The sequence below is a fragment of the Lampris incognitus genome, chromosome 2 (genome assembly GCF_029633865.1).
Source record: "Lampris incognitus isolate fLamInc1 chromosome 2, fLamInc1.hap2, whole genome shotgun sequence".
Lineage (NCBI taxonomy): Eukaryota > Metazoa > Chordata > Actinopteri > Lampriformes > Lampridae > Lampris > Lampris incognitus.
The window spans coordinates 113,534,283-113,606,135 of NC_079212.1; the positions used below are offsets into that span (position 1 = coordinate 113,534,283).

General features: G+C 42.4%; 1 protein-coding gene across 1 annotated transcript; it reads left to right on the forward strand.

Annotated features, from left to right (window-relative positions):
• Positions 1 to 8,804: 8,804 nt before the first annotated feature.
• Positions 8,805 to 50,976, forward strand: LOC130131533 (immunoglobulin-like and fibronectin type III domain-containing protein 1). Its single transcript, XM_056301258.1, has 22 exons — positions 8,805 to 8,832; positions 13,389 to 13,565; positions 13,701 to 13,840; positions 14,241 to 14,340; positions 15,005 to 15,050; positions 15,163 to 15,343; positions 16,213 to 16,326; positions 16,481 to 16,643; positions 16,745 to 17,010; positions 17,609 to 18,083; positions 19,037 to 19,161; positions 28,007 to 28,148; positions 28,321 to 28,614; positions 29,131 to 29,430; positions 46,835 to 47,011; positions 47,123 to 47,251; positions 47,932 to 48,240; positions 48,492 to 48,577; positions 48,678 to 48,870; positions 49,536 to 49,832; positions 50,559 to 50,885; positions 50,972 to 50,976. Exons 1-22 carry the CDS (start codon positions 8,805 to 8,807, stop codon positions 50,974 to 50,976), a joined length of 4,074 nt encoding a protein of 1,357 aa, XP_056157233.1.
• The last annotated feature ends 20,877 nt before the right edge of the window (positions 50,977 to 71,853 follow it).

A 71,853-nucleotide genomic window follows, 5' to 3' on the forward strand; every position in this document is an offset into this window, starting at 1 on the left:
TCAACTCGATGGTGATCTCAGAGGTACCAAAGTCCGACATTTGACATAGTGAATTCAATAATGTGTGCAGACAACAGAATTTCTTCAAACTGCTACATTAGTAGCACTTCACTCAGCATGTTTCCCACAATGTAGCAAGCTAATAAGTGAGCTCAAATCACCACGCACATCTCAGTTTTCAATTCAACTCTCATCAGCCAAGTGTATGTTTTCATTATCCACTTAAGCTGCCCAATAAATTGTACCTTAGAAGAATTAGACCTTATAAAATCTGCATTCAAATGGCTATAAACAGAAAATCATTTTCAAGGACTTCTCTAAGGAACAAAATCCCAAATACTTACTAACTTGCTCACTTGTTTTAAAAAAAATCTAGAGACATACATGTTCAAAATTGCTGGCAAATCATACACTCACTATATACAATAGTGAACTTGACCTCTTATGATACATAATTCAGCAAGATTAGGCCATCTGCTTGATATGCCCTATGTGCCAATAGTATCTGACCCTAGATAATCAGGAATCAGGAACACTTTGTCATTTTGTGTACTTGCGTACATGAAACAGAACCAAATATTGTTTCCCCCAGCCCACAGCAGTGCAACACAAAGACAAAAACACATATCTAAAAACTACAAGAACACGTACACTACCGTTCAAAAGTTTGGGATCACCCAAACAATTTTGTGTTTTCCATGAAAAGTCACACTTATTCACCACCATATGTTGTGAAATGAATAGAAAATAGAGTCAAGACATTGACAAGGTTAGAAATAATGATTTTTATTTGAAATAAGATTTTTTTTACATCAAACTTTGCTTTCGTTAAAGAATCCTCCATTTGCAGCAATTACAGCATTGCAGACCTTTGGCATTCTAGCTGTTAATTTGTTGAGGTAATCTGGAGAAATTGCACCCCACGCTTCCAGAAGCAGCTCCCACAAGTTGGATTGGTTGGATGGGCACTTCTTTGAGCAGATTGAGTTTCTGGAGCATCACATTTGTGGGGTCAATTAAACGCTCAAAATGGCCAGAAAAAGAGAACTTTCATCTGAAACTCGACAGTCTATTCTTGTTCTTAGAAATGAAGGCTATTCCATGCGAGAAATTGCTAAGAAATTGAAGATTTCCTACACCGGTGTGTACTACTCCCTTCAGAGGACAGCACAAACAGGCTCTAACAGGTACTATTTAATGAAGATGCCAGTTGGGGACCTGTGAGGCATCTGTTTCTCAAACTAGAGACTCTAATGTACTTATCTTCTTGCTCAGTTGTGCAACGCGGCCTCCCACTTCTTTTTCTACTCTGGTTAGAGCCTGTTTGTGCTGTCCTCTGAAGGGAGTAGTACACACCGGTGTAGGAAATCTTCAATTTCTTAGCAATTTCTCGCATGGAATAGCCTTCATTTCTAAGAACAAGAATAGACTGTCGAGTTTCAGATGAAAGTTCTCTTTTTCTGGCCATTTTGAGCGTTTAATTGACCCCACAAATGTGATGCTCCAGAAACTCAATCTGCTCAAAGAAGTGCCCATCCAACCAATCCAACTTGTGGGAGCTGCTTCTGGAAGCGTGGGGTGCAATTTCTCCAGATTACCTCAACAAATTAACAGCTAGAATGCCAAAGGTCTGCAATGCTGTAATTGCTGCAAATGGAGGATTCTTTGACGAAAGCAAAGTTTGATGTAAAAAAAATCTTATTTCAAATACAAATCATTATTTCTAACCTTGTCAATGTCTTGACTCTATTTTCTATTCATTTCACAACATATGGTGGTGAATAAGTGTGACTTTTCATGGAAAACACAAAATTGTTTGGGTGATCCCAAACTTTTGAACGGTAGTGTATATCAAACTACAAAACAAAACAAAAAATCACTGTCCGAGAGAACGAATGCCAAGATGACTGTCAGAACTGCCGGTCTGCATGGGCTAGCAGTTAGCTTAGCCTGCCCCACTTCCGTGGCCTGTCAGACCGCCCTCAGTGTTTCCTCCTCGGGTGCAACTCCAGGCAGGGCCATGGTCCCTGGGCCCACTGGACACAGCAGACCAGACTCCCACAGCCAATCCAATGCTAGCTCTCCCAGCCAGACACCTTCGACACACCTCCTTGCAGTACACACGACAACACCAAAAACACAGTCAACGCTAGGTGAGGCCGCTGCCAGACTGCCCTCAGTGTTACTGGAACTGCCGGTCTGCATGGGCTAGCAGTTAGCTTAGCCTGCCCTGCTTCCATGTCCTGTCAGACTGTCCTCGGTGTTTTCTCTTCAGGCGCAGCTCTGGGCAGGGCCATGGTCCCTGGGCCCACAGGATGCAGCAGCCGATCCAGTGCCGGCTATCCCAGCCACCAAACGAAGACGTGGACAGATTTGGACAAAGACTGCATGGACAGCACTGGGTGAGGCTGCCGCAAAATTAAGTTCACGCCACCATCTTCCCACACTGGTATCTGATATATGTTATGATAGAGAAGTGCAAGATACTTCAGTATTTGTTTCTATTAATGTACATATACAGTAGATATATAAAGTCTACATATCTCTGTTAAAATGGCAGGTTTTTGTGATCCAAAAAAAAGAAAAGAAAAGAAACCAAGATACACCATGTCAGAAATTTTACACCCTTAATAAGAAATTGCCACCTATAAAAATAAAATAAAAACAACCAACCATTGTAGGAGAAAAAAGAAAAATACAAAACATAACCTGATTGCATAAGTGTATACACTCTTTTATAATTGGGGGTGTGGCTGTGTTCAGAGTTGACCAATCACATTCAACACCTGCCATCAATAAAAGTGACTGACAAACCCCAAATAAAGTTCAGCTGTTCCTGTAGGATTTCCCTGACATATTCTTGGTTGCATCCAACTGCAAAAGCCATGAGCCACAAAGAGCTTACAAAACATGAATGAGATCTCAATGTTGAAAGTTATCGATCAGGAGAGGGGTACAAGGGAATTTCCAAGGCATTAGATATACCATGGAACACAGTGAAGACGATCATCAACAAGTGGGGAAAATATGGCACAATGGTGACATTACGAAGAACAGAACAAAGGAATTGTGTCATCAAAAGACGATCAAGGTTTTGGAATGGCCTAACCAGAGCCCAGCCTTGAATCCAATTGTAAATCTATGGGGTGACCTGTGAAGAGGGTTGTGTACAGGAGATGCCTTCACAATTTGACAGATCTAGAACATTTTTGCAAGGAAGAGTGGGAAAATATTGCCAAGTCAAGATGTGCCAAGCTGATAAGACTCTTACCCAAAAAGAGTGCTGTAATAAAATCAAAAGATGTTTCAACAAAGTATTAGTTTAGGGGTGTGGACACTCATACAACTTGGTTATTGTGCGTTTTTTTCGCCCCCAAAAAGGCTTCAGTTTGCTTTTCACTCGAATTTTATAGGTTGCAATTTCATATTAAAGTTGGAAAAAGTTCTAACGTGATTTATCTTTGTTGTTGTTGTTTTTTTTTTACATCATAAAAACCTGCCATTTTAAAAGTATTTTTCATATCCACTGTATTCCTCACGGTTTCCTGGAAGTCTGCTTACCCTATTTCCTCTCTCAGGTTAAAGGTTGACCCTCGTTTGTGCTCCTCACATGTCCTTCACCTTTTCTTGTCATTGTATCACAGTTTTACGGTTTATGAGGCCAGGGTGACCCATTGGTCCTGTTCAGATGTGCCACGCCCAGTCAACCTCTTTCAACATGAAACCATTAAATCACATAGTGTAAAAAGTACAACCGTCCTTTTTATAATGCCAAGCACATACGACTAGTGTGACTCACTAGATATCCCATTTGCTTTCTTTAGAGAGCCATCTTGTTTGAAAATCTACTAATATTTTTAGTCTAAGTGGAACAGTCACACTTCATACACTGACCACGTATTATCAACTGGAGATTATTTTACCCAATAAAAGGTCTCATGTTGATGTTTACAGGCTAATAAAGTAGGAAGTCGAGTGATCGTGTTACCAGAGACCTTGTGAATCACTCAGTCTGAAGTCTTTGGTTAAATGCTTTGCTCACCACTGGGGGGACATTACATGCTTATTGTAGATCCATAAATCAACAGAACTTCAATATGGAGTCTTGTATTATCTACCATCACTGATAATGGAGTATTCTGATGTAATGTGGTCTAGTTCTACATAAGTTGATTGCAATTTGTATGTTGGTATCAATATGTGATGATACTTGCACTGTATATTACATTAATATGTATGTATATGATATAACTCTTCCTGGATTCATACGATAGGGGATTGGGTGTGTGGGCATAATGTATCTCCTATGCCAAAAGTAAAGTGATCGGTTTCATAGGGATGGGGTGAGAAGAACCCCTGCCCTTTCAGCGCTGCTGTGATTAGAGTTTTTACCAGGCCGATTTTCCCATGTAAGGTTTTCCACGTCTTCTACATTTTTTTATCACCTTACAAAAAGGGGTGTCGGCTTCGAAATATCTAATAGTGTGAAGAGCACAAGCTACAGGCAAAGACACGAATGTGGAAGTCGAAGTATTGAGAGGTAAGAAAAGCCTGATAATGACTTTTTTCCTTTTCTTTTTTCTTCGCACCCATTCTGCTGCAAATACTTCACAGATTTAAGGAAATGAACACATTAAAAAACTGTGATGTTTAAAAGTGAAATGGTGAGCTATGGGTGTATATATGAATGTGTACATATGGAAGTAAAATGTCCAAGATGAAGCTATAGCCAACTTGTAAAATACAGAATGTCTTCAAACACCACCTGCTGCATATTTTATGAATGTTTAATGGAACGATATGATTGTAATGTGTAGTGTATTGTTTTGATCTAGTCTGCTGTCTTGGCTCAAGGGTCCTGTTTGATTCACAGATAATAAACTTTTTCATAAAGGATATGAGTAAAGAAGCATGGCCACATCGATTTGCACGACCGATAGAATTATCACAGGTACAGATAGTGCCTGTTACTTTGAATATGGGGTTTCTATCCAGTTCTAACCATAATTATCCATCCATTGTGTTTGGATGAAAAGATGAAAATTATAGCATTTTGCCCGTTTAAATAAAGTCGTATTTTACATAAAGTAAAATACGGGTCACTGTACATGCAGATAAATCAATAAATATTCATTCTTAAAACAAAACAAAAAAAATGCCTGTCCAATCTCTTAATGTCAGTGTATAATGCACTCATGTTAAATCATTGGAGAATGCAGTCACAGCTAACGCCTTACTCTGCCATAAGATTCCCTTTATAGCACTAGCACTCACATTGAAGATCATGACATTGTTCCTATTTTCTTCTTTTTTTTTGTATGAGGGTTATGACCTAATAAACTGGCCTCCCAAGACTTAAAAAGATTTATCAGGATCCCTGTAAAAAATGGGGGTTTATTATTGGTTTAGTGTTACAGCATATGTGATACGTCAAATTTAAATCCCTGGTATAACTTTAACACCTGGGTTCTTTGTGTTTAAGGTCAAATATGGTTGTGAATGAAAGATTATGCATGTTTTTCTTTCGACATTCTTTTTTTTTTATACTCAAACTAAAAAATGAAGATGTGAGATATTCGTACTCCAGGATCTCGGTATTACTATTGTCTCATGTCAATTGATGATAACAGGAGGCCTGTTTTGTCCCTGTGTGCTGTGGTTGGTTTGGAGATATCCTTCAACCAGTCTGGCTTAGTCCACATTCGTGCAATACTCCGTGAGTGAAAACTGTAAATAATACCCACCAGATCCACCAGATTTTCTGATTTTTGTTTTCCTGATTTTCAGTTTTTGATTTTACATTCTGCCAAAGAATCGGTATTATTACCCAAGTCCTTTGACTCCTTATATCACCTTGTATTATCAGATATGCAGATACTTTTAGATTCTTACATATACTTTTCAAGATATTCTTAGACACTCTTAGTCTTCCTACTTTCACAATGTTGTGTTATGTCCGTGGTGATTGTTTTATATGGGGACCCCACCAAGTCTAAATATGTGTAAAATTATCAGTAAAAATTGACTAGCTATCAGTAAAAATTGACTTGATTTGTCCTGTGTCATGCATCTACCCTGATAAGTGATTTAGCAAGCTCGCCCTTGGATCAGACCTGTCTGTGGAGTTAGGCAACTGATAAGAGCATTTCCTCATGGAAATCTGTAACATTTCACGTCTTTATTATGTTCATAACCTGACAGCTTCTGTAAACTGAATGAATTTCTCAGCAAATGAAAAACATTTACATTTATCACTGGCCAGAAATACAAGAATGTATAGCAGTCTATCCTTCCAACATTGTCACTTGGTTTGTAAGAAATTATCATTTTTGGTCATCAGGGATGACGTCACGTACCGGTGCTTGCCCAAAGGTCTTTTGGCTGAGGTCAGACTCTCCTCTGGTTGATTAGTTGGACTGCAGGCCTGATCCAAACCATTAAAATGCATATTCTGTATTTCCATAATGTACTTCTTGTACTTTGTTTTATCTTAATAAAATTACATTCACATAACCACTTGTTGCCAGTGATGTCGATAAACCGATTTTCTCCAGCTGTTAGTTAATGAGTGTATGCTTTAAACTTTTCACTTTCCAAGCTATCAGAGAAATAGTTGGTGGCAAACAGATTTACAGAGCTCTATGTCGGCTTAGCAAGTTATAGCAAAGACATACCGCTCCTGTCTATGTTTGGATCAGGAGCAGTTAAATTGCTGGCAAGGCCACTTGACTCCAGAAACAGTTAGGCAGAGTCAGCCACTAGGTGGGATTTCACATTCCCCATTTACAGTGTTGGGGCCTGTCTCTAGCTGTCTGTATCTGCCTGCCTGGGTTGTGCAGAGCAAGGCATCGCCACATAGGGAGAATGATGTCATACGACAACTTGGATGTTACATGATAAGAAAAAGCAATCCCTGGCAAAGATTGCTGCAAATATTCTGAAATTGCTTCTGCTTCTCAAAAATCTCCATAAACAATGAACCAACTTCATAAATTGCCTGTGAGTTTTGATTTTGGATGCCATTTTTGAAATTTTACATGAAGAAGTCTGGTTTTTTTTTTGGATTTTTTTTTTTACCTTTTCAGTTAAAGGTAAATTTTGGCCTATGCCAAAAACAATATGTGGTTTAGAATACATATCATTGTCAAATGGGTGGGGCTGGCCACATTTAATATTACAATAAGACCCAGAAAGTTTAAACAACCTCAGAAAAGTTTCAAAGGCACGTGGCATAATCTCAGTTGTCCTGTAATTAGTTAACCCTGCCACATGGCACCTTTCGAATGCAAATAATTATTTGCAAAAATGATTTCCGACTATTTTTGTTCTTTTCCGGTTAAATTATGTCAGATTTTGATGAAGTAACAGATAAAGAAGTGCAGGGTTTCTGCAAGTTTCTGAAATTGTACATTTGTTATAGCTGATTGTGCAGAATATATTAAATTTGCCATTGCATTGTATATACTGTATACAAAAAAACAAACCAAAACAAAAAAATGTATGCCATACTTCACAGTGACCAATTTAGAAAACAAGCTAATTCATTATTTCATGCCTTGGCCCAGTGTCCCAACAGTTAGGACAAGTTAAACTCTAACTTCATAAATCAGGAACTTTGTCATTTCATTCATTTACTTGCGTACATAAAATGAAAAGAAGTATAATTTCCCCCAGCCCACAGCAGTGCAACACAAAGACAAAAAACACATCTAAAAACTACAAGAACACATATATCCAAACTAAGAACACATATATCCAAACTAAACACATATATCCAAACTAAGCAACAACAAAAAATCACTGTCCAAGAGAACGAATGCCAGCCAGGATGAGTCGGAACTGCCGGTCTGCATGGGCCATTAGTTAGCTTAGCCTGCCCCGCTTCCACGTTCGGTCAGACTACACTCGATGTTTCCTCTTCGGGCGCAGCTCCAGGCAGGGCCGTGGTCCTTGGGCCCACCAGACGCGGCAGACCATGCTCCTCCAGCCAATCCAACGCCAGCTCTCCCATCCAGACATCCTCGACACACCTCCCCACACTCCACACGACAACACCAGAAACACGGTCAACGCTAAGTGAGGCCGCCGCCAGACCACCCTCGGTGTTATCGGAACTGCTGGTCTGCATGGGCTAGCAGTTAGCTTAGCCTGCCCTACTTTCATGTCCTGTCAGACCACCCTTGGTGTTACCTCTTAGGGTGCAGCTCCGGGCAGGGCCGTAGTCCCTGGGCCCACAGGATGCAGCAGACCATGCTCTCCCAGCTGATCCAGCGCCAGCTCTCCCAGCCATCAAACAAAGACACAAAATTAGACACGGACATGGACAAAGACACTGCATGGACGGTACTGGGTGAGGCCCCCGCAAACATAAATTCCTGTTGCCATCTTCACATACCAGTACTGGGTGAGGCCGCTGCAAACGTGAGTTCACAAAGCAAAGAAGGGAAGAAAGAAACTTGTTAACTTAACAAGTTTGTTAAAACTTAACTTATTAACCAACTTGTTAACTTGTCCTCTGTGTTAACACAGAGGACACCAGACTATGCCACCATGAATCCTGTGGCTCATCTCACAGGTATCATCTACTGAACCACCCTAACAAGCTAATAGAGGGCTAAGTGATATGTCAGCATGTCATTGGAGTTATAAGACAACTTCCCTCACAAATGTGAAGGGAGTGTGACCTCTGTTAAAAAAAAAAAAAAAAATACAGCTGGATATTCATTCTGAGTCTTGTCAACATATCTAATGTCATTTGTTTCCAACAGAATCTTCTCATTTAGACAACAATCAAAGACACCGCAATGAAACCAGTGGAAAACAAGGCCCCAGGTGGGTTAGGTTTCTAACATGACCTCTGACTATATGTTTGTTGTGCAAGGCTTTTAAGTAAAGTTCAAAAGGAAAGTTTAATTGTATTGGAAGATGTTTTCACAAAGTGCTGTTTATTACACTCAATGACAGAAATCAACATACCAATGGACAGTATTTGCAAAGGGATAACTTTCACTTTTTAAACTTTTTTCAAGACACTGCCTTCATCTATCTCCTTTAAAGATCTGTTTTTGAGTCCATTTGTTTGTCCTTGATTATACTCATTTAGTCAGTGATTTTACTTCTATTCTTAATTGATGTCTATGTTAAAATATGCTTATCAAGATTAGAAAAATTAGTCGAGGTAAGGAAGGCAAAGAACAATGTTTTGCTGTCCACCTCACTTTGTGGAACAGACTAGCAATACTCACATTATTAAGGTGTTTTCTCCTTCATACACATTTTTTAATTTCTCAGTGACACTTCGTTGTTGGACTATAAATGTAGAGAGCATATCAATGGATATTTTTTAAGGGCAATGAACACAGCATTTTCATTTGCCACAGTACCTGCAGAATATCACCTTGCAATAGACTGTGGAAATCATCTATAATCAGTCTAGGGGTCTTGTTTTGTGGGCTGATTTGGGTGCTCTCTGAAAAGGGTATTAGCCTTCCAGCAGCTAAGTTATTTTCACTTTAAGCTCTCTTATGGACTGCCGGCATCCTAATCCAAATTTTTTCAGAGATTGATTGGTATGCAAGAGCAAGTTACTGACTGATGTCCTACACTATCAAGCTTGGATTATGTGTGAATCAATGCTTGAAAACAAGATTACTAGAGCCCTGACTGCATACAGATAGTATAAAAAAGCAGTGTGGCCTGTTAAGAGATGACAAATCCAGTTTAATGAATATTCAGTGCAGACCCTCTATCTAGAGTGGCTGACAAGAACATGATCCAGAAGAATACATTTTAGGTGCTTACTTTGGAAGCAGGGCAATACTATGAAAACTTATGCCATTACCTCTTAATCTTCCATAGGTGCTATCGGGGACTTTTATTTTTCCAAAATTCCCTTGCGAGAAAAAGCAAAAGTATGGTATGCTGTGTCTTTTTTGGCAGAATGTTGTTTAAAGGGAAATTAAAAATTATTAACATGATCTCAATTTATGTGTTGTAGTGATATAACTCTATTAGCAGCCATAATACTGAGCAGCCTTCTGTGCATCTCTGAAATGCCTGAGAAATTGTGCATAAAAGTGCCTGCCACTGACATCACTTACAGACGTGGATACAAAACACCTGGTTTGCTGATAGGCAGCATTGAATAAGAAAATGTGTATCACAATGCTACATTATACAATTTTATGTAGTGCTGTTACATGCATTTGTATGTCTGCCAGTGACATCACTTGTGGACAGTTTTACACACAATTTGGAGTGTTTCACACACACACACACACACACACACACACACACACACACACACACACACACACACACACACACACACACACACACACACACACACACACACACACACACACACGACTGCTCAGTATTATGGATGTTAATGCAGGGTTATCCCTACAACATACATATAAAAAGATAATGCTGAAAGTCAGGATTGTTTCCCTTTAGTGAATTCTTAGAGAATTAACAGGGGTGTAATATCTATTCTTAATCTCATTTAAACTTGCCTTGTTTACATGCCTACATGGTAATTTTTTTGTCTGCCTTTTTTGTCTTCAATAGAGACTAGGTGTGTTGTGTATTCTCGTTTTGTAACCCCGCATGCTTTTGTTTTTTTGTCTCTTTGTTTGCTTTAATTGAAGTTGTAATCATTTTGTTACCCTCTCATGGCCCATGGGTGCTACCGTGATGGGCTTGAGTTTGCATTTGTGCTTGTACCCAATTTGACAGAAATACAGCCCTCAAAGAAACAACTTTAGGATGGGAAAGCCTTCTGTCCCTGTTATAATGACAGATGCGTCTTAAAATGATTGATGCCCTCACATAACTGGCCTTATGGTCTCCCTATTCTCTCATGATGATGGCTGATCATGATTCATTTCAGTTTTGAAATGAGTCTGCAAGATAAAATGTTACCTGGGCAGCCTCTAAAAGTTGTTATTTCATGTTTTCTTGGGCTAGAATTGATGTTTTCTAACAGCACAAATGTAACACATCACTGCTATTTCAATAACATATGCATGTCTACATCTTTTTTTTAAATTTCCCCCCCTTTTTTCTTCCCAATTGTATACGGCCAATTACCCCACTCTTCCAAGCCGTCTCAGTTGCTGCTCCACCCCCTCTGCTGATCCGGGGAGGGCCGCAGACTACTATATGCCTCCTCCGATACATGTGGAGTCGCCAGCCTCTTCTTTTCACCTGACAGTGAGGCATTTCAACAGGGCGACATAGCACGTGGGGGGATCCTCCCAGTTCCCCCTCCCCCTGAACAGGTGCCCCGACTGACCAGAGGAGGCGCTAGTGCAGCGACCAGCACACACCCACAATTCGGCTTCCCACCCACAGACACGGCCAATTGTTTCTGTAGGAACGCCCAACCAAGCCGGAGGTAACACGGGGATTCAAACCGGCAATCCCTGTGTTGGTAGGCAACAGAATAGACAGCTATGCTACCTGGATGCCCATGTCTACATCATTTTTGACAAAATCCCTTCTCATTTTATGTCCAAGGTTCTTATAGATATATGCATAGCAGCATTGTGAAACTCTTCCAACACAATTTACTTGCTTTTTCATGACAACCTGTTGTGAAATAAGAGAATGAAAACATTTTAATTTTGTAGTCCAAGACATTATAAACATAAAAATGATGTAATTTTTCCTCAGCATTAACGATTAATTTAATCTAGAGATCTGATTAATATAAGGCACACCTGAGTCAAAAAACAAACAAAAAGTAAAGAGGCAAGAGTTTTATCGTGATAATTTTCCCAATGTAAAACATGACCAGCCAATTTCACTTCATGTCACTTTGTCTTTGGCCCCAGTTTTGTATGCCTGAGACAGATGAGCATCAAGTTTGTGTCCTACTGACATCTTCATTGTCTTGATACTTGTCTCTGAAATCAAAATTCAAAATGCTAACGAGTGATTTCCAGTCATACAAATATTTTCAGGGGCCTCAAAGAGTAGGAAGGCCCCTCTGAGAGTGGGTGATTCTAAATTGGCTGCAACTATGTTAAATATTATCCTTAACAGCAGGCTAGCTTATTATTCAAGTAGGAAAGAATAAGCTTAACAGCCTGTAGAACTGGATGGGAAAATTAACCAATCAGAGTCAGAATTGGAATTAGAATCAGAAATGGGCACGGTGGCCCAGTGGTTAGCACTATTGCCTCACAGCAAGAAGGTCCTGGGTTCAAACCCCAGCCCGTCCCAGGCCCTTTCTATGTGGAGTTTGCATGTTCTCCCTGTGTCTGCGTGGGTTTCCTCCCACCATCAAAAACATATGCATGTTAGGGTTAATACTCATGTCTGTGCCCCTGAGCAAGGCAATGGAAAGAACTGGAGTTGGTCCTTGGGTGCTACAGCTGACCACTGCTCGTATACAACAGGATGGGTTAAATGCAGAGAACACATTTCATTGTAACATGTACAATGACAAAATAAAGTGTCTTTCTTTCTTTCTTCTTCTCATTCTGATTTGGGTAATTTTCCCATCCAGTTCTACAGGCAATTTAGTTCTGGATGGGAAGTGTTACATCTTATCCTTAACAGTGGACTTGCTCATTATTCAAGTAGGAAAGAATAAAGTTAACACTGCGCTTCCTTCAGGCTAAACTGCCTGTAGAACTAGACGGGAGAATACCCAATTGGGGTCTTCTCAACAAAGGGTGAGCTTTTGGTTGTCCTACTCACTCAAAAACTGTTAATTTTTTGAATCAAAAGGTCAACAATAGATTTCTCATAGCACCTAAGAAATGCTTTGGAGCACACATCACAGATGAAATCTATGTATATACATTGAAAGTAAACACGGTGTAGTTAACAAAAGCTTATACTTTTTGTATCTTTGTCACAGTTGTATGATAAGCCTATGGAGAGTTAATATCAAAAGAAGAGAGAAATCAACTGCATTGCTAAGGATGTCTCTGACTTCCATGCTTTCCTGAGTTGTGGCCCTCTGAGTCACAAAAGGAAAGGAAATACTGACCTCTTGTGAGATATTAGCTAACATACAACCTCAAAAGCGCTACAAAGACATGGCAATACTGTTTCATGTTTTATTGCTTGAAATCATTTTTACAAGAGTTTATATAACATAATAAAGATTTACTGTTTTAAAATTATCAAACAGGTTACGATATCTTAATTGTAATCAAACTGCCAAGACCACTGAAGTCTGTGACGAGAGTGCAGCTCAGTTTGTTCAAATAATTGTTATCACTTCAACCATATACTTGAATCTATAAATCAAATGAATATAACCATTTGTGTTTTTGCTCAGGTCCTCTAAATTGTACAGATACCTACATGTGATATGCTTTGTATTGTTTTGTATTTTCCCTCCATCTTATAAATGTTCGCTTTCACAGCCCCACAGGGTTTAGTTTTAGTGTTATTGAAGTTTTATTTTGTGATCTTGACAGTGGCCATCAAAAAGAGGTCCAGAGTCCCCGGGGTTATGATCACTCAGTATGTTGAACAACTTCCTCCTGGACAATCCACCCCCAATTTCTCTCGAAAACCAGCCCCTCTGACTTTGCAGGAAGGTATCAATTAAATAATTATAATGATTTGGAGAGTGTTTCAGACACCGCACTTTGCATGACATTTAAGGCTCTAATCACCTCACATTGTTCTTCATTTGTGTGACTATGGCAGTGATTTTCTTTACTTATTTTCAGGGAAAAAGGCCTTTTTCAAAGCAATGGTTACTGGGGAGCCAGCTCCAACTGTGACATGGGCTTGTAATAAATGTGAACTCACTGATGAAAAGAAGTATATGACTCGATATGACGAAAGAGCTAAGGAGCACATCCTTGAGGTGAGATAACTGCATGTATGTCAAAAACAGAGCATCAGCTGCCTCCCCTCCAGAAATTATTACATTATATTTCAATATTATATATTAATATATAACTCACCATCTATGATTTGCTTGGAAAACTATGGACTGAGCCAAGTCATTTTAGTGATGTGGATGCTTAAAACTGTTGGCAAACAAGAGATTTAACTGCACTTATTACTGTCATACTTTTTCCGATGAGGATGATGATGATGATGAGGCTGTGTTACATACCTAATACTGTTTCGCTCACACTTTACGTGCATAATATGATGAACTTCTGTAAATTAGAAAAGATCATTATAAGTGTCGGTGGAGGACATATTCAAATTTTCTGCTGTCCGTTTTCAACCTAAGTGTGACACCATTGCTTTACCAGATACCAAATATCACAACAGATCAAGCTGACACATACAAATGTTATGCCACCAATGAATATGGACAAGCTGTTTGCACTGCTACACTGAATGTTATTGAAGGTGAGATGGCAATTTACTGTATAATGTGTTCATGTTCTGTAAATGAAATTACTAATCGATAGATGAGGCTTTGCACTCATGATGAAAAAATTTCTTTTCAGTTGGGTTCAAGAAGAAACCCCACACAGGTAGGAATGTAGTACAAACCTATGAAAAAAATTTGCACAAATTTATAAGCTTGTTTCACTGGGGGAAGCCTTATAAAGTAAAGGCAACATGAAATTAAAGGGGAAAAAATCATCAATTATCAAGAGCCTTACAATATTAAAGCACCTCTTATATATATGGTACCATGGTATTATTCATTGATTTTATTTAATATTAGATTGCCATCAACTATTACCCAGTGAATTGCAAGTAAACACTTCATCGAACGATATAACACAAATATGAAATAGCACTTGAGATTATGAAATTATATCATATAATTATGAATATCATTGCTTCATTTGCTGAGCTGGAGTTCACATTTCTGAAAAGGATGCATTTTCATATGAGGAGTCTTAATAGCTCATTGCTAACAACAGTATATTTTTATAGGGCATACATACCAGTCATAATATGTGCAAAACCTGAAAATATAAATAAGCTAAAAAAGCTAAAAAGAAAAAAGAAGCCCTATATCTCGTAATTTTTTTTAATTAAATTTGTTTTTTTATTGCAGCAAAGGGGCAAGCTCCTCAGGATTTCAGATCAATGCTCAAGAAAACGTAAAAAAAAGAAATATCCCAGTTAATTAAAAAAAATGCATCACAACAAAATGTTTGACTGCGATTTTGTTTGAAATTTAATATTATTTCTATTCAGTGTTGTTGTCCAGAGAAAAAAGCAACTCCCACCAAAAAAAGAAGGGGAGATTGATCCGAAGCTCTGGGAACTGCTGCTAAGTGCACCAAAGAAGGACTATGAAAAAATCTGCTTTGATTTTGGTGTTACCGATTTCCGCTGGATGTTGAAGAGACTAAACCAGATGAAAAAGGAGAGGGAGGATGAGCAAGCAAAGGTACGCCATCACAGTTGGGATCTGAAACTCTGGGATATGGTGTCTTCGTGTTGCAACCCAGCCATCCAACTTCTTTACTTTTTTTTACCTCACTTTTCTGTTCTCTTGATTTCGTGCTGCCCTAAATTCATTTGAGTCTGTCTTTTATGCCAAAAGTAAAACCATGAGATAAGTAATAATGGGCTATATTGTAATTCAATATTTAGAGATAGCTTACAACAGTAATTGTAAAATAAAATTCTTATTTCTGGTTAAGGATTTAAAGAAAATATTAAATGACAAAAAAGTTGCAAGAAAGCCATTTTTTTCATATTAAAGTCATTTTTTTTTTTTTTTTGGATATACCAAAATTTAGATTTATTTGGGGCAGCACTGTGGCCAGTGATTACTGCTGGCTGTCGCCTCACAGCAAGAAAGGTGCTGGGTTCGAACCCCAGGGTTGTCCAACCTTGGGGATCATTCCCAGGCCGTCCTCTGTGTGAAGTTTGCATGTTCTCCCCGTGTCTGCGGTGGGTTTTCTCTGGGTGCTCCGGTTTCCACCACCATCAAAAAGACATGCATGTAAGGGTTAATACTCCTGTCTGTGCCCCTGACCGAGGCATGGCAAGAAGAACTGGAGTTGGTCTCCAGGTGCTGCACAGCGGCTGCCCCATGCTCCTAGCTACACAGCTGGATGGTTTAAATGCAAAGAAAGAATTGCCCCATGGTAATTACAAAAGTGGTAAAACAAATAAAATAAAATAAAATAAAATAAATCACCAAACACTGTAACACAACATGTTCTAGTCCTGCATGTTAGGTTTTCCATCGCCTATATGGGACCCAATCCTTTCATTTTGTTTAATTTATACCCCTTGTTCTCTACGTAGGTTTTGGAGAAACTGAACAATGTGAAGCAAATAGAAGTGAAACCAAGCGGTATAGCTGAATTTGAGGTCGACATGACGCTAAGCGATCCCAACAGTGCAGTTAACTTATACAAGGTGAGTTTAACGTGGAAACCATCATCACTCCACTGATCCGTTTGGCTGTAATACAAATCAAGACTCATATTAAAATCAAAAGTAAGACATTTAATATATTGCCCGATACCCAGCAAATCTCATATTAGTCCTTCTCTCCTTTCACTATCAAAAGGATGGGATTAAGGTTGTGTATGGTAATGATGGAAACTCAAAGCACAGCCTTACTAAATCCGGAACAAAGTATTGCTTCAGCATCAACGACCCTCAACCCGAGGACGCTGGGTTTTACCAGGTGGACGTCGAGGAGGCCAATATTCTTTCTACTGATTTTCAAGGTTGAGACATAACCATGAACCGTCTTTTAGAAACATATTTTGGATGGAAAAAAAATTATCCTTTTCCTTGTAAAAACCAAACACCATCTCTCCCTCCTTAGTCCCAGCGGTGGAGTTCATAGCCAAGGTTAAGGATGTGAGGGCAGTTGAAAGTCAGGATGCTGTCTTCCAGTGTGTGTTGTCAACGCACCTCAACAGGATTACTTGGTCCACACAAGCCACTTCTCTTGAACATGGGGACAAATATGACATCACTGTCTCAGAGGACAAACTCATTCATACATTACGAATTAAAGACTGCACATTGGCAGACAAGGGTATCTATTACGCCATCGCTGGCATTGCCTCAAGCAGTGCCACTCTCACAGTGGAAGGTGAGAGAACTTGACTACCTATTCTCTGTGCGGAAATAGTTAACACCAGAAAGGCTGAGGCCAATTGTATTGTAACAATAGTAACTATATGTATTTTTCCCTTATGATTTGTGTTTACTATTTATCAAAGTTCATGTCTCATTAAATGCTCTGACAATGATAACTAAAAAGATGCATGTTATACTTACGCCACTGCATCCATTCCATTGAACTTTAGATCTAACCTTTACGCTAACTGTAGTGAGGAGTGCTGAACATTTGTTTACTTCCGTTTACTTACTTAATTGGATACCAAGAACAGCCATGTGTAAAAGGGTTTTCATTCCAACACAAAACCACACTGTCTGAATTCATTGATTAGTCCTTCCAATTTGGTTAGCAGTGTGTTCATCAGTAAAATCAGTCAATGTTGTGATTGAGTGCTGCTGGTTTGCTTAAAGGCATAGCTTTAACAGCTCCAACAAAACCCAAGTAACTCATTCTCACTCTTTCCTGGATGTTTTTTTTTTGTTGCTTTTTTGTTTTTGTTTTTTTGCTTCAGCTGATACGAATACTGGTAAAGGCCAGAAGACCACCGCTACTGGGGATCAGGAGGATCTGGCCAAACTAGCGATGGAACAGAGGGCCAAGCTACAGAGGGGGAAGGACAACTTAGAGGCAGTGAGGCGAGCACAAGCTGAAAAAGATGCTGCAGAAGCAGCAGCAAGAGCTGCAAGAGGGGATGACATTGGCAATGGGTCTGGCAATGGGTCTGGCGATGTGTCTGGCAATGGGTCTGGTGATGAGTCTGGTGGAGGTGTATATGGGGACGGTGGAGATGGAGAAGATAAAAATAAGAAGGATGGGCCTGGTAGAGGTATACATGGAGATGGTGGAGATGGAAAAGATGGGAATAAGAAGGATGGGTCTGGTGGAGGTGTACATGGAGATGGTGGAGCTGGAGAAGATAGGGATAAGAAGGATGGGGCAGATGTAGATGATGAGGCTAACCAGCAAGGGAATGACGAACGTGATAAGAATAAGAAGCGGATGCGAACTGGCCCTTTGGTTCCTGACACGGTCATTGGTAAGAGTGTCAGTTTGTTTAAAGACAAAAGGACTGAATAATATGTTTCTACTGTAACACTAAAGTTAATGGCATCAACTTTGAGAGGAACATTTCAGTTCCACTAGACTAGCTGTGTGTCTGCAATATTGTCATCTTTGCTAATAGAATATTTATTGTCCAGTTTGAGTTGCTTAGTAAATTTTGACAAAATACTCAGACTAACGATGGATGTGATGAGTTATATGTGTGCTGAATATAACAAATTAAGACTGGTGTGTGGTAAGATGTTACACCAAACCTGCAGTAATAGATTATGAGAGTTCCCAATCGCAGCAGGTGGCATGTCAGATAGCAACTGTACTTTTAAAAAACTGAGTGTTACTGTGTTTATTCACCATAAATGTGTTGGTATTTATTAACCATAACAAGAGGCTTGCCAAGAGAAAATTACACTGTTTTACACAACAATAATTCATCAGTTCAAATGACTGACTATAGATTAAAAAAAAAAAGTTGCCCATTATGAATTGCTTGAAACGGGGGGGGGGTATTGGTTGCTATAAAATGATAATGCAACTTAATGGGCAATTTGAAACTGAAACTTTCTCAAATGAGGGTGTAATATAATCAGGGAAATAACAGAGTCAGAAAATTATAAAGGTGCTGCTGACATGATGTTTTTGGATACCCCCTGTGATGCTGCATGTTGAGGAATACAGGGAAATATGCAACAACACTAACAAAAGGTAGATTTAATTCAAAGCTATCCACAATTTGCTTGTGCTGTGTCTAATAAGAAATGTGTTAGTTTGATGTGATCTCTGTGCATTTATTTGTTTTTGTCTCTCTTGCATTAGCATGTTGTTGCAGATTTGGCTGTGAATTCCTGTCAAATCCTTTTTTTTAAGCCGAAATCCAATGGGGTTTGTATCCTCTGTATTTAAGATAACAGTTTTGCTCCATATTGACAGATCACGGAGTTCAATTTGTGAGTGGACTTTCAAATACAGCTGCTAATATTGGTGAACAGGCAGAGCTATCTTGCAAGCTGAGCAGTGAAACCTCTGAGGGACACTGGTACAAGAATGGGAAATTGGTAAGTCAAATGTTTCAGAAGTAGTACTTGTGTGTACGGCTATGTAGCGACTGGAGAGGGGTGTTGCTCTGACTGTCGGCAGTTCTGCGCTGGGGAAGCACCAGGATTCTGGGACTGTTAACGCTCATGTTCAAATTGTTTTTTTAGTGATCCGTAGGAGTTGAATCAAGTGCAACTGGACTTGGTATATATCCGTGAAGATGTTTCGCCTCTCATCCAAGAGGCTTCCTCAGTTCGTGCCTTTCTGACTAGACCAAGCTAGTCTGACTGGCTGGTGATGAGACTCTGAATTTATCCTCTAGGAGTCGTTGTCAGAGCTATTGATATGCGTGGCTCTTTGTGATCCGATGTTTACCAACGCCCGTCGCTAACAGAGCCATAGATATGAGTGGCTCTTTTGTGCACCGATGTTATGGCCGCACCCGTCGTTATCAGAGCCATTGATATGCGTTGCTCTCCTGTGCTCCGATGTCCAGCCGGGCCCGTCGCCATCGGAGCTATTGATTTGCATTTGTTTAGCAGCGACGGTCATTGGGGGTGTTAGTTTCGACTTCATTGTTCAGTGGTCATGAGAGTCATTGGAGCCGTTAGTGACCGACTGTTGTTCTTGGAGACTAGGCTTCTTGAGTCTCCTGGGTAGAGATGAAAGGATGGCATTGTAAGTGGGAGATAGGTGGTGTTGCAGACCTCCTCCTCTGTTGAGGGATGGTTTTTCCAGTTTCGCATAGATGGCAGAACGGCTTAGGTTAAAGGTATCAGCAGCTCTGTCCAATGCGAAACTCCCTCCTTCCAACCTAACCATGGAGGAAAGGAAAGCTGCGACAGTCCTGAGCAGGGACGAAAACATCACTATCCTTCCAGCAGATAAGGGGAGATGCACGGTTATCCTCAACACAACAGACTACCTCGCCAAGATCACGTCATTACTCAGCGACACCGACACCTATGAACCTCTGAGACGCGATCCTACTAGTGGTTACAAGAGGAAAATAATAGAGTACCTACAGAAACTACAGAACGGAGGAACCATTGATGGGACACAATACCACCCACAAGATAACATTCCACGCATATATGGACTCCCTAAGATCCATAAAGATGGAACCCCCCTCAGGCCCATCGTTAGCAGCATAAACTCAGTCACATACAACATTGCCAAACATATAGCCAACACCTTGACCCCTTTAGTGGGCGAAACACCTCACCATATCCAAAACTCCATTGACTTCGTGGACAAGGTCCAAGGCGTAAAACTGGAACCGGATGAAACCATAGTATCCTACGACGTGACCTCGTTATTCACTTGCATCCCAACCATGGAGGCTTTGGAAACGTTTGCTATGGGACGACACTCTCCACAATAGGACCAACCTCAGCCCAGACCAGATTTGCCAACTACTGGACCTGTGCCTGAACACTACATATTTCCAATTCAGGGGCCAGTTTTACAGACAGAAACACGGCTGTGCAATGGGCTCACCAGTATCGCCAACTGTGGCCAACTTATATATGGAAGAGGTAGAACACAGGGCCCTGAACTCCTTCAGAGGAACACCTCCGAGCCACTGGTTCAGATATGTGGATGACACATGGGTCAAAATCCAAACACAAGAGGTGCAAGCGTTTACCAAACACATCAACTCAGTGGGCAAGAACATTAAGTTCACAAGGGAAGATGTAAAGAACAACAGTTTACCCTTCTTGGACTGTGATGTCCACATTGGGGAAGACAGGCGCCTCCACACTGGGGTTTACAGGAAACCTACACACACAGACCAATATCTACTTTTCGACTCACACCACCCGCTGGAACACAAACTGAGCATTATCAGAACTTTGTAACACAGAGCTGACAATGTGCCCAGCAGCACTCAGGCCCAACGAGAAGAACACAAACACCTGAGGGGAGCTTTAAAAACCTGCGGCTACCCCAGTTGGACCTTTGCGAAAACTGCAACACATTCCAAAAAGACCAACCAGGTGAGCAACGAGGGGAAAAGGAACAGAAGGAATAGCACAGTCATCCCGTATGTTTTTGGGGTCTCCGAGAAACTCAGAGGAATTTTCAACAAACACCGCATCCCGGTATACTTCAAACTCAGCAACACACTCCGACAAAGACTGGTTCATCCCAAAGACTGTGTACCACACACCCGGAAAAGCAATCTGGTGCATGCTGTACAGTGCAATGAGGATTGCACTGACCTATACATAGGAGAAACCAAACAACCACTACACAAACGGATGGCCCAACACAGAAGGCCAAACTCCTCAGGACAAGACTCAGCAGTCTATCTACACCTAAAGGAGAAGACACACTCCTTCGAGGACAGCAACGTACACATTTTGGACAGGGAAGATATATGGTTTGAAAGAGGGGTGAAGGAAGCCATCTATGCGAAACTGGAAAAACCATCCCTCAACAGAGGAGGAGGTCTGCGACACTACCTATCTCCCACTTACAATGCCGTCCTTTCATCTCTACCCAGGAGACTCAAGAAGCCTAGCCTCCAAGAACAACAGTCGGTCACTAACGGCTCCAACGACTCTCATGACCACTGAACAATGAAGTCAAAACTAACACCCCCAACGACCGTCGCTGCTAAACAAATGCAAATCAATAACTCTGATAACGATGGGCGCAGCCATAACATCGGTACACAAAAGAGCCACTCATATCTACGGCTCTGTTAGCGACGGGCGTTGGTAAACATCGGATCACAAAGAGCCACGCATATCAATAGCTCTGACAACGACTCCTAGAGGATAAATTCAGAGTCTCATCACCAGCCAGTCAGACTGGCTTGGTCTAGTCAGAAAGGCACGAACTGAGGAAGCCTCTTGGATGAGAGGCAAAACGTCTTCACAGATATACCAAGTCCAGTTGCACTTGATTCAACTCCTTTGGATAACCATGACCTGGATGAATGAGAACATTCACAGACTTGTTTTAGAGATGTTGTGTTCATGTTTTGGTTATGGTGGTTGTGTTGTTTATTTGGGGATTCGACTTGGACTAAGTAGACAATCCATTTTACTCACTGACTGACTGTAGGACCGTGACTAACACTAAAGTTTCTGGAAGTGACCGGGGGGGGGGGGGGGGCATTGTTCAGTAGCCATTTTGGGGGCAAATAAAAGATAGGCTCCAGCATCCCCACGACCCTGAGAGCAGGATAAGCGGTTTGGATAATGGATGGATGGATGAAAGAACACTCCCAGGGTCGTGTGGTGTATGGGACATGGGAGCTACCATTGAAAAGAGATCGCTGTCTCTCGAATCCTTCTTCCATGACAGCTGACCACACTGGTGTCAGAAGAGGGATTTCACTGAAGAATGGAGATGGAGATCCAGAGACTGGAGCAGGGCATTGAGTAGACCCGTTGGCACTTGGAAAACGTGGCATGGCAAGACGGAGCCTGCCAGAGATGGAAGGTTTCCAGCCACCCTGATTGCTCCAGTGCACTGCATCCCCACTGCCCCCTAGAGGCCAGGAGGGCAAATACAGGGGAGCACCTGCTGCACGCAGCCACCAACCACCCCATAGCGACTGAGAGAGATGCTGTGCATAGAACACCACCCAAGCTGCCCAAGTACAATGGGATGACACAACTAGAGCTGTACCTCTCGCAAGTCGAATTAGCGGCTTGGAACAGTGGCTGGAGCAATGAAGAAGCCGCCATCCATCTGGCTCTGGCATTGGAGGGAATGGCTTTGCAGGTGCTCCTCCACCTAGCCCCAGTGGAGCAATGGGACATCAAGGCCCTGACTATAGCGGGAGTAGTATAGCAGGGAGTAGCTAGCCAGCCACTGCCGCCAAGAGGGAGAGAGCCTGGGTACCTTCGCCGCAGATGTGCAGCTACATATCTGACATGGTTACCCACAATTCAACGCAGCTCCCCAAAAAGAGCTAGCCCTCCACGCTTTCCTGCAGGGGCTCATGTTGGAGCGGCTGTGCCAGCATGTCCATCTCATCATGCCCCAATCTCTCAGTGAGGCTCTCTGCGAAGTAAACGGGCCAAGGTGGTACTCCCCACACGGCTTACCCTGCAGAAGGCCCCTGCTCTCTGACCACTGCAACTGCCCAGCACCAGCACCGAAGGACAGTCACCCGACTAGCGGGAAACAACAGGGTTGTGGCCTAGTGAAGGGACCACCACTCCAGTCTCCAGCCCCCCTTCAAGACCGATGCATGCCAGTTGGCCACCTAGGTCACACCAAAGGACTATCTGGACTGCCAAAATTATGGTTGATCCTGCGGGACCTTGGTAGACACGGGGTCTACCATTACCCTGGTGTGACCTGGCATCCTCCTGGGCACCACCGGCCCACTCTCAGTGGCATGGTCTCCAACCAGCACCCAGCTGATGATGGTGACAGGGGAAAATGCTGGCATAAGAGGGAAGACATCATTGCGAGTCTAGGCTGGAGACCAGGAGTTGGCACACGAGTTCTGGCTCGCCAACATCGGGGACCCGTGCATCATCGGCCTGGACCTGCTGACCCGCTTGGGAGCCTGTGTTAATTTGTCAGGGGCAACCATCACCCTCAGCACAAAGACCGTGGCACTCAAGTCTGGTCGGGAGAGGAACAGACAGACCCAAAGACTAATGAGCCAGTCGCCAAGCAGGCACACAGCCCCTGTGCTTCTTTGTCCCAGTGGCCCAGACCACTGTCCAAGCCACCCGCCAGTATGCCCACCACCAGTAGCACTGCACCACCCCAACCATTCCTCAACCCTGACCACTGAGCCTGCTGTCCTACCCTCTGCTGAGACGACTGAGGCCATATGCATAGCGCTACCAGTTAAAATGCCTCCTTGATGACTACATGGACATCTTTGTTACTAAAGACTGCAGGCAGAATGGGCTGATCCAGCATGTCATCGAAACTGGCCCTGCCCAGCCCATCTGTCTGCAGCCCCATCGGCCGGCCCTCACTAAGGCACAGGTGGCAAAGGACACAATCCGTGAGATGGCTGCTGCCGGGGTGACTGAGCCCTCCAACAGTCCTCTGGCTGTCTTGGTGAGGATGAAGGACAGCAGCTAGTGGTTCTGTGTAGACTATCAATGCCTTAACACTGTCCCAAAAAAGGACTCTTACAATCTCCCTTGAATCAATGACATCCTCGACCACATTACAGGGTCCAGCTGGTTTAGCTCCCTCTACCCGCGCAGCAGCTACAAGCAGATGGAGAAGGCTCCCGACGCGAGACCAAAGACTGCCGTCACCATGGGGCAGGGTCTGTGGCAGTTCCGCGGAATGCCGTTCAGGCTCTGCAATGTACCAGCTATGTTCAAGTGGTTGATGGACGTACCCTGGAGCCTTTGCATTGTGTACCTCGCCAAAAACTTTGATGGAACCTTGTCCAGCCTGCATGACATCCTCACTGCCATCAGTTTGGCCAGACTGCGGCTGAACCCTGTCAAAGTCTCACCTGGTGACAAGGGAGACAAAGTTCCTGGGCCACATAGTCAGTGTTCGTGGTGTAGCCACTGATGCAGCTAAGGTGGCTGCCATCGAAGACTGGCCAACCCCTGCTATCGTCAGCAAGCTGCAAAGTTTGCTGGGCCTGGCATCATACTACCGTCGTTTCACCCGGGATTTTGTGACCATCACCAGTCTACTCCACCGCTTGACTGACAAGGGCCAGCCATTTGATTGGGACAACGCCTGTGCTGCATCCTTCACCTGACTCAAGGCAGCTCTCACTGAAGCCCCAGTCTTGGCCTACCCCGATGCCCAAAAGTCCTTCATCATGGTCACTGACGCCAGAAATGTGGGGATCGGAGCTGTCTTCTCCTGGCAGAGAGGTGATGGGGAGTGTGCCATGGCCTACTTCAGCTGTGCCATGAGTTGGGCGGAAAAGAACTACTGCGTCACCCAATGCGAGCTGCTGGCAGTGGTTCTGATAGTATGACACTTCCGGCCATCTTTGCATGGCAGCCACTTCCTCATCCACACCGACCATGCCTCACTTACCTGGCTCCTGAACTTTAAGCACCGTGAGGGCCAGGTGGCCCGATGGCCGGAGACCCTAAAGAGTATGACTTTGAAATACAGCATCAGACAGGGCGACATCATGGTAATGCCGATGCGCTCTCCCAGCGCTCTTGTGCAGTATTGGAATGTCGCTACTGCCAGCGGCAAGAGGAGCGGTGCCAGATGACACCAATGGTGGCAGCCATCCAGACCGCCAGCAACAATGAGAGGTGGTTCCCGCTGACCATACAGCAACTAAGGCAGACGTGACCCTGACACTTGTGAGGGGTTAGCTGGAGATGGGGCGGCACCCCGAGTGGACAGAGGTGTCAGTGCTGAGGCCTGAGGTAAAGGCTTACCACTCTCAATGGGGCAACTTTGAGCTCCACTACGGGTTGGTGTACTGGAGGTAGAAAGCTCCTCCTCCTGCAGCTATTGGTGCCCCATGTGCTCTGTCCACAGGTTCTCCAGATGGTCCATGGCTCGGTGGGGGTGTGACACTACGGGAACGCCAAGACTCTCCACTGCCTCAGGGGGCAGTTCTACTAGTCTGGCTGTCAATAAGATGTGGAGCTACATGTGCACTGCTACGACTCCTGCACCACCTAGAAGGGACCAACCCAGCACTCCCATGCCCCACTGCAGCAGTACTTGGTGGGGGCCCCAATGGAGAGAATAGGGGTGGACATCCTTGGGCCTTCCCCTCTCACCGATTCCGGCAACCGCTACGTCCTCATTGTTATGGGCTACTTCACAAAGTGGCCAGAGGTGTATACGGTGCTCGATCAGCGTGCCACCACAACAGCGGAGAGGCTGGTGGAGGAGATGTTTGTCCGCTTTGGAGTTCCTGTTGAGCTCCACAGCAACCAGGGGCCGAACTTCAAGTCCCAGGTCTTCAGTGAGGTCTACCAGCAGCTGGGGGTGAAAAAGACAAGGACGACACTGCTCCATCCTCAAGTTGATGGACTGGTAGAGCGGTTCAACCATACCCTGGCCACCCTGCTTGCCATCCTCACCAGCCAGCACCAGTGGGACTGGGACCACCACCTGCCCCTGGTCCTGTGGTCCTACCGGACTCAGTTCCAGGAGTCCAGCCAGTGCACGCCTGCTGCCCTCATGTTTGGGAGGGAGCTCCAGACACCGGTGGACTTGGGTGTTCCGGGCCCCACCTGAGCCTGAGATTGTCGGGGGAAAAGAAATGGACTACCTCCGGAGACTGAGGGATCGCCTGCAGGTGTTCCAGGACTACACTCACTGGATCCAGGCCAACTCCGGAGTGCAGCAGAAGAGGGCCTATGACACATGGTGCCTTGAACAGGCCTTCGTGCGAGGGGACAAGGAATGGGTTTATCGTCCTATTCGCAAGAAGGGGATTTTCCCCAAGCTTCGCAGCCACTGGCAGGGGCCCGGCGAAGTCATGGGCCAGCTGTCTGAAGTGGTGTACCGGGTACGCATGCCCGGCCAGGGGCGCATGGTGGTGCTGTAACAGGAAAGACTCTCCCCTTACCACCCCTTTGCTCCACCTGCTGTTGGGCCAGGGGTGACAGTAGCACCCCATGTACACCCCAATCAATGTGCCTCTCCCCCAGTTGCACTTCCTGTGAGCCCCAGGTGGCCTCTTCACCAGCAACGGCACCCTGGACATTTGAGGGACTATGTATTGGGTGAAGGGGTCATCAAGGACAATTAACCCCTCAGGTGGGGGCTATGTAGCGACCAGAGAGGGCAGTCACTCTGGCTGTCGGCAGTTCTGAGCTGGGGCAGCACAAGATATTCTGGGACTGTTAATGTACAATTTGTTGTTTTAGTGATGTTGTGTTCATGTTTTGGTTATTGTGGTTGTGTTTGTTTGGGGGGTTCGACTCAGACCAAGTACACAACCATTTTACTGACTGCAGGACCATAACTAAGACTAATGTTTCCAGAAGTGACCTCAGGGAGGGAAACCATTGTTCAGTAGCCATTTTGGGGGCAAATAAAAGAACACTCCCGGGGTCATGTATCAGACATGGGAGCCGCGTTTAAAAATTTTAGATCTCTGCCTCGCCTCCTTCTCCCACACCAGCTAGCCACAATACTGTTCTCATGTTCTAAAATAATCACTTCCTGCCTGTAGCACTACATTGGTGTTTAGCTTCACTACAATTTAGCGATATAAACTGCCAGATAGGAAATGTTAAAGTATAGTACCAGAGGCTTAAAATTGTCATATTTTGAGGAAAATTATTGTACGCAAATCATAAACAAGAAAACAAATAGGCGTACATGTGTTATTTCAGCAAACACGTATTTATTGAGACGAAGGATTTTTTGATACTGCCTAAAAATCTGGCTATATTGTTTAAAAAATAAATTGATGACATAGTACATGATGCGTGGAAGGGGTTAGTCTTTTGGGACTCAATCAAATAAAAATGTCCCAACACTGAAAACAAAATCATAGCAGTTCAATAAAATAAAGGCTTATAATAGCAAACTATAACAAAAGTTCTAGCCTATTCCGTATCTACATGGAAATTAAATAAATGACATACCTTATCAGCCAAATTCTACATTTAGATTTCATTGTGCTCATGAGTCAAGTTCATCACCACAACAAGCATGATTGGCTGAAAAGACGTCACGTGAGAAGAGATGTGTAAACACAGACATAGGATCAATATTTTACTAACCTAATCATGTCGGAAAATGAATTCAAATAAGATAGCCTAGACTGATTATACATACTCATACTAAGTGTGACAAAATGATCAAATTATAGTACATTATGAGAATTTTGGCATTATTGATCATATATTGTACAGAGGTCACTTCCTTTCTAAAGCTAATGATCATTGGGGGTTTTTTTTTTAATCTGACCAGCAAACCAATGAAAATGGGATAAAGATCACCAAAGATGGAGCCTGTCACAAGTTAATTATTGAATGCTGTACAAAGGGCGACACAGCTCTGTATTGCTTTGAAGCAGAAGGACGAAAATCAGAGGCAATACTTAGTGTTCAAGGTAAGAATGGATATTATTGGGTTGAGCTGATAAAAATGTATAAATGCATGAGGAAGAAAATATAAGAATTTCAAATTAGAAATATTAGGATATTCTTCAATATATTGCCTCGACAAGAGGGCTTAACACAAATATTTCTTAAAATGCAACCATTGCTGTTCTTGAATTGAAGACCCACCAAAGATCGACCTTGATGCCCTGGGAAAATTCTCCAAACCAGTCATCATTAGGGTAGGCGAAAATGCCAAATGGAAGTTGCCATTTTCCGGTGGGGGTCCGATGACTCTACAGTGGTACAAGGATGATGATGAGTTACTGAATGGCCTTCATGTCAAGATTGAAACATCAATCGCAGAGAGCCAACTGCGCCTTTCTAAATGCCAAAGGAAGGATAGCGGAGAGGTCAAAATCAAAATCAAGAATGAATTCGGTACTATGGAGGCAGTTTCGAAGCTTATTGTACTTGGTGAGTTAATGAAAAAAGAAATGTCTAGTCTTTTGGTTATGATTTACATTTACTCGTTTAGCAGACACGTTTATCCAAAGAAACTTACAAGTCAGATAAATTTGAGTGTTATTAACAGGAATCATTAATCAATAGTAATCATACCGTATCCAAGGGTGTATGTCATGATGTGAATTGCAGAAAGCAGAGGGGCACAATAGTTGACACTGATGATACTGATGTCTATGAAAGGGTAAATAAATGAGTATGATGAGTACATTAATACAGTAATAACATTACCACAATTACTACTACTACTACTACTATTACTGGCACTACTAGTAGTGCAACAAATATTAATAATGATATAAATACACGTAAAAATACTACAACAATCAACAACAAAAATGGTTGTATTGTATCATTATTTTCATAAGAAGAGATACTTTTTTGTTTTTGCATATTACCAATTTTGTATTTATTATTGTATGTTATTTTTTGGGGATCTGAAAATGTTTATGTTTTCTCTCACAACAGACAAACCGACTCCACCACAAGGACCTGTGGACATTATTGAAAATGCTGTGACATCTGTGGAGTTCAAATGGAAACCCCCAAAGGACAGCGGTGGATGCCAAATGACAAACTACATTATAGAACGGCAACAAGTGGGGCGCAACAAATGGTCAAATCTAGGGGAGATCCCTGGTAACAACCCCAGTTACAAAGATTCAGATGTGGACCCTGGAAGGAGGTACTGTTACCGGATCAGAGCCAAAAATGCAGAGGGAGTCAGTGATTACCTGGAGACAGAAGATATACCAGCTGGTGTACTGCGTAAGGCCACTTGCTTCTCCAGTCTGAGTACTATCATTTTGTAGTTGTTTTGGTGTGAGGACTAATTACGGCTGCTGTCAGATGAATATCTCATATCTCAAAAAATATCCGACTTGTCACAACTTGATTTAATTATTCTATCCCATTATGCAATCATTTTTGAACAGACATTCCTAATAGCATTAATGCCAAGTGTTGGCACTCAGCATTTATCCTCTGCTGTTAAGGCACTTTGTGTTCCCCTTAAAGCCCATTTTGACAGGAGTTTCGCCCTGTCATAGCATCTCTCAACAAAATACCCCATTGAAAGTCTTTATCCGTTATCTGTGAACCAATGTCTCCCATATCCCAGTGACTGATGAATGTCATGTATGTTCATTTTTTTTCTCCCCCTTTTCTCCTCAATTTAATTTGGCCATTACCCCACTCTTCAGAGCCATCCCGGTCGCTGATCCACCTCCTCTGTCAATCCGAGGAGGGCTGCAGACTACCACATGCTTCCTCCGATACATGTGGAATCGCCAGCTGCTTCTTTTTCACCTGACAGTGAGGAGTTTTGCCAGGGGGACGTAGTGCGTGGGAGAATCACGCTATTCCCCCCAAGTCCCCCCCCCCCGAACAGGCGCCCCGACCGACCAGAGGAGGCATTAGTGCAGTGACAAGGACACATACCCACATCTGGCTTCCCACCCGCAGACACAGCCTATTGTGTCTGCAGGGACGTTCAACTAAGCCGGAGGTAACACGGGGATTCGAACCAATGATCCCCACATTGGTAGGCAACAGAATAGACTGGACGCCCCCGTCATGTGTGTATGTTTGCTGTGTGTAGTTGTACCTGTGTACCCATGTGTGAGTGTGTGAAAATATATATAAAACTTTGTTAAAAGAAACACTCAACGGTAGGGAAAGTGGTCAACAAATAAGGAGCAAAATAATCCAGTGAGTCAAGTAAATTCTTTCATATGGCATGAAATGGGCTTGTACTGTCTCACTGTCTCATACAGAATTTACTTGACTCACTGGAATATTAAATATATATTTATACACACACACACACACACACACACACACACACACACACACAAACACACACACATATATATACACTATCAACTCCCATATTTTCGTAATGTGTGTGTGTGGTGTTAGTGTGTGTGTGTGTTAGTTAGTTAGTGTAGATAGCGGGACCGAAAACTAAAGCATTTATGATCCTAATTCTTTTTGGAGGTGGTAGGTATTGTTCCAGAGAGGACCAGAAAAATAGCAGAAAATTAAAATAATTATAATAATTATGCAAAATATGCATTTTCTAAAAATGGCTAAAAACCACTTTTCTCGGCATTTCAGATGATTCTGGGCATTTGGGGGGAGGGAGTTGGAGTGGGGGGGGTTTAGGGGCAGGGGGAAGGCGGTTAGCTGGCAGGATGAAGAGGAGGGAGATTTAGACGGGTGGATAACCAAACCGCTACATTGTAGCGGGGTTCTTCTAGTCCACTCATATATTTTCGTAATGTGTGTGTGTGTGGTGTTAGTGTGTGTGTGTGTGTTAGTTACTGTAGATAGCGGGACCGAAAACTAAAGCACTTATGGTCCTAATTCTTTTTGGAGGTGGTAGGTATTGTCTCAGAGAGTAAGGGAAAAATCCCAGAAAATAAAAATTATGCATAATTATGCATAAATATGCAAAATATGCATTTTTCTAAAAATGGCTAAAAAACCACTTTTCTCGGCACTTCAGATGATTCTTAGCAGCTTTGATTTTTTCACCTATATAAAAAAAAATTTCTGGGACTTAAATGTTTTGGCATTATGCAAAATACTAGAAGAACCCCGCTACAATGTAGCGGTTTGGTTATCCACCCGTCTAAATCGCCCTCCTCTTCATCCTGCCAGCTAATCGCCTTCCCCCTGCCCCTAAACCCCCCCACTCCAACTCCCTCCCCCCAAATGCTCAGAATCATCTGAAATGCCGAGAAAAGTGGTTTTTAGCCATTTTTAGAAAATGCATATTTTGCACAATTATTATAATTATTTTAATGTTCTGCTATTTTTCTGGTCCTCTCTGGAACAATACCTACCACCTCCAAAAAAAATTAGGATCATAAGTGCATTTTTACAAAAATGCATCTACTCATATATTTTCGTAATGTGTGTGTGTGTGTGTGTGGTGTTAGTGTGTGTGTGTTAGTTAGTGTAGATAGCGGGACCGAAAACTAAAGCACTTATGATCCTAATTCTTTTTGGAGGTGGTAGGTATTGTCTCAGAGAGTAAGAGAAAAATCCCAGAAAATTAAAATTATGCATAATTATGCATAAATATGCAAAATATGAATTTTTCTAAAAATGGCTAAAAACCACTTTTCTCGGCATTTCAGATGATTCTGAGCATCTTTGATTTTTTCACTTGCATAAAAAAAAAATCTGGGACTTAGAAATGTTTTGGCATTATGCAAAATATGCATTTTTGCAAAAATGCACTTATGATCCTAATTATTTTTGGAGGTGGTAGATATTGTTCCTGAGAGGACCAGAAAAACAGCAGAAAATTAGAATAATTATAATAATTATGCAAAATATGCATTTTCTAAAAATGGCTTAAAACCACTTTTCTCGGCATTTCAGATGATTCTGAGCATTTGGGGGGAGGGAGTTGGAGTGGGGGGGGGTTTAGGGGCAGGGGGAAGGCGGTTAGCTGGCAGGATGAAGAGGAGGGCGATTTAGACGGGTGGATAACCAAACCGCTACATTGTAGCGGGGTTCTTCTAGTGCAGGGGTCGGGAACCTTTTTGACTGGGAGAGCCATAAAAGCCAAATATTTCTAAATATATTTCATTGAGAGCCATATAGTATTTTTAACGTATAATAAATTAAATATGTGTTACTTTTAATGCGACTTCTGGTGCTGCATGGTTTTGCTGATGGCCTTGTAGTCTGGTTCATACGTGGTGAGGTTGAGCTTCATGCAGGCGTTGAGGCTTCCATCAGTTAAACGTGAGCGTAGGTTGGTCTTAATGTTCCTCATATGCGAGAATGACTGCTCACATGCATATGTAGAGCCAAACATGGTCAATACGGCAATACTCACACGCTGCATTGTGTGGTATGTCACAGGAAGCTCGTTCCAAGTTTTAAGAATCAGCTGGTCTTCAGGTTGAAGATTTTTCATTTCTGTCCACTTGTGTTCCCTCGCCAGCTCTGCTCGCTGTCGCGCAAAACTTTCCAACTCTCCATTAAGTGACTTGAACTTACTCATCCACATGTCTGATGCCTTCAGGTCAGCAACTTCCAGCTCAAAGTCTCCGATAGAGAGCCCGAGGATGCATGTCAGGTCGATTTTGTCTACTGCACACTCATGTGGATGAGTGATGAACTTGAAAAGACCAGTGCGCGCACGAAATTCTCCAAAACGTGCTTTGAATGACTGCAGGAGATTGGACGTAAAGCCAGCTAGCTGCTGGAGATCCAGATGTTGAGTGGAGTCACTTGCTAAGCATGCATCTCTAAATTGTTGCAGTCTTTCAAAGTGCAGAAGACGACCTGTTTCAATGTCCCTGAAAAAGACTTCCAGCTTGCTTTCAAATGCAAACACTGCTTGTTGAAGGGATGAGATTGTATTTCCAATACCTTGCATTTTCACATTGAGCTGGTTCAGATGGCCAGTTATGTCCACGAGATAGTGAAACTGCAGGAGCCAGTCAGTGTTGTCTTGCTCAGGATGCTTGACGCCTTTCATTTCAAGAAAAGTCCGGATTTCACTCAGGCAAGCTGCAAAACGGCTGAGCACCTTCCCCCTTGACAACCAACGCACGTTGCTGTGTAAAAGCAGACCGGGATAATGATTCCGAACTTCTTCTAACAGTGCTTTAAACTGGCGATCATTTAAAACTCGGGCAACAATAAAGTTGACCACTCGAATGACCAGCGACATCACCTCACCAAGCTCCTGGCCACACGTCTGAGCGCAAAGCGCCTTCTGGTGCAGGATGCAATGAAAACTTAGGATGGCTCTCTTTTCATGTTCACGGAGAAGCGCTACAAATCCTTTGTTCTTCCCCAACATACAGGGTGCACCATCAGTACAGACAGAAATAAGTTTATCCATCGGTAGTTTTTTTTCTTTAGCAAACTTCATGAAAGACGTGAATAAATCCTCTCCTCTTGTTGTCCCTTTCATTGGCGAAACAGCCAAGCTTTCCCCACACAGTGTGTCACCTGCAGCATACCTGGCAATTATACTGCACTGAGATAGATGGCTAACATCTGTTGACTCATCTAACGCGAGAGAAAAGTATGTCCCGGCGTTTATGTCCTTAATTTGTGTTTCCTCGACTTGATTTGCCATCATGATGCTACGATCGTGCACAGTTCTTGCTGACAGGGGCATGTCTTTTATTCGTTTGATTATCTTGTCTTTATTTGGGAAGTCATCAAGCAGTTCATTGGCCACATCAAGCATGAATGTTTTGGCATACTCGCCATCTGTGAATGACTTTCCATTCCTTACTATTGCCAAAGCACCCGCAAAGCTAGCGGAATTCCCGTCACCTTGCTTGGTCCACACACGTAGTTGCTGCTGACTCGTCTGCACTCTCCGCTGTAGCTCCTCGCATGCCCTTTTCCTGCTGTCCCCCGCTGGATATTTCGATGCAAATGAAGCATGGTGCGTATCGAAGTGCCGCTTTATATTTGACCGTTTCATCGATGCAATTTTATCATCGCATATTAGACATACCGCAGATCCTGCTCTCTCCACAAATGCAAATTCCTCTGTGCACGCAGCCTGGAATGCACGGTAATCATCATCTTTTTTTCTTTTCGCCATCTTTTCCGTTACAAGGGTTGAAGCGGATAAACTAGTTGGCTATCTGATAAAATTGATTTCTTCACCTTTACAATGACCCGGACATGCTCGCGAGCCATTGGTTCCTGACCCGACCCACGGGTGACCCGTGAAATTCATCTTCAAAACTAATTTCTGTTTACTTTAAAATGACACAGTATTATTAAGAAATATCACAAGTATTTTAAAATCAGTTCCAAACGGATTTTTTTTTAAAATTATTTTTCAACTCAAAATTGTCTGGAAGCCATATGCCGTCACCCGAAGAGCCATATATGGCTCGCGAGCCATAGGTTCCCGACCACTGTTCTAGTGTATATATAACATTCACAAATGCCTAGACTCGCTAGCCCTTGGCTAATGGGCCCTTTAGTTGACTAGTTAGCACAGCGCCCATGGGCCAGATTACCGGGATTTGATTCCCGGCTGCGTCAGGCGAGCTGGTGTCAGAAGTGGGATGGTGAGACCGTGAGGCCATCAGAAGCAGGTGCTTCCAGAGGCATGAGGGAGCTGATATGCTGAAGCATGGGGACGCGCTTCCCCAAAGGAGGGGGGTAGTGTAACAACAACAGATGCCTAGACTCACTAGCCCTTGGCTAACAGGTCCGACCCTTTAGTTGACTGGTTAGTGCAGTTGCCCGTGGTTCGTGCTATCTGGGTTTGATTTCTGGCTGCTGCGGGTTCGCGGTTGCCCCCTGAATTCACTACATTGGTGTCAAAAGTGGGATGGTGAGACCGTGAGGCCATTGCAGTATGATTATCAGCTCCTATAGGCACATACAGCTGAGTATCATCAGCATAGCAATGTAAATTTATTCCATAACTGCATATGATTTGGCCAAGAGATGAAATATAAAGAGAGAAAAGTAGAGTGCCAACAACTGAGCCCTAAGTGTCTGGGTAGCGTAGCAGTCTATTCCGTTGCCTACTAACACGGGGATCGCCGGTTCAAATCCCCGTGTTACCTCCGGCTTGGTCGGGTGTCCCTACAGACACAACTGGCCGTGTCTGCGGATGGGAAGCCGGATGTGGGTATGTGTCCTGGTCGCTGCACTAGCACCTCCTCTGGTCCGTCAGGGCGCCTGTTCAGGGAGGAGGGGGAACTGGGGGGAATAGCGTGATCCTCCCATGCGTTACGTCCCCTGGTGAAACTCCTCACTGTCAGGTGAAAAGATGCAGCTGGCGACTCCACATGTGTCAGAGGAGGCATGTGGTAGTCTGCAGCTTTCCCCGGATCAGCAGGGGGGGTGTAGCAGCAACTGGGATGGCTCGGATGAATGGAGTAATTGGCCAGATACACTGGAGAGAAAAAGGGGGAAAATTCGTCCATCCATCCATTATCCAAACCGCTTAGCCTGCTCTCAGGGTCGCGGGGATGCTGGAGCCTATCCTAACAGTCATTGGGCGGCAGGTGGGGAAACACCCTGGACAGGCTGCCAGGCCATCACAGGGCATCACTTAATCTGAAGTCAAAAAATGCAAAACAGTTTGTTATGAAACTGAGGAATAAAGTCAAACAAGCAAATTCAAAACAAAACAAAAACAAGCAAGGGAAGTTAAAAAAAAAGCACTGAGCCCCGAGGTATACCATATTTAACATCAGAGAATTTCGATGTAATATTACTATAACAGACACAATGTGTTCTTCCAGAAAAGTAGGACTTAAGCCAAGAGAGAGCTAAGCCAGAGACAACAAAATTACAATTCAATCTAATAGTACACAGTCAAAGGCTGCACTGAGGGCCAGTAGTAGAAGCACAGAAGTGAAATAGGAGTCCATAGCTCATAAAAGATAGTTCACCACTCTGGTCAGAACAGTTTCAGTGGCGTGAAAGGCCCTGAAAGCCAGTTGAAATGGTTCATATTGATGGTTTTCTTCTATATGGGTCGAAAGTTGTTGATACACAACTCTCTCTAGAAGTCTCTCTCTACTAGTCAGTCCAGAAAGACCACCAGTATGTAGCTTAGGAGAAAGGAAGACATGCATGCATTCAACTCATTGCATTTCTGTTCCAAATTATAGTCTGTCTTTATAGATGTCATACTGAACAGTAAGATTTTTTTTCGCCATCTGTGTTAACCCTTGCGACACTCTCTTTCTTCTACTCTGACCAGCGTGGCACATCTCAACAGAGATCTTTTCTTACCAGAGACCATCTTCACCTTAGTGGATGCAATGGCATTGATAACATCTGTAATTTTATAATTGAAATTATCTACAAGCTCATTGACTGAGACCCAAGAGGGGTGGGTGTGGGAAAAAAAAGCCTGAATAAATATTTCACTGGTGCTTTCAATGATATGCCATTTTGTGATTACCTCTGTGTGAACATTTGTGTGCACGGAGATAGTACTCAAAGAAAACACAGGAATAATCAGAGAGAGCAATATCAGTCACCATAACCTTAGAAATGTGCATACACTTGGAGATAATTACATCCAGAGTGTGCCCCTTGTTGTGTGTGAGCTCCGTCACATGCTGAGTCAGTCCAGTTATCTAGAACACAACACAGTTCTTTAGTACTTCTGTCCTGGGGGCAGTCCACAGGGCTGTTTAAATCACCAGATATAACTACAGTTAAAGTCAATACAGATTATAGACAGCAGTTCAGTGAAGTCAGCAAAATAGTTTAGGTTATATTTAGGTGACTTATATTTAGAAATATAACTTGAAAAGAGGAATTCATCTGAAGAGCCACATATTCAAAAGAAGCAACATTTCCATAAGATATATTCTTGCATTGAAGCAAATCATTAAACAAAATGGCAACCTCAGCTCCACCTTATGCTTTCTGGTTTCGCTCACAAAACTGAAGTTGGTAGGGGTTGACTCAATAAGTTACGCTGTTACCTTAGTCTAACCAAGTTTCAGTTAAACACATAAAATTGAGATTGTGTTTGATGATAAAATCATTTATTAAAAATGTTTTTCCTACCAAAGACCTGATGTTTAGTAATACTAAATTTAATGTTAAAAGTATTATCTGCTCAATTTTTTTGCGACAGGCTGTGGCTGCTGGTATATGACTGGAATCAGATTAGATAAAGAAGCTGTGCGCTTTGAGTACACTTTGTTCTTCCTGAAGCTGGTCAAAACAGGAATTGCAGACCTTGGAGCTGCTTCTCGCTGTCTGGGATGGGCTGTATCAGCAGCATTAGGTTCATATCCAGTAAGCAGACAGAGACTTGAGCTGAAAGGGGGGGGGGGGTAAGAACCCTGTCGGTCCTAGTAGTCAGCATGCCGTGTAATGCTGACTGCATAGAGATTTCCCTTGGTTTGCTTGGTTAAGCGGGAACTTTTGGTGCCACATAGTAACATCTTGTCAATCCCTTTTATCTGCATCCTTAGCTTGTTTGAGATAACTCTGAGAGGAGGGGGGGGTGCTCCATGGTGTTGTCCTTGTCCTGGGTAGAAAAGATTGCTCTACTTTTCCCAGAAGTTCCTGACCCTTTATACCAGCAGTGGGATGCTGGAGGCCATAGGTTAAGTTGGCAGTAAGCATGTGGACCCCCATTCTGCTTAAATGAACCCCATCCATTCTGAAACGGTTCCGTTGCTCCCAGAACAGACTTAAGTTCTCAATGAAGCTCAGTTTTTGAGCAGTGCATGCAGAGGAAAGTTGGGTATTTAATGCCAGCAAGTGGCTGAAATGTTCAATTCCTTTCCCTAAAGTGGGGATTAGACCTGACACAAATATCTGAGCTGGGACTTGTTGTAGAATGTCCATTAGGTGTATGAAGTCCATTTTTAACATTTCTGAGTCATGTTTCATTCCGGGAGGAATGTAATTTCTTCCAACATGCACAATAGGTGTGTCTGTGCCCGGATGGTCCGATAACACTTGCGTTTGGACCATATCGCAAACCTTAGCATTGGGTAGACAGACAGTTTTCAAATCTTTGCTTTTAACATTTATTATATGGTTACTTATCAGCAGTCTTTGGTTTGATGTCTTGTCTGGCTTGGTTGACTTCTTTTTCGAATGTCCAGTGCATGTTCTGCTGTGATCCTATCTCTTTTGATGATGTGACATTAGCTTTAGTGGCTACTGATCTGTTGTTTACCTCCAGGTGCCACCGAGATGCTCCTGTATCACGGGCTGTGGCTACATGGGTCTAGGCGTTAGCCTCTGAGCTAGTGAAGCTAATGCTAGCTGTGGTATTACCACTGCGCTAACTGACAGGCAGCTCATCCAAAACAATATCTCTCTTATTTTACCCCTGACAATGTCTGTCCAGAGCTCAGGGTTTGACACTGAGGGTTTAACAGGTCTTTGGCCTTGCTCTCCAGTTTAGTCAATAACAAATATCCAGATCCGGATATTTGCCAGCGGGTTCGGGCCAGACCAGGGAATATAGTCATTGGCTCATTAAGTCTGAAAGCTGCTCTGCAATGCACCTCATGTCCCTGGTTCTGATTGTCAGCCCCTTCAGGACATCAGCTTGGGAAGCAGCAATCAGAGTGTCAATAATTGTTTCATCCTCTTGTATTTTGTAGAGCATAGAGATTCTTTTTTTCAAGCTCTTTGATTTTCTGGCTGAGCGTGGCACAGCTTGTGCATTCAGTAGAGGGACAAGAGATGGGAGGCATTTTTCCCAAAGCAAAACAAAGCCTTCTGATGCTCTCTTCAACGTTCACTGAATAGGATCACTATTTACTGTTATTTCATATCTCTGCTATTGTATTGTCACAATATACACTGAATAGGATCACTGTATGCTGTTATTTCAGGTTTATCCTATCGTACTCATAATATTCACTAAATAGGATCACTATTTGCTGTTATTTCAGGTCTCCTATTGTACTCACAACTTTCTTCAACTTGTTTCTGTCAAATTGTTTCCTGACATTCAATTGACATTATCATTATTTCATTTGTCAATGGGTCGTCACCCCTAAGTAAACATCATTACCTCCCTGAACAGGATCACTGTTTGCTGTTATTTCAGGTCTCTCCTATTGTACTGTACAACTACCTTCAACTTGATTCAGTCAAGTTGTTTCCTGACTTTCAATTGACATTTTTCATTATCTAATTTGTTAATGGGTCGTCACCCGTAAGTGAATGTCACTACCTTCAGACATCTTTCTGTCAGACATCTTTTGAAGCCTCACTCTACTTAACATATTCCAGCGCCTCAAACGTTGATTTATCCACATTGATTCCTCACATTCCATGACCAGAAGTGAAAACAACATGGACAGACAGTCTCTTCTCTTCAAAGAGATGAAATCTGAAAACTCAATGAAAACCGTGGTCACTTATACAAATAATCTAGTTGCTAGATTTGAGTACTGCTTGTGAAGTTGGAAAACTTGGAAAATCAAAAAGCAAACTGGAGAGCAAGAGCAAAAGTGTCTGCATGGGCAGGAGCAAAACAATTCAAAGAACCATCCAAAGTATACTCCCAGCTGCAAAGTAACAAAGGAACAACATCAGACCAACCCACAGCAGAGACCGAGCGATACTGGAAGAGGATATATGGGGAAAGGAGGCATCGCATATCTATGCCCAGTGGGTGGTGGACCTAAGAGCAGACCACAGTAACAGCCCAAAACAAGAACCAGTTATCATCACAGTGGCTGACATCCAACAATGCATCTCAAGCATTAAGAGCTGGACTGCACAAGGCCTTGACATGATTCATACCTGCTTGGTTGAAGAAGCTAACGGCAATCCATGAATGCCTGGTGACAGATGAACAAGCTGCTAACATTAGGGTCTCACTCTGACTGGCTAACACAGGGGAGAACAATACCCATACCGGTCGATAACCTGCCTCTCCACAACATGGAAAATCCTTTCAGGCATCATAGCAGCTAAGATGAAAGGGCACATGAGTCAATACATGAGCAAAATTCAGAGAGGAATTGGGAACAACACCAGAGGGTCACAGTATCAGCTACTGGTTGATAGAGCGGTCACTCAAGACTCTAAGACCAGACAGACCAACCTGAGCACAGCCTTGACTGACAACAACAAAGCCTATTATTCAATACCCCACACAAGGTTACTAAACTGCTTGGCACTATACAAAGCCAACAGGACACTAATAGCCTTCATCAAGAAACCAATGCGGCAGTGGAAAACACTAGAGGCCAATTTCCAGACAATCACACGGGTAACCATCAAATTTGGCATATACCAAGGTGATGCACTATCCCCACTGGTGTTCTGCATAGGCCTGAACCCCCTCCGTCAGATCATCGCAAAGAGCGGATATGGACACAGGTTCAGAAGTGGCATTACCATCAGCCAGCCACAGCCTATTCATGGATGACATCAAGCTGTATGCCAGGAATGAGACATTAACTCGCTGATCCACCTCACCAGGATCTACAGCAATGACATCGGGATGTCATTCAGACTGGACAAATGTTGTTGAATGGTCACAAAAAATGGAAAGGTGGTGAGGACTGATGGCAGAATAACAGACATACAGAACAGTTACAAGTACCTGGATATTCCACAGGCAAATGGAAACCACGAGGAGGGAACAAGGAGGTCAGCTACAGCCAAATACCTCCAGAGAGTGAGGCAGGGCCTCGGGAGCCAGCTCAATGGGAAAAATAAGATCCAAGCCATCAACAGATATGCCCTACCAGTCATCAGATATCCGACTGGAATAATAAGCTGGCCAATGGAGAACGTAAAGGCGACATATATCAGGGCATGGAAACTCCTCACAATGCGCACAGGGTTCCAGCCAAAGTCCAGCAGCCCGAGACCATACGATAAGCAGAAAGGTGGGGGCTGAGGGTAAGCGAATGTCAGAGCCACTATCCAGGATGAAACAGAACATCCACGAGTACATCAGAAAACGAGCCCCCCAGGACGAACTGCTGAGTACCTCAGGCAGCAGAAGATAGAGAATGCAGAGGAGGTATCATGGAAGACTAAGCACTAGAAAAGGCTGGATGAAGGACAGCACAGAGGCTCTGATCATAGTAGCACAAGAACAGGGACTCAGCACCAGATTGGTTGAGGCAGGGGTCTACCAAACCAGACGAGACCCAAGATGCAGGCTGTGCAAAGGTTGCACCTGAGATAGTCCAATACTTAGTAGTAGAGTGAAAAATGCTAGCTGGGAAAGCATTCAGTGAAAGGTATAACCAAGTGGCTGGGATAGCGCACAGGGAAATATGTACTGAATACAGACTGGAAGGCCTCAAGTTCAAATGGGAGACAGGAGAATAGCAGAGCTAAGATCCTGTGCGACTTGGTACTGGCTAACCAACCAGACATTGTGGTGGTCGACAAGCAATAGAAGGCAGCAGTAGTGATTGACGTAGCAATCCCAAGCGATGGCAACGCCAGGAAGAAAGAGCATGAGAAGCTATAGAAATACCAAGAGCTGAAGGAAGAACTAGATCAGATGTGGAAGGTGAAATCCACAGTATTCCCAGTGGTAATAGGAGCACTAGGGGCCAAACTGGGAGAGTGGCTCCAGCAGATTCCAGGAACAACATATGAAGTCTGTCCAGAAGAGTGCAGTCCTAGGAACAGCTAAGATACTGTGCAGAACCCTCAAACTCCCAGGCCTTTGATAAAGGATCTGAGCTTGAGGAAGACACACACCACCCGAAAAAGGGTGAGAGGGAGATATATATGTTCTATAACCCTCATGTGCCCTGCATGAACCGACAGACAAATAACTCATCCCCCAATCACCACGATGATGACGACATTCAGTTCAACTTCCATTAATGGTGAACTAGAGGTAGGATAAAACTGAAAAGATACAATACCATGAATGTATGTAAACTGTACATAAATAAAATGTGCATCAGATATGTTGAAGTCTAAAACAAAGCTGATGTGTAAACATATGCATATGTGTATAAACATAATAAAATCTAATATTTTGTCCACAAAAGGGAAACAATAAATGAAATAAAGACTCACTGAGGTATAAGCTACAAACATATGAATAAACGACTAAGGTAGGTATTAAAGGTAAGTATTTTAAACACATTCAAATTGTGTTTTATAACCAACAATTAAAGTTTAGCTGACGCTCATGTCCGTACAATATCAGCAAACACACACAATGCACAATACACTAATACAATATAAAATGTCATCCAAGCTCAAAATGACAATAGATAATATTAGATAGGGATCTAGATGTTAACTTAACCCTTAACCTACCGCCAGTACTCTCAAAGGTTGAAATGTAGCAGGATGTCCGTGAATACTGAAGCCATGAGGAGATGATCTGCCATGCTCTCGCTTACTCTCTATACCTACTGCGAACTACCGCGAGATTATCTTGTTCCCGCGAGACTTCACGAGATGACATCATCAGTACTGAGGTCTCTTAAAGAGACAGTACATACTGAAATGGGGACTTCTCAACTACTGACACAACTATATATATATATATATATATATATATATATATATATATATATATATATATATATATATACACACATATATATAAATCTCACACCACCCAAAAAAGGACAGTATAACTGAGCCAAGCCTTTTGTGTGGTGACGTCTGGTTTTTTCTTCTTCTATATGCTCACAGTAGTCAGTAGAAACAAACTCCTAAAGGTCACTCATGCAGCTACTCCCATTTTACCTGATCATATCCTCGCTTCTTTAATATGGAAAGTAAACATTATTGCACATGACCCCGATCACCCACTTCATCAAAACGTCACCCTCCTCCCTTCTGACCATAAATATAAGACATCCACGTGCAATAGGGTCGATATTAGTAAAAGCTTTGCCCCATCTGGTATCCACACATTTGATAACCATCCCCCCCAGCAATAGCTAACCAACACAGCCTTATGTCTCTATAATGTTAATGTCTTGTAATGTAATGTCAGTGTGTACTGTTTAATGTCTGATTTACTGTTATGTCTCTGTTAGCTCACTTGTATTTCTGTAAAACAGTGTCATGTCTAACTTACTGTACTGCATGCCTGTCAATTTGTATGTATTGTTTTGCTACTTGCAGTAACTGTGAAAAATAATTTTCTCTCTCAGGACAGTAAAGATTCAGATTCTTTGCTAACTACAAGTAAAAATCTAAAATGTACATAAAGAAAATTTACATGTTTTTCAACACTCAAAAGTAAAACAAGGGGAAGCTTTAACTACCAAAGTATTAGACGATGAAGAGGAGGTGTACATTCTATGAGTTTGGGTGGTCCTCCATTGTGAGTTGTGGGGTTTTTTTTCTCTCCAAAATCCAGTTCATTTCCAAAATCAACACAAGAAAAGAAAGGTACCGAAGCAAGTTGAATTTTGACACAAGAAGGGTTTTTCTTTCAAATTACATGAACTGAAAGCAGCAGTCTTGCCATGGATACTCAAACCAGCTGATAAAATCTCTGAAGGTAATTTACCCATTTCAGTTGAGATGACCCTCAACAAGGCTTTAATTTTTGATTCCTCCCAATGTGCCGCTCACTTGTCTTCACGATGCTGGCTCCATGTGTGGTCTCCAGTTGTGAATGTGTTTAAACAAGTGTTTAATGAGTGTCAACAATGGTATTTCCTAAAAGTTACGTCGTAATTGTGAAAGGATAGCTTGTGTAGAAAAGCATATGTATTAGTGTATCAATAGCCTCTATAGGCAGGATTTATTTTTCTAATTTGTATCAATTTGCTCTGGACATTATTCTGATCTATATACACTTACACTAAAGGCGTTTTTACACAGAGATCCCGCAACATTGCTGTAATGAAGACCTTTCTTTACATCTTTCTTTTTTTTTAACTCTGAACCAGGGGCGGCTCTAGGATTTTTCTAAAGTAGGGGGCATATAGGGGCTACATTTTACACAGAGGGCCAAGAATATGTCCAACATCCATGCACAATTCCTTATTCAGTAAGGTGTATTTCACTGGTCATTCCTTGTTTGCTGTTGGTTCTATAGCTTTGAGCAAAGAGGCACATCATTGAATATATTTTGCAAAGTGTGCCTTGTTCAAGCACATTGTGTACTTCCAAAAAACTTAGAAAATAAACAAACATTCTTCATTTCCATTTTTATTTCATCTTAAACTAGGGTGCATAGAAAACATACTAGGAAATGTCTGGAAAAAAAGCAAATGAAATAAGACTTATTTAACTCTTACTCAATTTTTATGCACCTCCTTTTCCATAACCCGACTGTCATCATGACATACACAAAAAGTAATTACCTAAATGCTGATCGAGAAGCAGCCTATCTAATTTATATTCTGCTCACTACAATAGCAGTATGAAAACAATAGCTTACCAGCAGGTCCTACAGCAGCAGAATAACTGCTTGGTGACTGAGACGAGAAGTTCTGCAGATGATGGTTCTGCTCCAACCTCACTCTGACTAACTTCATCTGAATCCGAGTCATCCAAGTTTGCAGCTAAAACACAAATACACGTCACAAAAATCCATACTCGTATTCAGATAAATCATGCCATCTGACACCTATACCACAACTCTTAGTAAAAATTTTAAAGAAAAGACTTTTGCTTGAAATTCGATGAGAGCTCTGGTAGACATGGGAATGCACTGCTCAGACTCGTCACCATAAGGGACAAGAATTCGGGTATTTGCTTAAATAATCTCACATCAGTATGTCAATTTGTGAACTTCAGTGTCATTTTATACAGAATGCAGTTATTTATTACCTGTTGTCATTATCTTGCTCTGCCAAAAATGTTTTTTGACCTGGTGAAGAGCGATTGGAGCTGCCCTACTCTTGGCTGACTCCTGCTGGACTCTCTGTTGCTCTCTCTCTCTGCTCTAATACTGCTCTGATTCATTTTGGCCGGCTGGCTGGCTGGATGTCTTTTTGGCTAAAAAAAAAACATTGAATGCCCGCCTGTCCCTTTCTTTTCATTCTTTCTATCTCTGACAAACATTATAGTTAACACAAAAATGCAAATTACTAAGCACTGCATGGAATAACATTGGTGGCATGCTGAATCCAAGCCGGGACTCACTCATCATACCTTTTCAAGTGGGCGATCATATATTTCCCTATTTCTGAAAGTGTCTGGGACGCAGCATTAGTTTCATTCACTTACCAATGACTGTGGCATGACTGAAACGTTATTTCACAAATAAGAAGTGTCTTTCAGATGGTGAGCACGTGGTTGTAATTTAGGTTAACAGAGAGACAAACCTAAATTAGCTAGCAACGGTATGTGAGAACGAGCTAACGTTAGCCAGCAAGCTACAGTGCATTCCAGCAAGAGTAGTTAACTAACTAGTGACGTAGTAGCTTGCTGCTACCTAATGTTGAACAATCCTAAATTCATTGACTGAAGCAAGTAAACCCTTTTTCACACATTAACGCGAACTAAATTGGGGAATCGTAACTGATCATTAAATTGCTGTGGTGGACATGAAGCAGCGTGCCAATAATCGTTTCAGCTCTACGTGCAGTCAGTCTCATGCCGCAGCAAGTCACATCGGAAATACCAGCTTCCCGCCTCTGCCGCGTTCATGTCACACCGGAATAACCAGCTCCCACTTATAATTACAATTCTCATTAACATCCAAGCTGCATCCAAGTCCTAAACATGTGAATTTTTCCCATTACTACCTTCTCTCCCACACTATAGTTACAAGAAATGTTTGAGGTGCCACAGATTGTAGCATTTACCCATCCGTAAAGAGTAAAGCGACAAGTGACAGTACAGGGGCACTTCAGGGGCCAATCAGATTTCAGCTGAGGCCAGTGCTCCTCTGGCCCCGCCTCTGGATCCGCCCATGCTCTGAACCAAAAAAGGCGGGATACGTCCCAGTGTGTGATTTTTAAATAAAAAAAAATTACATAGCATACTGGCGTTCCGGAAGCAAAGGTGTCACGATGATGTAACCCAACAGCGTCGGCTGTCCTGTCCTACCTTACACAGACGTCGACTTGGTTCTGTGACTACCTCCGCTGCCGGTTTAACGCCGGAACAACAATGCCCCCCACCCCCAATCCGTGTCTGTACATTTTACACAGAACGACGAGGTGGCGCAACGTTCCCGCCTTGAAAAGGCTGTGTAAAAAGTCCTACTGTTATTATTTGTTACGAGGATGATGTGAAAACACAGAATAGCATAGACCCAGCATTTCTGTTTTTGTAAACTTGATAGATAATACATTTTTTATCTCTTCCATTTAGAAATGTCGATTTATTTTTCTAAACACACATTAGTCATGTACTATATGCACTGAACCTAAGAAAAGGTCCCTCCTTTTTCTCTGACCAAGTTTTATTGACTACTTCTTTTATAATATCGTCTACTACTACTTTAGGCTGCTCCCGTTAGGGGTCGCCACAGATGATAATCCGTTTCCATTTCTTCCCGTCTTCTGCACCTTCCTCTGTCGCACCAGCCACCTGTATGTCTTCCCTCACCACATCCATAAACCTCCTCTTTGGCCTTCCTCTGTTCCTCTTCCCTGGCAGCTCTTTTATAATATTGCACTTTGTTTTAATAGCAAGCTAATAACAAATTTCATTTCAGATTCTGGTTGCAATGATATTAAGAAATAAATCAACAGCATGTAATAGCCACACAAGTGAATGAATGTCATATTTTTCAAAATCACAGGATACCCAGGACCTCCAGCAACACCAAAAGTTGTCAGTGCCTTCAAGGACTGCATCAGTCTGACATGGTCTCCACCTACAGACACAGGAGGAACCAAAATAGTGGGATACAACCTGGAAAAGCACAAGATGGGCACTAACTATTGGAACCTTGTTAACCAAGGAGGGCCAATCAAAGGTATCAAACTCATGTGAGGAGTAACTCTGGGATGATCGAGATGTGGAAACATAAAGCCCTGAAGTGAAAGAGCGTGGATGGAAAAGGTCATCAGTTTCTGTTTTCTTTTAGATACAGAGTATGTAGTGAGAGACATCTTTGAGGGGGCAGAATATGAATTCAGAGTCTCTGCTATCAACCTATCTGGTGCTGGTGACCCAAGTATTCCATCTGGCACAGTCTTTGCAAGAGATCCTATGAGTAAGATGTTCACTTGTGTTCTTACACTTTAAATTCGCTTTGCTTATTTACTCTAAATGCAAGGCAAGTTTATTTGTATGGCACATTTCATTCACAAAGACAATTTAAAGTGCTTCACATAAGACATAAAAGGCATTATATACGATATATTGAATACAAAAATCAATCAAGTTGCATTTTATATAGTGCTTTTCTAGCTGCAACAGCCACTCAAAGCGCTGTGTTTTCTGTAAATAAGATAAATAAATTTTAAAAAATAAAGTATAAGATAAAACAGAGAACTGAAACAGCATAAAAGAAATAAAATCGGTCAAATTGCAACTCTTAACACTGGAACGACTGGGATTTCACTCCTGAAAATTCAGTCAATGGAGAACATAAAAGTATTTAGTCTAATTTTAAAAGTGGTAAAAATGGGGCAAGTTTAAAAAATTTGTTCCAGCTAATTTGGCATAGTAACTTAATACTGTTTCACCTTGTTTTAACTCTGGGTATAATTAGTAGACTGTTCCCAGATGAAACGTGATGTAAACACACAACAACCAAAAAACCAAGTTGTGATCCAGTTAGGATTTGAGGCGAACCATGTGTTCTTGGACATATGTAAACTTAATGTATGTAACATGTAAAATTGCTCATTAGAACTAGAACAATAACCCTCTGCATTACTCTTATTACAGAACCCCCTGGTAAAGTCATAGACCTAAAGTTAACATTCTCCAATTACACCACATTTTCTCTGGCTTGGACTAAACCTAAGGAGGTGCAAGGAGTAGAGGACGAAGCCCAAGGGTACTATGTGGAGATCAGACCAATTGAGAACCTTGAATGGACTCGCTGTAATGCCAACCCAATTTCTCTCACTGCCTTCACGGTGCTTGGCTTGAAGGCAATGGCTACATACTGGGTGAGAGTGATTGCTACCAACTATGGCGGTGATGGGGAGCCTCAGGGCTTTGACAATTACATCATCGCTATGCCTCCTCCTGGTAAGAGTCTTTGGATTTAAATCAAAAACTTCACAGTTTAATAGGTTTGCTGAGATTACATGTTTTGGACAGAGATGGACGTGGGGATAGGTCCTGCTCAAACAAACAAATGCTTGACCTTCTTAAATCAAATTATGCTCCTAAGATGCAATAGGCAACAATGTTATCTGAAAATGAAGCAAAAGGGTTCATTTGAATTTAAAGAGGAGGGAAAAACAACTAAACATATTAACTTAAATTTACCCTTAAAGTGAGGCCGAGGTTTAAAGACGACAACATGAAGAGCTTTTTGGTCGTTAGATCTGGGAATACTGTTCGTGTGAACATCAACTTTGAGGTATTGTGCCTGATTTTGTTTCATGTAAGTGTGCCCTTCAGAAGCTGTGGCATTATGTAGGTTTTGCTCTTATTTTTTTTTTCACTCATATTTTTCACAGGCCTCTCCCTTGCCAGAAGTCATTTGGCTGAAAGACGGCATTCCCCTGCCTAAACATGTAACAGTTACAAACTCTGATGTGGGATCTCAGCTCCTAATCCCTACATCTGAGCGCTCCGACACAGGCATCTATACAATCACTGTCAAGAATCTCATCGGTCATGAAACCTTCAACGTTGAGATCAGAGTTACGGGTAAATATCTGTGAGCACAACAATGAAACTGCTTCAAACTGTGATTAGATTTAGATCTATCAATGCAAATGTGCAGGAAAACTAATTTTGTTTTTCACAGACTATTTAGTTTTTTGATAATGTGGTTATCTAATGGGGTGGCACAGTGGCACAGTGGGTAGCGCAGTTGTCTCACAGCAAGAAGGTCCTGGGTTTGAACCCCAGGGTTGTCCAACCTTGGGGGTCATCCCAGGTCATCCTCGGTGTCGAGTTTGCATGTTCTCCTCGTGTCTGCGTGGGTATCCACTGGGTGCTCCGGTTTCCTCCCACAATCCAAGGACATGTAGGTCAGGTGAAACGGCCATACTAAATTGTCCCTAGGTGTGAATGTGTTGGCCCTGTGATAGACTAGTGGCCTGTCCAGGGTGTCTCCCTGCCTACCGTCCAATGACTGCTGAGATAGGCTCCAGCATCCCGCAACCCCGATTGGGATAAGCAGCTTGGATAATAGATGGATGGATGGTTAGCTGATGAGAACATAGAAATGTTGCCTTGAGTTACCATAATCATTCACTGGTCAGTGCTGTGTTATGTTTGTCTTACTTGGGTGATTTAAACAAAAATAAAAATAAAGAAAATGGTCGTTAGCAATATCAGCTTCACTGATCTGTTAACCTTTGTTCCAGATGATCCAAGGCCTCCAGGCCCAGTGGGGCTTGAACAAAATGTCTCTGAGACAGTGACCCTCACCTGGACTCCATCTCCTGACGAGAAGGTGGATGACAGGCTACACTACATGGTAATGAAACGAGACTCCTTCAAACGCACATGGAGGACAGTGGCCGACAACCTCTTCAACAATAAGTGCACAGTCGTCAACATCCTGCCAGGAAGAGAGTATTATTTCAGGGTGTTTGCTAAAAATGACATGGGCCTCTCAGTACCAACTGAGTCCCCTACATGGGGGGCCAAAAAGGAAAGAGGTTTGTGTCCCCCCAGTTTTAATCAATGCAACAGCCGCTATGATCACAGAAAAGCTAAAGTTTAATTTGCAAATACACTCACCTCAGACCATGTGTGTTGAATCACAACATAAGTGCTTATGCAGCGCCATTCGTAAAAAGTTATCTATTGTGTCTGTATTCAGTTTTCTATGGACGTTTCTGACAACAGAAACAAGCAAACAGGGCGTCCAGGTAGCACAGTGCTCCTACCAGCACAGTGTTGCCTACCAACATGGAGCTCGCTGGTTCAAATCCCCATGTTACCTCCAGCTTGATCGGGCCTCCAGACACAATTGGCCATGTCTGCGGGTGAGAAGCTGGATGTGGGTATGTGTCCTGGTCGCTGCACTAGCGCCTCCTCTGGTCGGTCGGGGCGCCTGTTCAGGGGCAAGGAGGAACTGGTGGGAATAGCATGATCCTCCCATGCGCTACATCCCCCTGGCAAAACGCATCACTGTCAGGTGAAAAGACGCAGCTGGCGACTCCACATGTATTGGAGGAGGCATGTGGTAGTCTGCAGCCTTCCCCGGATTGGCAGAGGGGGCGGAGCAGTGACCAGGATGGCTTGGAAGAGTGGGATAATTGGATGGATACAGTTGGGAAGAAAATGGGGGGGGGGAAACAAGCAAACAGATTTGATGTCCATCTGCATCATATTTTTACAAAAACTCGTTTACTGTTTTTCCTTTCCATGTGCAACTTTAGGAAAGTTCATATTGGACCTGCCAGAGTCAAAGGGCTTTGATTTCCAGTCACCTCCATCATTTATTGTTCCTCTGAAGCGGCGCACAGCCCCTCAAGGCTACGAGTGCTACGTGAGCTGTGCTGTTAGGGGTGACCCTGCGCCTCATGTGACCTGGTACCGCAACAATGTTAGCCTAAACACCAATACCAATTACTACATTACCAATGTGTGTGGGGTCTGTTCCATGCTCATACTTAAAGTTGGACCCAAAGACAGTGGGGAATACAAAGTTGTCGTAGACAACCCTCTAGGAACAGCCGAGTGCTCAATGATGCTGAACGTCCGAGGTACAGAGATATATAGTATGTACACAGCAAATATATATAATTCAAATGTGAACAGACTGTGACAAGCTTGTTGCTTTGTTTCGCAGAGTGAAGAAAACCTCAACCTGGTGTGCGTTTAAAAGGCCATGAAATGATTTAGCATAGACTAACATAGAAGTAAAGTTACTTGTAAATCACATTTACCACATAGTTTTAAATAAAACTGCTCAGTGGACTACACTGGACAATAAAATCCATTGCTTTTGGGCGGTTCTGAAGACCTGTGACCTGCTATTTTTGTCAACGTGCGACCTTATTGGACTATTATTGTTCTGCTTTTCTCTTCACTCCAGAAAAGATGTGATGTAATAAATCCTAAGGTTGTAATGCTGAATTAAATCTGTCTTATTGTTTTTATTCCTCATCGTGCTGTGCTCTTCATTTAGCGCACACAAATTATTAGACAGTAATGATTATTGTGTAACGGGGGGAAGGTATGACGGTTGATGGGCTAGGAGACACATGCAGCTACAGAACCCAAGCCATAATAAACCAGAATAACCTGCTAAAAGCGGCCCCATATTTGAATTGCTAATGAGTTGCTATTGAAGCCAACAGCTGCAGGTTTCGCAATTTGGTATGTGAATCACAATACACTATGAACTCCAAGCAACAATTGTGTAATACTGTGCCACGCCCCCCCCCCCCCCACACACACACACACCACAGCATCTGCCTTGAATCTTTTTGGGTCCAATAGACCTTACTTATAAGTTAGTCATCTCAGACGATTTCCACACTGCATCTTGGACTTACACTTGAAGACGTGTTTCTCACCCCTACATATCTGCATCATGGCCAAACGCAAGACAAATGGCGAAAACAAGCAACTCCTGGAGGATACTTCCACTATGGTGATGGGACCCCCGAAACAGCAGGCTAATGACAAAACACACGTCTTACCAGCTCTGATGTTCATTATCCTCATTGCTGGGGGGTCTGCAATGGGATGGTTTTGCATGCAGCAGCAACACACCCTCAACCAGCTATCTGAGTCGTGTGCCACAATGCAAGCCAGGATCTCAAAGTGTCACCGGGGGACAGATGAACAGGTAGCCTAATGTAAAAAAAACAAAACAACAAAAAACCTTGCATGCCTCTTTACTGCAGCCGTGCATTTTCTTCTTAATTTTCGCATATGAAAAGTAAAGTTATATAATGTGGGCTTACAATGGTGTTTTTTTTATCAATGAAAGCATGCGTGGTGCAACTCCTATCAGGTGTCCCCAAGCAGGTGCACAGCTGTAACAACGTCTGTACAAAGAAGGGAAATATATAAATAGATGTTCTAGAAATACATAAAAATAGATGTCCTTTACACATGTGTCCGTCTGTGATGCTGTCATAATACATCACTCCTCAAAAATCCCAAATATTTGAGTCACCGTAGGATTTTGAAGAGAAACGGATAGTTGTCGATATCATTCTAGGCTCCTTACTTTTTTAAGGGGGGAGATGACTATATTTGGGAAACTAAAAATGTGCTTATAAGTGCACGAAGTACATTAAGATGTTTATTAAGTCAACAATTCATTTAAAGCACAAGTATCAGCCTATATTTGCTACCTTTTACAAATAAAAGCATAAAATATTCAATTCAAAAAGTACAAGTAAATACAAGTACAAGTAAAGACAAAATTAAAGGCTATATTTACAGGAGGAGTGGAGTATAAAATAAGTTTATATGCAGATGATGTACTGGCCACAATCATGGATGCAGGTTCAGGCCTGCTTTTATTAATGAAAATGCTGGAAATGTATGGGCTGTATTCAGGGTCTGCCCTTAACATACACAAAACCCAAGCTATGAGCTTTAATTACACTTCCACACAAAAACTCACTGCAAAATATAATTTCAACTGGTACTCATTCCACATCGTGTACCTGGGATTAAGTTTACCCAAAGGTCTGTCACAGTTATTTGATATTAACTACAACTGCATTAACAAAAAAATATATGATGACCTCAATAGGTGGGGCTTGCTCCCTCTCGAATTTGGTGGCAGAATCAGATCAGTTAAAATGAACATTCTCCACTGATTATTATATCTTTTCCTATCACTTCCAGTAGAAATCCCTCAGAAATAATTTAGAGAATAGAATAAGCATATTTCATGGTTCCTTTAGGATAAAAAGAGACCAAGGGTGAAACTCTCTACCCTTCAGCTGCCAGAGGAGAAGGGGGGCATGGCCCTCCTATTTTTAAGGGATTATTATTTATCAGCTCAGTTGAAACCTCTTGTATACAGGTGTAACGCATCTTATGGCGCTAAATGGAAGACTATGGAGCTATCTTTAATAGATATAACGATGCAGTCATTGCTTGGCTGTGTTGGCAAGGAGAAGGAAATATTACAGACAGTGAGTCAATGGGTGAATTTCTCACTGAAAGCATGGGTGGAAGTGGTTAAACGTTTCCAACTCCAAAGAGAGGTTAAACTGCTTAGATGGCCGGCATACTGTTGACAAGAGTATTTTAAAATGTAGACTCCGTCTTCCAGCATTTTCAGTGCAAGCAGTTGCTTGGTTCTCAAATTACCTTAGTAACAGAACTCAGTGCACTAAACATGAGGGTTTGTGTTCTGATTTTGTTACTGTCCACTGGGGGGTGCCGCAGGGCTCTGTGTTAGGTCCCCTTTTATTCATTATTTACATCAATGATTTGGGTCTACATGTGTCAGATGCTAATTTGCATTTTTATGCTGATGATACAGTTATTTATTGCTGTGGATCTACTCTTGTTCAGGCCATTGAATCCCTGCAGAAAGCCTTTGTAGCTGTCCAGCACTCATTATTTCAGCTGAAACTTGTTCTAAACGCTGATAAGACTAAGCTTATGCTGTTTTCCAATTCTAGGAAGATGTCACAAATTATCCCTTCAGTAACCACTTTAGAGGGAAATTAAATTGAGGTGGTCAATATGTACAAATACCTGGGGTGTCCTGATTGATGACTCCCTCACTTTCAAGCCACATGTGGAGAATATTGTGAAAAAGCTGAGGCTGAAACTGGGTTTTTATTTTCGAAATAAGTTGTGTTTTTCTTTAAATGTAAAAAAAGCGACTTGTTGCTGCCACCTTTTCACCTGTGTTTTATATATGAATGCTTCTGCTCAATGTCTCCACGTGTTAGACACTGCCTACCATTCTTCTTTGAGATTTATTACTAATTGCAAATCATTGAAACATCGCTGTGAGTTGTATGCTCGGGTGGGACTGCCTGCTCTGGCCACCCGAAGGCTCAGTCATTGGTATACTTTTACATATAAGGCAATCCTTGGTCTACTGCCTTCCTACATTTGTGACTTAATTGCACTGAGAAGTGCTGGCCCTGGCTCCTTTCGTTCTCTTGACTATGTATTGCTTTCTGTTCTATATGCCTGCACTGAATTGCGTAAAAAGGCTTTTGTTCATTCTGCACCTTTAGCCTGGAATATGTTGCAGAATGACTGGAAATTTACAGTTAATCTCACTGAGCCATTTTAAATCCAAATTGAGAGTAGTACTTGAAGCTGATTTCACAACATGTACTTGTTTTTTATAATCTGCTTGTAATTTACTTTTTTTCTATTTTTTTTCTTTTGTTTGTGTTTTCAAATGTGTAATTTTGCAACTGTGTGATTTTGTAACTGTGCTTTTTAATTGCTGCTGCCTATCTGGGCCAGGTCTCCCTTGAAAAACAGGTTTGTAATCTCAATGGGATCCTCCTGGTTAAATAAAGGTTAAATAAATAAAAAATAGGACCCTGACTTTACACCAGCATCGCAAGATTGTAGATACAGACAATGGATCTATTCTGGTATCACTTCCATATGAAAGATTGTTAAAAAATGAGAGCTCAATAGTTTTGATAACCTATGTCAGACATATGGGTTGGGTGGGCAGGACTTTTACAGGTATTTACAGCTTCGTGATTATTTTTGTAAAAAGATAAAAGGTTCTAATCCAAGAGAGCCACCGATTGTTATTAATATATTTATTGATGCTTATAACTCAGGAAACAATAAAGGTCTCATAAGCAAGTTATACCATGGCATCACATCACTGAAAAAGAATGTGAAACGATGGGAAAAAGAGCTGGATACTGAAATAACTGAAGACATGTGGCTGCATGCCTGGGCAATATAGGCGTCCTCCGCCACCTTCCAGACCTGGAGAGACTTCTGTTGGAAAAACTTGATTTGCTTTTTTATCACTCCTAAACAGAAGTCTAAACAAACTGGTACTCAGCTATGCTGCTGGAGGGAATGTGGCGAAATCATGGTGTCTTCTGGTTTTCCCCCTCAGTCTTTCTGGGTTTTAGTATCAGTACAACATTAACATCCGTCTATCTTGGTCACATCCCTGACAAGCTAAGCAAAGATGATACCTGCCTCCTAAATCAGAATCAGAATACTTTATTTATTGTAGATACAGACCATGGATCTTGCCGGCAGCAAGTAAAAAGGCCATTACAAAATACCGGCTTCAGAAAAACTGCCCTACTGCTGGCCTCTTTATCAATACTGTTAAGCGCCTACATCTTCTAGAACAGATTACCTACTCCATACGGTTCCAAAAAGAATTGAGAGAAAAGTGATGAGAAAAACGGTGTGTTATGAAGCCAATGAGACAAATCTTTCATAATTATTTTATGTACCATGGCTGATATTTTATTTTAGATTAGGCAAACTTGCCCTGATTCATTGATCATCCCATGACCTCATGTTTGTTTTTCTTTTCTGTTTTCTTGCCTACTTGTTGTTTTTATAATGTTAAAAAAAAGTGTTCCTAAATAAAAAGTTTTAAAAAAAAGTACAAGTTACAGAGTATATTATTCTCCAATTTACCTTTTGCAATTACAACAAGAGTAAAGTAAGTGAACACTTGCTCATTTTTAGTTAAAAGAAAAGTGCATTGAAGTAAATCTGTTTATCTGTCATAGATCTGTTAGTGATTGTTTGTTAATTTATTTCTTAATCACATCTAGTGCATTTCTGGTTCAGCGGAGCAGGGGATCTTGAAGTTGGAAGAGGCTCAGAAACAGGCTCAGCAGAGAGCCGATATGATGGACGCCCAATTAGCCGAGATGCTCGGGAACCATGGCGCGGAGCTGGAGGCTGTCAAACAGAGTGTCAACTCCAGATTCGATGAGCAGGTCACCTCAATGGAAGTCCATGCCGCGCAGCTTGAGGGACAAGCCTCAGAGCTGCGCAGAATGAAAGTGTCCTTTGATCTCCATAAAGTTGCTCTCCATGCAAACAACCAGCAAATTAATGTAGTAAAGTGAGTGCAATTTAAGTATAGCCCCACAGACATTGCTCATGAGTTATTCTTCTCAATAGTTATCACCCCGCTGACTTTATATGGAGATGTTTTAGCTGAAGTGTCTGTGGTTATTTGTATGTGACTGTGTTTTTGTATGCGTTTTGTGTGCATTTCAGAGAGTTGCTCTCTGCTGATCAGTTCATGAGGGCCCTGGCCTTGGAGGAGATGCTCAGCTCAGTACAGAAGACCCTCAGTGAGCAATTTTTAACTTCACAAACAGTCCACTACAACATCAAGGCTGAGCTTGAGAATGTACACAACCAGGTATTACTGTAGTACTTTTTGGGGACGCTGTGTTTTACTTTTCATCTGTTTTGACTAGCTTTGCTATTGTGTTTAGTTTTATTGGTCGTTGTGATGTTGCTATTCTTTTGGTAAGTATTGTACATCTGTTGTCATCTCTACATCTGACCATCTGTCTGTCTGGCTATCTGGATCTGTTTGTAACGGAGTATAGATCCATCAACAGTTATGTTCTATATGTGGTCAGTTATGTAGTCAGTTATGCAGTTATATGTGGGCAGTTATGCTGCATATCAATGGCTTCAAAAGGACGAGTTGTTGAGAGTAGAGTGGCTTATACAGAATTTGAAGTGTAGAATTTCACGATACACACTGATAAGCCAAAACATTATGACCACCTGCCCAATATGCTGTTTGTCCTCCGTGTGCTGCCAAAACAGCACCACCCCACCAAGGCATGGACTCACAAGACCTCTGAAGGTGTCCTGTGGCACCAAAGACATTAGCAGCAGATCCTTCAAGTCCTGTAAGTTGCGAGGTAGAGCTGCCGTGAATCTGACTTGTTGGTCCTCCAGCATATCCCACAAATGCTCAATCAGATGGAGATCTAGAGAATTTGGATGCCAGGGCAGCACTTTGAACACTTCGTCTTGTTCCTCAAATCATTCCTGAACAATGTGTGCAGTGTGGCAGGGTGCCTTATCCTGCTGAAAGAGGTCACAGCCATTAGGGAATACCATCGCCATGAAGGGGTGCACCTGGTCTGCAACAATGTTTAGGTAGGTGGCACATGTCAAAGCAACATCCACTTGAATGGCCAGACCCAGGGTTTCCCAGCAAAACATTGCCCAAAGCATCACACTGCCTCCACTGGCTGGCCGTCCTCCCACAGTGCATCCTGATGCCAACACTTTCCCAGGTAAATGGCAAACATGTACACTACCGTTCAAAAGTTTGGGATCACCCAAACAATTTCGTGTTTTCCATGAAAAGTCACACTTATTCACCACCATATGTTGTGAAATGAATAGAAAATAGAGTCAAGACATTGACAAGGTTAGAAATAATGATTTTTATTTGAAATAAGATTTTTTTTACATCAAACTTTGCTTTCGTCAAAGAATCCTCCATTTGCAGCAATTACAGCATTGCAGACCTTTGGCATTCTAGCTGTTAATTTGTTGAGGTAATCTGGAGAAATTGCACCCCACGCTTCCAGAAGCAGCTCCCACAAGTTGGATTGGTTGGATGGGCACTTCTTTGAGCAGATTGAGTTTCTGGAGCATCACATTTGTGGGGTCAATTAAACGCTCAAAATGGCCAGAAAAAGAGAACTTTCATCTGAAACTCGACAGTCTATTCTTGTTCTTAGAAATGAAGGCTATTCCATGCGAGAAATTGCTAAGAAATTGAAGATTTCCTACACCGGTGTGTACTACTCCCTTCAGAGGACAGCACAAACAGGCTCTAACAGGTACTATTTAATGAAGATGCCAGTTGGGGACCTGTGAGGCGTCTGTTTCTCAAACTAGAGACTCTAATGTACTTATCTTCTTGCTCAGTTGTGCAACGCGGCCTCCCACTTCTTTTTCTACTCTGGTTAGAGCCTGTTTGTGCTGTCCTCTGAAGGGAGTAGTACACACCGGTGTAGGAAATCTTCAATTTCTTAGCAATTTCTCGCATGGAATAGCCTTCATTTCTAAGAACAAGAATAGACTGTCGAGTTTCAGATGAAAGTTCTCTTTTTCTGGCCATTTTGAGCGTTTAATTGACCCCACAAATGTGATGCTCCAGAAACTCAATCTGCTCAAAGAAGTGCCCATCCAACCAATCCAACTTGTGGGAGCTGCTTCTGGAAGCGTGGGGTGCAATTTCTCCAGATTACCTCAACAAATTAACAGCTAGAATGCCAAAGGTCTGCAATGCTGTAATTGCTGCAAATGGAGGATTCTTTGACGAAAGCAAAGTTTGATGAAAAAAAAATCTTATTTCAAATACAAATCATTATTTCTAACCTTGTCAATGTCTTGACTCTATTTTCTATTCATTTCACAACATATGGTGGTGAATAAGTGTGACTTTTCATGGAAAACACAAAATTGTTTGGGTGATCCCAAACTTTTGAACGGTAGTGTACATGGCCATCCACGTGACTGAAAAGAAAATGGGACTCATCGGACCAGTCAACCTTCTTCCATTGCGCCAAGGTCCAGTTCCGCCGCTCACCTGCACATTGTAATTACTTTCGATGGTGGACAGGGTTCATCATGGGCATTCTGACTGGCCTGCGGCTACACAGCCTCATACACAACAGGGTGTGATACACCGTGTTGTGACACATTCCACCCGTAATCATCATTAAAATGTTCGGTGACTTGTGCCACAGTAGACCCTCTGTCGGTTCGAACCAGACTAGGTAGCTTTCACTGCCCTCGGGTATCATAAGCCTTGGGTGCTCAACACCCTGTCGCTGGTTTGTGGTTTGTCCCTCCTCAGACCACTGTTGGTAGGTACTCACCACTGCTGAACGGCAGCACACCAAAAGCCTTGTCATTTTAGAGATGCTCTGACCCAATTGTCTGGCCATAGCAATTTTACCCTTGTCAAAGTCTCTCAGGACTTTACTTCTGCTAATTTTTACTGCATCCAACACGTTGACTATGAGAACTGATTGTTTGTTTACCATCTAATTTACGCAGAACTTGACATATTTGGTTCACCGAATATGTCAAGGTCTGGTCATAATGTTTTGGCTCATCAATGTATATTGTTAAAACGCACCTTTTCAGCAGAAATTTTAAAAATAGTTACTTATGGTCATGTAAATTAAGCTGAAAGTTATGGAGAAGTTATTGAAAATCACTGGTGAAAAGTTTGAGTCTGATAACATTACCAAGCTTCGTAAAACTGTGTTAGTCAGTTTAGTAAAATATAAAAGTTGTTTCAATTCCTTAAAATGAAGCAACTGCTGCGTAGAAAAAAATATACAACATTTTACAGACACACCGTGAACCTCACACTAGTAGCAGACAGTTATGTATATACAGTCGGTCATATTCAGTCCTGTTTATGTCTTCCAGCTGTTGAACGCAGGTCATCTAGTGTCCCAGCCTGTCGCAGTCAGGCATGACATGGAAGGTCCAACAGTTGAGGAAGGGATGCAAGAGGTGCAAGAAGAGGCAGAAGAGCTTCCAAACCAGGTCGAAGATCAAGACACTAAAGAGGAACCGGAGGAAGGGGCGGAGGAAGAAGTTACAGAGGAGTTTGTAGAAGAGGACTATGGTAGACAGGGTGAGGAACAGGGTGAACTTTCTGAGGAAATATGAGGCGGTCAGAAAGGGCACTAAGGAGGGGGCTAAATTAGAGGGGATTTTACAAGGACTTAAGAAAGACAATTTAAAGGACCATGGGAGGGATACAGTAGTAGCAGAGACACATGAATTAAAGAGCGGGATCCCCAGAGGTGGATGACGGGGAGAAAATATAGTTGCAATTGATTTGTTCAGGTAGTCTAAATCTTCACTGTATTCCTGTTCCTTGTATTCCTAGAAATATATTTCAAGGGACTGTGATGATAAAAGTATACATTCACATTGTTGGGAAAGTATCACATGAAGTGCAGTCTTTTTAAATTGTAAATTTAAAAAGACTGTTTGAGTGGCTGTTGCAGCTAAAAAAAAAGCGCTATATAAAATGCAACTTGATTGATTGATCGATTGGTTGATTGATTGGTTGATTGATTTAATCTGCAAGTTTTGGTTGAATGAAATTCACATGGTACGGAGTAAACTGGCAATTATAGGAACATAGTATGCTCAATTCACTTTCAGCAAGTGATCTTTCTGGCAATTGCTGCATTTTCTTATGGAGAGTGCTACCTGTCTGGCATCTAACTAGGATGAAACAAGTCACAAAGTGAGTTTGCAAGTATAATTTAACCCAGATCTGATTGTGTCTTACATTTTATAAAAGCACCAGTATTCCCTTGAAATCTCACGCTTATTGTGATATAAAAGATCAAGATTTTTATATTCATGTTCTCACAAAGACTTAATAGGGACTTTTCAAGAAAACAAAGAATTCAGTTTGCCCTAAAATAAACTTGGCCATTGCTTGATGATCTGCCTGTAGCTATGTTGTTATGAATGGGGATGGACATAAAATCAGAAAGGGTAGTTGTGTATGGTAATGTTTATCCGCCATTCAACAGACAAATTCAGGTATGAACGTGAAACTGTTCAACCATCTTGGTCTTATAATGCAATGTCTGCTGTAGCAATAGTTACTGCTATTAAAAGTTTTAGATTTTCAATAACTGATTTGAAAACAGTTTCCTTTCTTGCTACAGAAACAATGTAGAATTGGTTGTTTGAATTGCTGGCCATTTGACAGATCAGTTCTCATACCAAGGTGCTGTACAACTGTCCTATTGTGTTAATTTTTAGTCATGCACAAAACATGTACACCACACATAACTTACTTTGAGTGTACAAAATCTTCACATTATAACTAAGAAATTGATTTGAAGCCACTCGTTGAAACAGAATGCACCAATACAATATCATAGTTTTCAGTTCTACTAAGAAAAAGGTGACAGGCATCATAGCCAGACCACGACACTGGTGTGTGTGTGTGTGTGTGTGTGTGTGTGTGTGTGTGTGTGTATTTGTTGTGCTAAATGATCCTACTGCAGCATAGCAAGAGTACATTCTCACGTGTGTACACGTGAGGGGAGCCAACATATTGCAGTGACGCTGTTGAGGGACTAGCAAGAATTTTGGCTGCCACCAGGTGGAGCCAACAACCAAGCAATACAGCCTTCTTCACAAAACGCAATTATTCTATTCTTCAATCAGACTAATTTACTTTGAAAGGTGTAGAAATAACCTTGTTAACAGCTTTTACACCGAATATAATTGCTATAAATGGCTGTTATGATTCCTTTTTGGCTCCTAATTGTCTAATAATTACTCAGACCATATTAGTATTATTGAAACCTGGATTGCAAATATATCTACAGCTTGCTGTTTATATTTCAAAGCATACAGGGTTGAAATAATCCCCCTCTTGATCAAATTAACTTCCTCCTCTTTGTCTTTCTCATTTTCACCTCGAATGTAGAAGGGTCTAGTTTCATAACTTGCTCTTGTACTTTAGTGAAAATAAATACACCAATCGGAATGTTTATGAAAAGTGTGCCTTCAACAACCATCACTTTCAAACATTTAGTCCAAAGGGAAATTATGTTTTGCAATCACATTTTTTAAACAGAGGATTTGTTCATGTAAAGTTACCCAAATATGTGCGGCAAATCTGTGCCACAACAGGGGGTCTCCTGTACAGAGATATTAAGCTCTTTTTCCCCCCGAGCGGTTTTGGGTACGGCGAGGAACGGTTCCACCCGGACACGGCTTGGCACGGAAAGCTTAACCATGCCCAGCATGTGCAGCAGAACTGTTTGGGTGGCATGGCTTAATGATGTATGTATTCACTGATCGGTTTCACATTTAACACCAGTTTTGTGACTCTCCATCTGGTCTCTTCACATCCTCTTCCAGATCAGCTAGGTCTGGAGAAAAAGGAAAATGTTCGAGATGTCATGGTCAGTGGTGGATATATTTACACTAACTGACATCTGCTCCAGTAAAAACATCCAAGATCAGTTGGAAAGAGAAATGAGAAAATGTTCCAACTGATAGCCGAGTCCCTGATCCACTGTCGCTTGCTTTCGTCAGGGCCGTTGCAGGGGGGGGGGGGGTGCGAGGCCCTGCTCATTGGCATGCATGCGCATGAATCATGGTCACACGCACATAAATATTCTAGCTCTACTGCACGCGTAATCTTGGTGCACTACATTTTAAACGAGTAGAATAATACAGCATCATCATGCACATAGTCTCAGCTATGAATTTTTGCCATAATAGTTTTCAAAGGGAAAAAAATCAACTGTACAACTACTGGCTTTACATCATCAAGTCAGGAATCAGGGACACTGTCATTTCACTTCATGTACTTGCGTACATGAAATGAAACGAAATATCGTTTCCACAAGCCCACAGCAGTGCAACCCAAAGACAAAAACACATATCCAAAAACAACAAGAACACATATATCCAAACTAGAACACACACACACACACACACACACACACACACACACATATATCCAAACTAATCACATATATTCAAATTAAACGCATGTATCCAACTAAGCAACAAAAGAAAAAAAAATCACTGTCCGGGAGAACGCCAGCCAGGTTGACTGTCGGAACTGCCGGTCTGCATGGGCTAGCAGTTAGCTTAGCCTGCTCTGTTTTCACATCCTGTCTGTAATATTTAAAAGGGTTGCCTCCTAACGGTCACTCTACAGTGTCTCGAATGAAGCAATGTCCACACATTAAATAACGTTTGGTGTTCTGCGTTTACTGTGGTCTGCCATGCATACACAATCCCTTCCGTCTGGTGCATTTCCTGAAACTCCAGGATAGGTCAGTGATGTCATCACCTAGCGCCGTGCTAGACTAGACCATTACTGGATCATACCATTATATCCGGACCTATGGATATTACATCCCCCTTGTTTTAAAAAAAATACTTGGTGGTATGCAAGTGCAGTAAGCTATAATGTCAACATAAATCTATCAATAACAAATTAGACATTTTCAATTATTGCACCAATGAAATAAATCTGCAAATTAATCTTCAATGGCCCTGAGTAGCTCAATTAACATTCCGGAAAATCATGAACAATAATACACATATTTCAGTGCAACATCAATTCACATTTTCAAAAATTGTTTTTTTTGGCAACACAATATCAACCTTTCTGCTTCTTTTTTTTTTAGGTTGATTTCAATCAGTCACAGGTCAAAGATAACTTTTGGCTTAACCACACGTCCTGACCTGGTAGTGACGTGTTGTGGCGACACTCTTGGGGAACCTGACACACTTTGCTGTACAGTCTTAGACTCAGTGGTCTAGGGCTCCACCTGTTGGTCGTGCGTGTTAACTTCCTGACCTGCATCACATTCGTTGGTCTGTAGAAGGTGTCGTCGATTGCGTCGAAGCGCTTGACTTTCATCTGTGATGATGATGTAAGATCTTTGGGTCTCAGCTGGTCCGACAACTGTAGCGGGTTTCCACGTTCCAGTTGGCTGTTAGACCCAGACTGTGGCTCCTGTCAGCAGTGCAGGTAGCCTTTTGGCATTTCTGTCATAATACTGTTTTTGTCGTTTTTGGCACAGTTCTCTCCTGCCATGGACTGCGCTGCGACAAGCGACTTCTGGTTGTAGCTGTTTTGCAGTGGTTGGAAGGACTGAGCGTAAGGCTCTGCTCATTAACAGCTGTGCTGGGGAGTTGAGTCCATCCACTGGTGTGTTCCTGTATTCCAATAAGCTGAGGTACGGGTCTGACCTCTGTGTGTGTGCTTTGTCCATAAGGGCTTTGGCTGTTTGCACTGTCTTCTCAGCCAACCCGTTGCTCTGTGGGTACAGGGGGCTGCTTGTGACTGCTCAAAGTCCCATGCCTGTGCAAAGCTCTTGAAATCCTGTGAGCTGTAGCAAGGGCCATTATCACTCACTACAGACTGGGGTATTCCAAATCTTACAAACATGGCCTTCAGCTTCCGGATGACAGCTGGGGAAGTGAAGTTTGCAATTTTCTCGACCTCAAAGTACCTGCTATAATAGTCAACTGCAACTATATAGTCAGGGTTGTTCCATTTGAACAGGTCGGTGGCTATGACTTGCCAAGGTCGTTCAGGAATGGGGTGTGGCAGCATTGGCTCTTTGGGGACGGAGTGGTGTCGCTCTAGGCAAATGCTACAAGATCCAACTAGTGTCTCTATTTTTTTCCCCATCCCTGGCCAGAATAGAATCTCTCTCGCACGCTGCTTACGCTTCTCCATGCCGAGATGGCCTGTGTGTGTACGTGCAAGCATGTCTGCTCCGAGTGATTTTGGCACAAGGATTTTTTCTCCTTTTAACAGAATGCCATCTGTCTCGGATATTTCATCCCTGTGATTCCAATATTCAGCGACAGCAGAACATTGTTTGACTGTCTCAGACCACCCTGACTGGATAACCTGTCTCAAGGCTGAGAGTTGCTCATCCTTGGCTGTGGCAGACCTGATTTCTGCCATTTTCCGGTCACTCACCAGAGCACTGCTGATCACTGTGTGTATTTGGGAATCCATGCCTTCGCTCAGGGAGTTGTCACTGTACTCAATCGGCTTCCTAGACAGCGTGTCCGCGACTGATATTTGCTTTCCGGGGGTTGTGAACAATGTTGACGCTGTATCTTTGCAACTGTAGTATCATGCGCTGGAGCCGCAGCGGTGCAGATGCCAAGGGCTTTCGCATGATTGACTCAAGCGGCTTGTGATCTGACTCCACAGTCACCTGACGTCCAAACAGGTATTGGTGGAATCTTTTGCATCCAAAGAGCACGGCGTACAGCTCCTTTTCGATCTGAGCATAGTTGACTTCCGTCTCAGTCAGTGCCTTTGATGCATATGCAATTGGTTTCTCATCCTGCAGCAGGACTGCTCCTAAACCATGTTTGCAGGCATCCAACTGCAGCTTTACATCTATAGTGGGGTCAAAGTAGGCTAGTACGGGACCAGGCTCTTTTGTTAAGAGGCTTTTCACTTGCTGAAATGCATCATCCTGGTTCAAGTCCCATACAAACTCACTTCTCTCTTTCAACAGTTCTCGGAGCGGGGCTGTTGCCTCCGAGAGTCTGGGGGCAAACTTAGACAGGTAAGTGATCATGCCCAATACTGTGTTTAGCTACGCCTTGCTCTGCGGCGGGGGCATGTCTTTGATTGCTTTGACTTTGTTGGGGTCAGGCCGGACGCCCTCTCGTGTCAGTATGTGTCCAAAATAGCTCACCTTGGGCACACAGATGATGCTCTTGTCTTTGTTCAATTTTATTCCTTTCCTTTTGGTTCTCTGCAGCATGGCACGCAGGCTGGCATCATGCTCCTCTTTGGTGCGGCCATATACAATGATGTCATCGATAATGGCTGCGACGTTGTGGAGTCCTTCATAGGACTCGTCCACCCATCTCTGGAACTCATCTTGTGCGGATATGATTCTGAACGGGAGTCTCTTGAACGTGTATCTGCCATAGACAGTGTTAAATGTGGTTAGCATGGATGACTCTTCGCTGAGTTTTATGTTCCAGTAACCAGACCTGGCATCTAATACGTTAAAGTACTGGGCCCCTGCCAGTCTTGCCGTAATGTCATCTAGAGTAGGGAGTGGATAGTGGGGTCTCTGGATGGCTTTGTTTAGGGGGCGGGGATCTAAACAAATCCTGAGCTTTCCTGTTTTGGGCTTTTCCACTACCACCAGTGCATTAACCCATTCTGTTGGTTCAGTGACTTTTTGGATTATGCCCATTTTCTCCATTTCATCTAACTCGTCTGTGAGTCGGCTGCGCAAATCTTTTGGGATGCGGAGAGGCGGGCACACCACTGGTGTTACTTCAGGTTTCAGGCAAAGACTACACTCTCCAGGAAACAGTCCAATGCCCTGAAACACATCCGCATACTCATCCATCGGGTTCATGTGTGGCTCTGGCTGCTCATTGACCATATGCACTATTTTGACAATGTTCAGGTCTAGACATGCTCTCGTGCCTAGGACGGGGGGAGCACTTTCTGCACAGACCATGTCAAAATCTAGCATTACTGTTTTATTTTTGTACCTGCAGGTTAATTTACAGGCACCTTTCACACTGAGTGTGTTCCCACCATATCTTGAAAGCCTGGACGGTGGGCCTAGGACTACATTTCCAAACAGTTGGTGGAATGTGTTTGCTGGTATTATGTTGGCCTGGGCACCTGTGTCTATTTTAAACTTTAATTTGTGCCTCTGTTTGCCTATTTCCAATTCTGCAAAGGCCTGTTCCTTATTTGTGTTTACATGCTGTTTAGTTATAGTGTCAATGTACAGTTCATCTTCTGATTGCTGTTCAGCACTCTCTGCAATAGCATGCACTTCCTTTGCTTTATATTGTGCTTGACGGTGCTGTGGTGGTGTCCTACACACCCTAGCTTAGTGATTGAATTTTTTGCATTTGTTACACTGGCGTCCCTTTGCTGGACATTCCTCGGTGCGGCTGTGCTCTCCTCCGCACGCACCACATCCTTTGTTTTGCATGGCACTGTTAGCGTCAGTTTTGTTTACAGTTTTGCGGTCGTGACGTGCCTGTCCTCTTCTGAACGGCTTCTTGCTAACTGCATCTACAGACTGGTTGATTACGCCTGCTGTGGGGAATCCATTGTTTTTAATTGCTGCTGTGATAGTTCGTGTGATCGTGCTAAGTCAATAGCCCTTTCCAGTGTTAGCTCTGGACCTACATAGAGAAGCTTTTCTCTCACTTTTGTTGAGTTTGTGGCGAACACAATTCTGTCCCTGACCATATCGTCACTGTTAGGATAGTCACAGTCTTTCACTAGCAGTCTTAATTCAGTCACATACTGGTCGAAATTTTCACCTTCGCCTTGCATTTTTTCGTGGAACATATAACGTGCAAAGATGGGGTTAGCTTTGGGCATTACGGAGGCTTCAAAGCCGTCATAATAGGTTTTCAATACCTTTTTCTGGTCTGCAGTCAGAGTCCATGTATTGAAGACGTCTCTGCCCTTCTCTCCAATCCATAACAGCAAGTAGCTGCATTTTTCCTCCACCTTTTTTGCACTTAGCGGTCCGGCAAACATAAGCTCCACATGCTGGCGAAACTTTCTCCACGCTCACCGGACTCAGCAGACCAGGCTCCCCCAGCCAATCCAATACCAGCTCTCCCAGCCAGACACATTCGACACACCTCCCGCACTCAACACGACGACACCAAAAACACAGTCAACGCTAGGTGAGACCACTACCAGATCGCCCTCGGTGTTATTGGAACTGCCAGTCTGCATGGGCTAGCAATTAGCTTAGCCTGCCCCGCTTCTGCGTCCCTTGGTGTTTCCTCTTCGGGCGCAGCAGACCAAGCTCTCCCAGCCGTCAGACAAAGACACAAACTTAAATGCAGACGTGGACAAACACACTGCATGGACAGTACTGTACTGGGTGAGGCCACCGCAAACTTAAGTTCACGCCGCCAAAGTCAGCTCAGCTGTCACTTTATTTTGGCATGTTGAAGTATGACAGTATGTAACAATTTAATATTTCAGGACAATAGCCTATATTTCATTCAGATTTTAGATCATTTTTCAGACTGGTCATTACATGAAGCCTACGGTCACAGTCACATGCACCCGCTAGCTTTGGACACCTGCTCATCCACCACATCTCTAGAAGTGGTGTTTACAAACTCAGTTACGCTCTCATGCAGCCGACATTGTGTCCCCTTCTCCTTCATCGCAGCGAGCAGTGAGATGGAGCATGTGATGACACAATATCGAAAATAAAAAAAAGTGAATGATTTGTTAGATTTTGTTTTTCATGTGATCTTGACTATGCGCAATGGAATTGACACACAGGAATTTCATTTTAGAAGTATGTTCGGTCAAGAACAGTCATAAAAAATGACACATTAACAAACAAAAACAAAAGAACTGCAGGACTGCAGGCCAGTACTGTGGCCCTAGAAGCGCAAGGCCCTGTGTGGTTGCACACTTTGCACAGCCCATGTGACAGTTCTGGCAGTCATCACTGTAGTTTTTCTTAGGTATTTCCTAGTCCTGATTTTAGCAGCCTGACAGATAGAAAATGAAATGGCAACTCTTCCCACAAGTCAGCCCTGGTTACCATTCAGCCCTACCAAGGAAAAGAGGCTATGGACATGAATGGTCAATGAGGGCACAACAGCCCATTTATTAAAACAAAGACTTTAAAAAACATCAGAATTTAAAACCATGCTAAAAGACTAAAGACTAAAGACATGCTCAGTAAAAGTCTTCGGTGAGGAGAGAGCTACACAGGCCCGCATCCCCGCAGCCTTCAGCTCTCTTCCATTACTCTGGTGTGCCTTAGTTTGAGTTGTGGAACCTATTTTTCTACCCTGAGTCAGGCTAATTAACTCAGGACAGCTGGTCCACAACCCATTCTGCCACAATCACAACTACCGCCTTGTGAAAATATGACTAAAGCTCCTTGAGACATTATTGTTCCGGTTGTCAATATAATCAAATCATTTCAGAAAAACAATATTTTTCTGGTAATAAATTACATAATTTAATACCATGGTTTGATTTGAAGGTCTATGAATTGTCATCAATAGTTTGTTGGTCTGTTTTCAAATAGCTGAGTAGCAACATAATGTAACTTAGTGAGCTAGCTAGCAAACAGCAGAGTCTTGTGACCTCGGGGTGAAGCCCCCTCAACCTTTACAGTTGGCTCAAATATCAAAACCATAAAAGCCATTGATGGAAAATACATATGAACACAGCTAACAGGTTACAGAAAGTCTAGCATGTCAACTACTTTTCAGGAGCAGTATTCTGTGTCTACCCAGGTCTTTCCTATCATCCAAGTGCATTCTGCAGTTGTTTGATTATATATGATGTGATTGTTTTATTTCTAACTGATAAAAAAACGACTTGGTTAAAAAAATAAACAGAAAAATCCATGCAACAAGAGGTTAAGGTCATGATGTCATTGATTTAAAGGAAGGAATGTGAGCAAGTACTTTTTTTTATCTCAGAAACCTCTATTGGCTGTGTGATCGCTTGTGAAAATGTCCTTTGGTAAAATACCATACAATTTCTGTTGTACAGTACCTCATGCCCCTGTGGTACTGTACCACATGCTCCTATAGTAAATTCTTGTGGTACTCAAAAGCTTGTATGGTATTTTGAGACGTTTACCACAGGATTGTACCTCAAGCTCTGCGGTACTGTACCATATATCCCATGGTAATATACCATACGTTCTGTGGTACAGTACTACACATCCTGTGGTACTATACCATACATTCTGTGGTACTGTAATACACATTCTGTGGTACTATACCATACATTCAGTGGTACTGTACTACACATCCTGTGGTACTATACCATACTGATCATTGGTTTTGGTCATTATGCAACTGTGTTGTTTATAAGGGATGGGGATACCTGCAGTCAGTTTAGCCCTAAAATGTCACTTAGATGAGTGATAAAACATATCTGTCAATATTTTTTGTATCCAGATGAACGGATTCAACTTTCTTTGATTTTCTTACCTTGATTATTGAGCATGAATCAAGACAATACTATATAATACATTCTGTGGTACTGTACTACACATCCTTTGGACACACTAAGTCTCTAGCTTTTTTTAAATCTTAAAAGTATTATAATCTTAAAATCTTACTTTTAAAACTTTTCTCTTTGTGAAAGTTTTGAAAATGTTTGATATTTGTTTTTATTTATTCATACTCTTTTTATTTTTATTCATATTTATTTGGTCTTATTCATTTGTTTTTACCACCTCTTTGCTCATGTCCTTTGGTCTTATTCTAATTTTTGCCTTGTCTGGATTTATTTCTTTTGTAAAGCACTTCATACCACATGAAAACTACAGAAACATTTTCTAATACCACAGGAAATTTTTGTTAGGGATGCTGTCTTTATGCATACTCAATAATCAAGTAAGGAAATCACAGAAAGTTTAATCAGTTCATCCAGATACAACGTTTATTGAGAGAAACATTTTATCACTCATCTAAGTAATGTCTTCAGTCTCAACTGGCTGCAGGTATCCCCACCCTCATAAACAATACGGTGGCATAACGACCAAAACCAACGATCAGTTTCATATGCAAACTACTGTGGCCATTAACTAGAGTTACAATAATGTGATTGCAACTATTCCCCAATCCTCTGTGAATAGGCCACTGTAAGATGGGGACATATGTACTCTTAGGCATCCTTCTCATTTCAGAAATGGTTGCTCTTCACATAGATGGCTTATTTGAGCCCCTATTGAAACTAGCATTCTTCCCTATCAAGGATGTGCACATCCTCATCCTTGAAAGAGTGGCCACTGGCCTGTAGATGGGTGTAGACTGCGGAGTCCTGGCCTACCATGTTAGCTCTTCTGCGTTATGTCATCCTCTTAGCCAGAGTCTGTTTGGTTTCCCTGATGTACAAGTCACGGCAATCCTCCCGGCACTTAACAGCATACACTATATTGCTCCGTTTGTGCCAGGGGACCCGATTCTTGGGGTGGACCAATCTCTGGTGCAGCGTGTTTTGGGGTTTGAAAGCAACTGAAACACAGTGTTTGGAAAACACACGTCTCAACTATTCCGAAACTCCCGCCACATACGGAATCACCACTGGTCTACGCTTAGACAGCTGTTGTCCTCCTCTCTTCGATTGGCTGGTGCACTGTTTGACAAACGCTGAGTTAGGATAACCACACTTAACCAGGGCCTGATTAATGTGGGATTTCTCCCCATCCCAAGCCGCTGTGTCGGTGGGGACGTTGTCAGCTCGGTGGTACAGCATTCTGATGACTCCTAGTCTGTGCTCCAGTGGATGATGAGAGTTGGACATTAAGTACTGATCAGTATGTGTTGGTTTTCGGTAAACATCCATCCATCCATCCATTATCCAAACCGCTTATCCTGCTCTCAAGGTCACAGGAATGCTGGAGTCTGTCCCAGCAGTCATTGGGCGGCAGGCGGGGAGACACCCTGGGCAGGCCACTAGGCCATCACAGGGCCACTAATTACAATTTCACAGTCTAAGAAGGCTAACCTGTCATTTTTCACATCCTCCCTGGTGAACTTGATGTGGTTGTCCACTGAGTTTATGTAGTTGGTGAAATGTGGTACATCCTCAAATTTAATTTTAACCCAGGTGTCGTCCACAAATCTGAACAATGGCTAGATGATGCCCCTGGATAGGACATCAGAGCCCTCTTTTCCACTTCCTCCATATACAAGTTGGCCACTATAGGTGAAACTGGGGAACCCATAGCATACCCATGCTTCTGCCTATAGAACTGTCCCCTGTATGTGAAATATGTGGATTGAAAACACCGCTTCAGGAGCAGACACACTTGGTCAGTGTTAAGGATGGTCCTATTTCTAAGGTCGGGGTTATTTTGTAATTTTATACAGACTACCTCCACTGCTTCATCAATAGGAACACACATGAAGAAAGAAGTAACACCATAAGTAACTATTGTTTCATCCCCTCCATAATAATGTCCCTCACTTTATCCACAAAATCCATAGTGTTCTGAATGTGATGTGCATTACTACTTACCAACGGGTTAAGAATAGATGCCAGAAACTTAAGAGATGTTATGGGTCAGTGAGCTAATCATACAAGCAATAGGCTGTAATGGCACATTCTGTTGATGTGTCTTAGGTAAACCATACAGGCTAGATGTAGCCTCCCCTGGGTATAATCTATTACTACTACTACTACTACTA

Coding starts and splice junctions, on each gene's coding strand:
- LOC130131533 (XM_056301258.1), top strand. CDS start 8,805: ATGAAACCAGTGGAAAACAAGGCCCCAG. Junction 47,012..47,122: donor CCAAGGAGGGCCAATCAAAG/GTATCAAACTCA, acceptor GTTTTCTTTTAG/ATACAGAGTATGTAGTGAGA. Junction 48,871..49,535: donor CGTTGAGATCAGAGTTACGG/GTAAATATCTGT, acceptor CCTTTGTTCCAG/ATGATCCAAGGCCTCCAGGC.